This window comes from Mya arenaria, chromosome 15 (assembly GCF_026914265.1).
Source record: "Mya arenaria isolate MELC-2E11 chromosome 15, ASM2691426v1".
Taxonomy (NCBI): Eukaryota; Metazoa; Mollusca; class Bivalvia; order Myida; family Myidae; genus Mya; species Mya arenaria.
The window spans coordinates 7,034,091-7,106,179 of NC_069136.1; the positions used below are offsets into that span (position 1 = coordinate 7,034,091).

A 72,089-nucleotide genomic window follows, 5' to 3' on the forward strand; every position below is an offset into this window, starting at 1 on the left:
GTAGCAATAAATAAATTAGCCCCGAGTTTGCTTTGAACGTTTTTACAATAAAACTCTAGTGATCTCGAGACGTGATCATGTGTTTCATAGTATTTTAATCAAACCCTTTTCAATATAGAATGATTATGCAGTACTGTTCAGCTTTCAAGGGATATCTTTATATTTTATTCAAAGAAAGTAAACATTTGTTTCCGTACGGCCGATTTCACATTGAGCGTGACATTGTCAATATGGAGCGTAATAGCGCAGTTTTTTGTGTTTGCTAACTTACATTACAAAACAAATTATAAATTGTATTTCATAAGCAAAACTGTTTGAATGAATTAATTTTATCTTTTATGAAAAGTAAAACACTATGCATTAATTACTTATTAACCAGATGTTTAAGGAAACCAATATCGATCAGAATCATGTTTATCAATTATATCAATCAGTATATCAAGTACTACCTTAGAAAATAAAGTAAGTTAATACCCAATATTTGATTTCTACAAATAACTCGTCATAAACATAAGCATTACTACAAAAGGAGCATACTGCATTTATAACGATTCAGGTATTAAATATGTGTGCACAGCAGTTTATAATCTATTAATTGGTTTTAAAATTAAGTAAAAGTATAAAATTCTGAACGACTGCGCTACACTCATCCATTGTATCGAAATAAAATAAGATAGTCATCTGCTTTAAAAAAAAATACTGGTTACCAACAAATATTTTGTACAAATTAATGTAAGCGAAGTTTAAGTTTTAAATGATAGTGGTACCTACAGTATACAATTCTCATTTATGTGATTGTTGGATGAATAGTGAACCTTTTTGTATTAGCATCATTTAAAAACTTGAAATGTTACAAAAAATGGTATTTTTACATCCAATTTCATTTGAAATACAGATAAAAAATACATAACAACTCCAGTACGACTAAATGCGCCATTTAAGACTAATATCATCTTACTTTTGTTTTGTTGTGAAGGTCCTTCCAAACACCCATACCACAGTAGAGCCAGGAGGTTTCTAGAGAAGGGTCGCACGTCATAAATTACGCCCTTCTAATTGCGGACCCTTTTATGTAAAATCAGGGATCTGCCCCTGCTTAACTCACGATCTTGAATGAAAGTCCAAACATCAATACTCGAAGCTTATCCAGTTATTCAGTTTAACGCTTTATAAGTGAAAACTAGTCATTTTAATAAAGTTTAAATGATTTAAATTACGTTGCTACATAGCGTGAAATAACTATAGCTAGCGCATGACAGTTTTTAAATCTTAAACACTAATTGGAGTCAAAGAACAACGCATCTTTAAAATACATTTATTAACGGTTCGCGAAAGCTTAATATGATTTTGGAATTTACTCATTAGTTGTTTGTTAAAAAAGAAAATAACAAACTATCAATTGAAAAAGCAGTTATGTAATGTAACAGATCATCATCCAATTAAGCAAAGACTTAAGTTGATATGGGAATCGGATCATTCTTGGCGATTATTTTTATTTATATGTGCTTACTGGATTTAAGTAAGGTAAGATTATGGCATCCTAATTGCTTGTGTCACAAACAGTCATAGACATTCACCAAAATTAAATTATTAATTGGTCCATATTGATTCTATGCAGTACGTTAACAACTGAAAACAATATCTAAGCTCTCAAAATTATAACATCGTCTTAAACTAAAACTTATATATCATTTATTATGTTAAAGTACACCTCCAAATTAATTATGGTATAGACAGTTAGTTTTGGAAATGCTCAAAGAACCCTTCGTTTATAATTGTATGCGACTTGAAAGTGCTTTGCAAAAATAAGTTGTTTACAGTTCACTTCAATTTGAAATTTTGTGACTTTTTAACTTGTCTGGAGAATGTTAATTGCATTCATAAACGAATGAATACGCAATGAACTGTTTATAAATGGGAAGATAAATAAGTAATATTTGAGTTGTTTTGTGCTAAAAATGTATTATTGTTAATTGTTTGGTATTATGTTTGTATTTATGATACTTGCCATATGTTTTTATTCGTTCTCTTCAAAATATTTATTATTTTGCTGGTCAGTGCAGTCAATGAACTGTCGGCCCTTTGTATACCTTCTGTGTATCTTCTGCTTAAATAAAATAATTTATTTAGAATGATAGTGAGGTTGGGATATTATACTTATATAGGCTACTAACCCTAACCTTAAGTAATTCCAAAATCGAATCCCGTAAAAAGTCGATTTCGTTTTACATTAACACTAACGTTAGTTTTAGAGGGTGTAAAGTATGACCATACTCAATAACTTAAAAAAATACCAAAAAACCCCACCAATTTTCGGATTAGTCTAAAGTAAGACATCAAGATAATCACAGGAAATGAAATTTTCAACATTACAAACACTATTTTACCTTATACTATGTCACCCATTTTTCGAGCATACAAATAAATCAATGCTATCTTGGGAGGACTAAACGAGGCTGTATCCTCTTGTTTCTCAATCATTAAGTTATTGCTGACGTTAACTTTTAACCTCTTGCAAGTCTTGCCTTAATCACTTTACTCTTAGAAAACGTGATGTCAACATCGAAATGAGTATCTGAACAAATTTGTTAAACTACTCACTCAAAGGAAATGGGTTGTTCGCTTGTCGCAAGGAGTAGGATATTGTGTTACAGTGTCGTGGTAAAGGTCGTCATAAAATCATATTAAACACTCTTGATAAATGTTGACAAATCGTTGAATATCATTTAAATCCATTTAAACGAAATTATATTCTTTACGGTTGAATGGTTCATCATTTATTCGAGCTCCTTTCAATACATCGTTATTTGTGTAGTACATTTTGTTCAAATATGACAAGACAAAGACTACTTCCGTTGTACCGCATTGTGATGAATATCAAATATTTAGGAGATCATCATCCCCTAAATAAATTAACCAAAAATACTATTCCTCGCGTCTGTTATCGGGGATAAGTCATCGACCTCAGCATAATGATTAGACGAAACACAAATTTCCGTGTAAATAAGATAAACCAGTTAAAAGTTGTCAGATTTTGTAAATAGCTATAGCTATGATGTATGAATTGGGCTTCTGGTCGTTATTTTTATTGACTGACGTTTTATTTGGTCGGGGCGAAAAGTTCAATGATTTATGTAATACATTTTACGATAGACATGTATGGAAGAAATGCTGTGTCATCGTAATTTTGTTTATATGAAAAACCTTTGATAAAATATTATAAAAAATGGGCAAATATTATTTAAGTGCTTTATATTTTATGAGTTCATACTAATTTTTTATATCGATTGTGAAGACGTTGTTATTTATATGATTCACTCTAGAGTCCTTGTTCGTAGTAGAAAAATGTCCTTTTGTATGTGGTCAAGGCAACGATCGCCCGAGAAGCGAATACAAAACACCTCTTAACCTTTCTTGCAATGAAAATTCATAATTTTTTTATCAGTACCTTGATAGGACGAGCTTTTTTTGTAAGTTTTCCCATTATATATGAAACAACGACTGATCGCCTATGTCAGTGCAAAAATTGCTCAATCATTATACCAAGGCTGCTCCGTTTTTTCGCTGACGACTTTGATAGAAGTCCAACTTGTGTACCACTTGTATGACAGTTTGGCGTCGTATGTGTATCGTGTGTGTCTGTTTGTCATCTGTGTGTTTCTTTTGTCTGTTTGTCGTCGAGTATACCTCTATTGTATCTCATTTGTGTATGTTTTGCGTTTCCTGTGTTTATTTTGTGTCTTGTGTATCACTTGTGTGTTTCTTGTGTGTCTGTTTGCTGCCGTGTATGTCTTATAAGTATCTTGTGTATTTCTTGAGTGTCTGTCTGGTAACGTCTTTTTATGTTTAGTCCTGGCTTATTTCTCTTTGCGTTATTTAGGTAACACGGTTTCACTTTAAACTCAATTATGTATTAAATGTAAATTTCATTAATGTCAAAATTATTACGCCCTCATGCATGAGATTGTTTTTATTACTCCTTCGCATTACGTACCATAGAAGAAACTAAATGATACAAACCAAATAAGTAGTTCTGAAAGGAATTGATTTCCTTCATAATAAAGCATTTGTGTTATTTGAAGAGTTATCCCTATTGTGCGCGTCAAAAGATGATCGCTTTGAAACATTCAAAATATTTGAGTGTAAGAGACATTTGAAATGTATCAAAGCAAAAACAACAATTGATACATCACCCCTATCAATTGATAATAATTTCTTTAGACATCTCGTCGATCAATTGGAAAAAGAAATTTACCCTGTTTGATATTTAACAATGTGATAAACAACCCCATTTATATTTATATTTGTCTAAACTTAACTATTAAATATTTAATGAACAATACTCTTTTTAATTTTACAAGATTGCTTCATTTCACTACAATATTATTTTACCAAATTACCCTATGACATTCATTTGCGTATGCAAACATTTACAAAATGTAAACTTTACAATAAACAAGCCCTGAGTTTTCTTTTAATGTCTTTATGATAAGTCTTATTTGGTCTCTAAACATGCAAATTATATCACTTGGGCGATTGTTGTTGGAATTGTCGGAAAGAAAAGTACCTTTATTTATGCGAATAACGACGATGTATGCACGAAAAAGGAGGTTTAGCTTGATTGCGGAATGATCTAAAACAATCTTAAATTGTTGAGTTATTCGAATTAAATAGTGGAAAAGTCCAGTCTATTGGAATTGTATCGACATAAAATCAAAGTAATATTATTAATGATTTCATGCAAAAGGTAAATGTCAGTAAGAACATGCCCGGTTGATATACGTCTGCATTGCGATTGCGTTACTTTTTTAAAATGTACGGTTCAAACCACAATAGCACCTCGACAGTTTTTTGAACTGTACAAAACTGTCGTAGCTTTCCTGGTTCATCTGGCCTCAATTTGTCAAAACGTCTAAAGCATAACATGCTTAAGTTTCGTATCTAATTGAGACAAATGGAATGCTTATATTTGCTTCACGTAACAAAATGCAGTTTATCATGGCTATCTCGAAAAAAACTTCCTGTAATATCTCAAAACTCTTAAAATGAGAGCATTTTAGAAATTAAACCATAACAGAAATAGTTAGTTAATCGAGTTAAAAGGGACTTATGCTACACAACACCCTCCCAGTTTCACCCCGCTGCCGTCACGAATGTAACCAAAAAAGATTCACCTATACTAGAAAATCGTCAGCAATGCATTGATATCGTGCCAGTGACGGTCATCTTTATTAGGCTAAACTGTTTTGAATTGAAGCTATTGAATATAATAGAACTGAGTCGTGATATTGAAAGATAGGCTTAAAGCCCAAGAGCGGGTTTGGTTATCTTTTGGTTGTTTAGGTAAGCATTTGCACAAAATGATTAAAAGTGCAATGTTTTTCAAATTTATCACAATTAACGCCTTTACGATACTGCGGTGGTTTAAAGGAGCGAGTTGGGCGGAAATCGATGTTTTTCGATGTAAATATTGTAACCATTGTAATGTCAGCAACATCGCAATGTCACTTAAGCCAGCAATCGTAATACACTAATATAAATACTTATCGAAGGCATATTGTAATATATATATATAAATCGAAGACTCAGTGTAATATATATATATATATATATATATGTTACAATAAGCCTACGATAAGTTTTCCTGATGGTTGAAGTAAATTCACTCCACAATAGTTGTAAGTGTGTAATTGTCTATTACCATATAGCAACTGACCCGCGAGTATTACCTGAGAATACCTCAGAACCGATCCAGATCATTCTGGAAGTTCAGCAGGTAATACGAATGATATCGAGGGTGAGGTAGAACATTACTTTACTGTACACAGCTCAAATGCAGTTGATCGAAGTAAATTTTGGTGCATCCGTACTCAATCTGCTTTGAAGTTGTAGGCAATGAAATAATTGATGGGTAACTACCGGAATATTAATCGCGACATTATATGGTATTCAATATTTACAATACGGCTGTTGTTCTTGTGCTTAGTTTTACTGCTTGGTGTTATGTTTTCAGTAGTGAATTAATGGCCACAAAATCATTTAAATGCGTTTTACAGTTTAAAGTTTATTATAATTTGTTAAGATTATAACTACAGCATGTGTGTTTAAAAGCAATAACCCATGCATACGTTAAGAGAAGTTCAACGCGTTAAGATAAAGTAAAATATGTTTTGATAACATATAAAGTATATTGTGATGCGTTCAAGAACAATGTTACTAAATTGAGGAAATCCGTGAGGTAAACTTTTAACGTAATGCTGATATCATAGATCGAGAAATGTTCGGTACCGTTATAAATTACAGCAGCAAAATAATTCAAAATAAATTATTTTTTGAAATCATAGTCTTTCCAAATCGTTGTATGCCTTTTTTAATTTATTTAAATGCTGTTTTATTTCTAAAAAATGTAAATATTTAAATAATGATAGTGATTCAATTTTTGTACTTGCACAAGACGTTGCTCAGACTATTGTGGACAATGCCATTATGCTACGTGCTCTTGAAGTACGTTGCACATTTATTAACATTGTGCCCCATGTTCATCATTTTAGAACCATGTTTTGCCAATATTATTTAGGCCATTTTCTACCCCAACTTATTTTGGAAAAGTCATTTAGTGTATGGTGGTACATGGTGATACTTATTAGTGCACAGTCATTTCAAAACAAATGACTCTTTTGTTTCATGCGATGATTTCTTATTTTCCTCAGCATTCAAAAAAGAATTAACTTTGACTTTTATGAGAGAATATGTACACATAAAAAGTGTTTTTTCAGTCGTAATTCACCTTAAATATATAGTTTCCATATTTAAATGCGCACTCCAGCCTACTCGTACTTTGGTTAACATTTTTCGAGAATACTTGCACGAGACAAAGCCTCTTTCATTTACGCAGTTCGAATCATTAATATTTGAGTTTTATTGTGGTGAGGCATGGAAACTTGAATATAAATTTAACATCATTTATACTAAACTCATGTTTTGTTATTGCTTAAATACAAATACAAACCCATCGAATATTGTCATAGTACATGCATTACACTATGCGCAACACACCCAGTACTCAAAAAGAGAGGTATCTTTGTTTAGGAAGTTATCAGATATTTTACTAGATAACAAAAAAGAAACAAAATACAAGATTTACCATGACTATTTAAAAACAAGTACAACATTGTATTGTATGAAGAAGGCATTACAAACAATTTTAATTAGAACGCATTTTGTATGTAAATTAAATTCCCATAAGAATGCAATATCATCAAACTGTTCTGTAACCGTACAAAACGTAACAATTCTGGCATTGAGTCAATGTTTTATGCGCTTTGCTTACGTCCATTTAAGTTTTAAAAATATCTGTGGAAGGTATTCCAATCAGTTCTTTTGTTTGGGATAGTCGCAGACTTGCACACAATTGAACCATATAATTATTCAACTTATGTTTAACAAGTTAACAAATAGGATTGACAATGAAAAAAAAATGACAACTGTGTTTAAACAATGTTCTCAATTAAAATGTCAACCTCTATAAGTGCTTGTACTTAACGATAAATAAAAAACGATGGATCGATTTGCGAAATGATAAGTTTCAGATATTATTAAAAAGGGTTCAAAATTATTTGGGACATATTTGCGCTGTTGTAACCGGGCAAATCGTGGTTACGTAGCTACAAATCGAAAACCCCATTTATGAAGGCTGATATGTTTTTAACAGTTCACATATCATATGATTTTTGGTTTGTTTTGATCATTCAAGTCAAACGAGTAAAACATAATAATACATTTACATTTGACAAATGAAATTGCATCTACCAAGTGTTAACTTATATTTTGCGCCATTAGGCCGTCATTTCAGTTCAACATAGAACTAGGAAACTGAGTGTATTGACTATCATCAACATCATCATCATCATCATCATCATCATCATGACCTCGGTGAATTTTATATATAAAATCAGTTCAGTTATTTACTTTCTAGTCTTGAATAAGACTTGAATTGATAATATCTCGCCTTTGATTGGACCACACAATTTTCGTTGTAACCAACGCCGCCACGTCCACGCAAAGTCAAAACAAAAGAGAAGTTACTGTACAAATTTATCAAGTATAGCTAAGTGCGTAGCAAGTACTTTTTAAGCACACCTCCTGAAATTGGAATGGCAAGTCCTAAGCTTCTTAGAATGATGCTTCTCTTTGAATCTAATTACTCCACCTATATTCCTTAGTGGTAGATCGTCCGCCTTAATATATTTGTTCCTTGGATCACAAATGCCATATTCAATACGATTAAATGGTCACTCAACAGCTAGGATATTTCACCTGGAGCTTACATACGTCACAGTTTTCTGCTAGCTGCTAACTTGAATATAATGATTAAAGCCAGGAATGTTCAAACGATCTCCAATATCTGTTTTATCATAAATTCGTATTATATTGCTATGATTTTAAAACACCCATGGAAGTAATAATCTTAATGAACATTTGTTCTCAAATACATTATCAATAACCTAAATGTGGTGAAATTGAGGACATCTACCGTTTCTTCTTCACCTTTCCCCTATATCATGCATAAAGGCATCACCGATTCGACCAATTGTCTGCTATTAGGTCTATGTCACTTCAAGTTCTATTGTTTGGATCCTGACCAACTCAACGATATTCAATCACGTTCGGCACTTCATTCGCCAAACGTACGTTTTTGATCTCCTTCAGCGAAATTAGAAAAACCTTGACTCTACAACTGACTTGAGCTATCCGTGCTCCCCTCCCCCCGCCCCACCCCCTCTTCCTGTTCGTTACGTTACTCTCTTTGGCTACTTGTATACGCATTGTACCACCTACTTTCTTCATATATTTGTCACCTTATCTATCAAATTATAACGATAACATGAATCTACAAATAATTACAACATTTACACCATTACAAGCAACTTGAAAGAGTGACAGAAGGGAGGCATAGCATAAGTAAATAGCTTCCTTCTCAATTATGTCGAAATTATTTTGTTTTGTGCATATAACAAGTTTTTACCTTCCATGTTTTATCACCTCAGAAAACTATTTTTTATTGATTATCCTTCAACTGTATGTATCCTTAAAATGCTCTTTTGAAATAAATATTGTTTAAACCAACAAAATAAACAGGGACATTGAAAAACAATCTCGATTGATATAACATGCAGGGTAGTTTAATTTTTGTATGCAAAACATTTACATTGGTGATGCATTACAACTGATATAGCTCTTCAAACGGCATACGACTTTTCCATTTTCTTTAAGGCTCCAAAGTAGATCATAAGGGGCCATTCAAAAATGCAATAGCTCTTTCAACGCTTAATTTTACGTGAAACCTTATTTTATGATATTTCTTACATTTGTATTGGTACCGGAGCATTGTTTCAGCAGGCTTAAAGTTTCCTTTATTGGCTAAAACGCCTTAATACGTTATTGTCTGGCTTCGTATGGACATTTTAATAGGTTTATTTTCATTTTAAAAGACATTATCAATGTTTCAGCAAATGCATAATTTTGAAAGGGAGTTTTCTATGGAGAGTATTTTTTTTAGAACTTTTGAAAATAATTCTCATTTTCATTACAATGCTAAAAGAATATTAAATAACAAAACTAAAATTCTTTAAAGATTTTAAAGGTTTAGAGTATTGGTATTTTCTGTTATGTTTTGTTATTCGAAAAAGTATGAATCAAGCTTGTATATTGTTCAATGTTTTCGATAGCAATTGCAGTGATTTAACACTAGTTTTACACGTTTGCGTTTAACTTACGTATACCAACTTTTGTACCGCAGTGGTTTGTTCTTGAATCAGTCAAATTAGGATTTATCTTTCTTAATAGTATCTATAATATCTAACTGTGAAACAAGCTCACACTAATTAAGCATCTTCTCTGAAGAACTAATATCATAGTGATTAGCCTCTCGAAAATATAACAAGATACTTTCGAATTTTAGACCGATTGTCAATGCTTATGAAGTTAAATTAGGTCGTATCATAAATTAAAAAATGCGCTCCTGCTACATGTGCTTAGCATAAGTATTGATTACAAAAATGTAAACTATGAATTTAATATTAACAGAAATAGTTATATTGTCCTTAAACATTTGAAACGGAAATAGAACTGCAGAAAACATATTTGTATTACAAACCACTGTATACAAGTATTAGAAAACACACAAAGAAAACAAACGGCAACACAATTTCGACTGATATATTATTGAAAACTCAATCAAAAGAACAATCGATTTAATGAAAAAGTACATATCTCTTAGAAAGTCCGAACAATGCTATCAACTGCTTTTATGTGCATATCATTTGAAAGATTGAAGACGAATAAAGAGTTTGCGTTTATGAAGCCTGCCAAGTCAATGCTTTAAACCTTATTTTTGAAATTGGCCTACAAAACTAAAGTTTATTTCTTTGATGTCATCAGATTCTAGAAACACGGTACGAAATATTATTGAAGTTATATACAATGCATCTATACTACGGTCACAAACCAAACAAGATAGTGATACTAAAGCATTTTTAAAACTTTTTATGGAATTATGCTAAATCTCTCTATTGACCATATCTTTGCTTTTACGACAATGTGATATACTTTATGTTGGCTTTGAGTGTTGTTATCGTTTAATGCTGAATAAATGTTACGTTATTATGTTTTGATGTATGCATAAGCATCAATAACAACTAAGAGCAAACTAGCAAATATTAAACTCGATTAGAGCAAACGATTGGTTTAATATGACAAACATTTATATTGTTACAGAATTGAATAAAAAAAGTTGCAATGCTACGGGTTAATATTTCGGACAAGGCTGTCAATAAACCTAATTTTCTTTATACATTTATTCGTTCTATTCCTTGAAGAAAATGACTTTCTTTTTATGTATTTATCTTATAGCGATTAAGAACTTTTTCATATCCATTATTATATCTTTGGCATAATGCGGGGAAAGTTTCAATGGTTCACCGTCACACATTGGTATATTTTCATTGATGCATCAGACAAATTGAAGCAAAGAATAACAAGAATAAATTAGCCCCGAGATTGCTTTAAATTTCGTTACAATGAAACTCCAGGGGTCTCCAAACATGAACGCGTGTTACAGTATCTTTCATTTAATCCCTTTTTAATATAAAGTGCATATGCAATCTTCTTCAACTTTTAAATGATATATTGTAATTTCATTCACAATGAAATGTAGATCACTTAAACGTTAAAGGTTGTTAGTAAGTACCTACACAAAATGAATGGTAATTATTGTTGCAAGTAGACGCTAACAACATTCAAAGCACTCATTTGGTAATAATAATAGTAGCTAAACCAAAGATAAGGTTTCTACAAACGTCATCTACATAACTACGAAAGAAGCATTTCTAAGCAGGCCATTTATTGAATAGTTGCAAGCGGTTGGGAAAATAACGATCAGTTTATGAATGGATTGAAAGTATAACATTCCAAACAACTGCGTAGCACTTATGCAGTATGTATTTAGTAGATATAACGTCGATATCACTGCATTATGCCATCATAGTTCTTAAAAAAATAAGGTTATGAACAAGTGTTTTGTTCTTATTCATGTATTAAACCTAAACTACCCAGTTATCATTTAGGTCTATGTTAGATGCATGGTGTCCAAATACTGTGTTGTCATCATTAACACACTTGAAATATGACAAAACTAAGTAGTTTCAATTCAAGTGTGACTAAATGCGCCATTTAAGTCTAATTTCATCCATTATTTGGGGAGGTCCTTTTGCAAAACACCCATACCTAGGTTAGAGCATATACAGTTTGGTTCCGCCACAAGTCATAAATTACGCCCCTCAAATTGCGCGCTGTCTGATATAAAATCATGGATCCACCTTTGCTTAACTCATGATACTGAATGATAGCCGGGACATCAATACTCAAAGCTAATGCGTCTATCATACTGAACGTGCAGTTTTATTCAGAATAACGCTTCATGAGAGAAATTTAGACATATGAATTTTAAATTTAAATGAACTAATTTACGTTGCTACATAGTGTGGTATAACTAGCACATGCTAGTAGTTTAAATCAAAAATACCTTTGTGATTATATGCACAAAGAACAGTTTTATTAACAGCTAACGAAAGTTTAATGTGTTTTGGAAGCTACTAAATAGTTGTTTGTCAAAAAATAAAATAAAAATAATTTAAAAAATAGTTATATAATATGACAGATAACTAAACAATTAAGCAAAGTGAATATGGCAGTCGGATCATTCCAGGCGATTATTTATTTTTTAAGCTTATTGATTTCGAGTGAGGTAAGTTTGCTTTCCTCTTTTGAGTTGCATGAATTATAAACATAGCAAATTTGTAAATACGGACACAAACTCACTATCTAGCAAATTGATGGATCTTTAATATCAGTGATTTACTGTAATAGCATGATTACGCAAATCATGCTCATTCAAATACTTTCCTAAATTCCCCAGCATACAACTTTTTATGGTTTCTTGACAAATGCAATGTTAACGATTTTAAAACATTCTAGATGATATAGAAAATGACATTAATATATATATCAGATATGCTTAGATATCAAACACTCAATTGTTTTTATACCACTATGAGATGACACCGATAATTGCACTCAGATACGATGAATTATTAATTGAAAATTGGACCGATAGTTTAGAACTTTGTCAAAGTCAACAACGTTGTTAACGTCATCGATGTTTACTGTCAAATCGTTACTGCCCTAATAGTTTTATAGGGTAAGGGTTAGGGTTAGGATATATAAATACATTTTTGGTTTGCTTTATTTCTATCAAAATTTAGACTACTGTTTGAGCTTGACTTGTTTATATTTAAAAGTGTGGTGAGCATATCCCTCTTTTAAAAGCTTAAAACAATGGCGTAACTCATATTGTCAACTTGAGCACTCGGCCCTATATTGTTATGTTATTATTGAAATTACGTCAAAAAACAAAACATAACATAATATTAACTAAACATGACATAGGATAACAAAACATAACGTAGCAACATCATAGCCACAAAAAGAAAAACGATGATACAAGTTAAAAATATAATAAAGAAAATAAAGCATTGACAGTTTCTGTTTCATTAAAAATTGCAAAATCAACAAACTTAATTGAATTGATAAGTCCTTTAATTGATTTCGTATTTGTATGAAACAATGTTTACGTTGGCAATATAGCGCTCCATGATTATGTAAAACAACATGCATATTTTATTCGGTAAGGATAATTATCAAAAAATTTAGGATTTATATTACTGTTTATAAAAAAATCGAACGTGTAACAATCTTATCACGAGGTGCTTTAGGAAACGATGCTTCAGTAGTGTAAATTCCATCCATATGCGCAATAAAACTGGTAAAGATTTCGTATTGATAACAATTGACATATTCTTATTTATGTGAGATACGTAGTTCATCCTCCAAATGTACATCTATAGACTATATAATATATAGCATACTGCAAGAATTTTGCAATTCTTTTAACGCACTATTAGATACCCCGATCGTTGATGGAACGCGCCACTCAAATATTAAAATGATAGCCGTTTGAAACTTGCCTATTGAGAGCGTAACAAATTATGCCAGCTGAGTAAAATATGGACATCAGGGCCCTGTTCCACAAATATAGTGTAGTTGTTAACCTTATTCTGCTTATGAGTATTCAGGTACACACGTACAGTTATGGACATAATCTGTGCGATTAAAGTCCTTACGATATTTATATTCAAACCCATTACAAACGGAAATATACGGATTAAGCCTCACGATTTATATTGGAACGGGGCCCTTTACTCAAAAAGTTCCCACATTTCGAGCATAACGTGTTTTTAAACAGTCAGAAACTAGAATTTAACAATATGGCATACGTCAGACAATGATATAAATATATAATAGATATGCTGCAAGTGACTGAGGACATAATGTATTTTTGCTATATATATATATATATATTCTTATGCAGTGTATGACAATAACACTACTGACCTAAGAACTGGGCGTACAAATGTCTCTAGCTAAATTGTCGATACTACCGCGGAAACTTATAATTCGATGATATCGGTTCAATGCTGTTTGAGTTGAATACCAGGTAAATTGACTCTACCATTGACAATCACTGCTTGTGTCAAAAAACAGCCACAGACATTTAAAGAAGGCGCTTCTATGTTTAAGGCAATATGTAAAAAACTGAAACACTGTTTAAGCTCTTGAAAGTATAACATCGTCTTAAACTAATCAAAGCACTAAAAGCGTTGAAAGGCTTTCGGCCTGTTACGTTTTGCGAGTAAAGTCATGCAATTTGTAATACAGAATACATAAACATATTAAGATAATATATGCATGCTCATGAATTCCTTAGATTAATTTATAAAAATTTTTTGTATCTATTTAATCCGAAAGCATCTATAACGATTAGTTTTACACACAGTTTTGTATAAAGTAATATGACATACGTTTTCCCGCCAAACGACGTTGCGTCGTTCTTGACGTAACATCCGTTTGTAGTTGTAATTATAACCCTGAAGAAGGCGCTTGGCGCCGAAACGTTGGTTTATAATTAAAAGTAAAGTATACGTGTTATTGTTTGTGTTACTCAATTAGATTAATTTATGCTCAATTAAATAAAAAACATGGTGTATCAGTCGCTTGAAATACTCATTTAATATATGGTATACCCAAATAAAAGAACAGTTTTATTAACAGCTCACGAAAGCTTAATGTGTCTTGGAAGCTACCAAATAGTTTTTTGTCAAAAAATAAAATAAAAATAATTTGAAAAATAGTTCTGTAATATGACAGATAATTAAACAATTAATCGAAGTGCATATGGAAGTCAGATCATTCCAGGCGATTATTTATATATTTACAAGCTTACTGATTATGAGTGAGGTAAGTTTGCTTTCCTGTTTTGAGTTGCATGAATCATAAACATAGCAAATTTTTAATCATGCATAAAGCAGCTTCGTAGCAATTTGAGCAGTTTCATTATGCATATAACCTCAAATAGTTGTTAACCGTCGCAGTTCTAACTGTGCTGGTGTTGATACGCCCGTTGGCGCATTAATTCGTCAAATGTTATGTTGATGGTAGATTCCGATTGATGGTTATCAAAGTCTTGACTAGCGACACAACCTATAACCTTATATATACTATTCTCTTTAGACAAACCTCCAGGGCAAAATAGGTACAGACAGTTCGTTTGTTTTGGAAAATGATCAAAGAACCGTTCATTTTTAATTTTGTTTGTTCCAAAAGTGCTTTGCATAAAATCCTTGTTTACAGATAATCTCAATTTGAAATTTTGTGACTTTTTTGTTTGTCATTTAAAAGTTTCGAAATCTTTGATTTCTTCTATCTTAGGTTATATCGAGCGTTAAAATCTCGATTTAACATACTGCTATGTAATAAAATAATCTACGCAAAAACGGCGTTCCCTGTACGATATTTTGTGATACGTACATATTGATTTTCTACGAACAATTTGTTCATAACAATTTTTTGTTAACTGAGGCACAGTGGTATAAATTAAGCAGCACATAAAATACTGTTAATGAAATATGCATGTGTGAATCCTTTGCTGTACAAAGATCAAACGACAAACAGGCGAATAAATAAGAAGTGCACAAACCAGTAGCACGGTCTGTAAGCGATAATGCTCCAGTCGTTAGATGTCGCTGATCACGTTGATCAGCTAACATGTCAATATCACAACCTACTGTCGTGGGAACGCACGCTTTCATGCATGTAGTCAGTTTATGGTAACTGAATAATATCAAAAGTTAGTATGATACTTTCACTGAACATCATCAGTTTATAGATTCGGGTATATAAACGTAGTTTAAAATAGTTATCACATCTATTTTATATGAAAAATGCGTAATGCATATTGCGCTGTGGCTTTTATTGGTGTGTTGGTTTATCTTCTTCAGCTTCAGACAGTATTCGGTTCAAGTGACTGTGATTTCAGCGCTCAGGAAGGTATTTATAAGAGTTACAGACTAGTAAATATTTTACTTCTGCAATTAAAACTGGAAATTTTGTCATGTCACACTCTTTTCCATAAGTCAGTTATTTGTTCGTTATTAATGGCTTCGGTGTCTAATCTAACTAGTTGCGATACAACACGGAAACGGAATAGTTACGGACGGGAATTAATATAGCAGAGGATAAAAAGCTAAAATGGTATATTCATTTTATAATGCGTTTGTTTTTCGTGCCTGTTTAATGTTTCAATTATTGAATCAGGGAATGATAGTATTTAAACAAAGTTATAAAATTTCTGCATATAAATACTTCGATCTTCTTATTCCCATATTTTCGAAAAAAATACATACATGACGAAGGATGGAGAGAGTCGGTTTTATCTGCTTAATTCCGTATTTGACGGAGGATGAAGCGTGTCGAATGTATCTGCTTCATTCAGTTCATGACGAAGGATGAAGCGCCGGTTTTATCTGGTTCCTTCAGTACTTGACGAAGGATGAAGCGCGTCGGTTTTATCTGCTTCATTCCGTACAGGACGAAGCCAGTCGGTTTTATCTGCTTCATTCCATTCATGACGAAGGATGAAGCGCGGGTTTTATCTGCTTCATTCCGAACATGACGAAGGATGAAGCGAGTCGGTTTTATCTGCTTTATTCTATTCATGACGAAGAATGAAGCGAATCGGTTTGATCTTCTTCATTCCGTTTATGACGAAGCGAGTCGGATGTATCTGCTTCATTCCGTTCATGACAAAGGATGAAGCGCGTCGGTTTTTATCTGCTTCAATCCATTCAAGAGCCTTTTTCACTTACAATCCTTGACCTCATAAGTTAAAGATTATTAACAGTCTTTATCATCTAATGAAATCGATACATTGCGTTTGCAATTTGAAAATTGTGGTCTACATGATCAACTCAATATCGGATAGTTGTGTCAGTGACACTCTTGTTCAGAGTGAAAGTTTCTTATCGTTCATATTTTGAAATTGATGTAATTTATCATGGCGCTCGCTACGCTTGCTTGTAAGGTATTCTATTATATTTGCGATGTGAACCATAGTTAATTTATATTGTCAGTGTTAAATTTAAAAGTATACTGATGGTTTGGCTAAACCAATCCGCAGCCGGTAACGCAACAAAAACGGAAACGGAAGCGAATCATGCACGACGCGTTCAGGAAAATCTGACCTAAATCTTATGAAAATGGGGCACTTGTAATCATGATTCGGACGTTCGATGACATTGCGTATAACGATCCAGGGTGCCATATCCAAATAAATTGTAATTTATTTTAATACATGTGTTTATGTTTGCATTTTTTTGCTTAATGTTGTTTTTAAGTGGAAGTTGAAATCCACTACATTAAATCATTTTCTGCACTTGTGGATATAAGGCAAAGAAACATTTTGACAATACATTGTGTCAACACAAAGAATGAAAGTGAAAGTTTAAATAAATGCACTGTCTTGTTTTCTATATACTCCATGTTTTATGAAGCCCTTAGATATATCTAACAATCAAATCTATTTTTCAGATCTGCCGAGCCGTCGTGAGACAGCATATATTACATTGATATATGGCGACAATGACGTTATACCCAGGTAAATAAGGCAATATATAGTCTTGCTAGTTTATTTAATGTATTGTTTAACAACCATATTTGACGAGTATATAATAAGTGCAATGACAAATAATTGCTCGGTAGAGTAGCTTTAATATTGTCATTTGATTATAAGTGTCGGGCGATTAAACTTTGTTATTGTGTGTGGTTACTTTAACATTTACAATATTTAATAACTTAATTACTGAATCTGATAACAGCATACAAACTATTGAGCCTTGACATAACAGTTGTATCAAACACATATGTCAACATTTAGAACATAAAACAATTGGTAATGCAAAGGTGTTCGTTCAGTTTCAATATTTTCGTCTAATACCTTAATCTATCTCGGATACCCAAATTCCAAGAGCAACATCAAATTCAAGATTAAACACTGTAAAGGTGCACCTTAATACAAACCCAGCTATTGGCTAGTGCCGATATATTTTAATGCAAATACGCGAGCGGGTGGGACTTATTGTCCTAATATGCCTGTATGGAAAACTTCTGCTCAGAATCCGTTGGCCAAAGTTTAGAATCATTTCACAGAAATGATGCTTAGGTGACCCTCTATCAAATTTCTCCACCCCTTGGAGATTCGTTAACATACATGACCGACAGGCGGGGCTAAACTTCATATACGTCCATATATCGAACACTTTAAATAAAACTTCTGATCCGTTGGCCAGATTCTTAAACTATTTAACAGAAATGATCCTAAGATGACCTCCTGTCTTATTCCTTCACCCCATGTTGATTCATTAAAATACATGTTTGCCAGGGACGGTCCTTAATTTTCATTATAAGTGTGAATAGAAAAAGAATTGAAAATCTTCTTTTCAGAAACATTTGGCTCGATTTCAAAATAATTTCACAGAAATGTTCCTAAGATGACCATATTCAAAATTACTTTACCTCATTGTGTTTCATAAAAAAATGGCCACCAGGGGCGTTGCTAGTTATCACTATGTCGTTATGGAAAACATTGAAAAGCCTCTTTTTAGAACCAGTTTGCCCGATTTCAGAATAGTTTCACCTAAAAAAATTGTATGCGACTCTTTTGTCAAAATCATTAATCATCTAAACAAAATCTTTATTTTTTTTATTTTATGATACTTTATTTTCTTACAGTCATTGAATATGACAACTTCAACCTGTTTACAGTAGCAATGTGCTCTTTTGCAACAAGTTATATAACTCCAAGTGAAATATTGTAAGAGTTATGGCCCTGTGTAAAATTTAAAAAATACATATATTTTTCGGTTTTCTATAAGCCCGTTTGTACATTCACCTTCGGCGTAATGAAGGGAAGCATGATCAGTAACTTTAGAACCCTTTGCCCAATCAGGTATTGTACCATCTTGGCCCTCTTTTGTGTAAATGTATTATTGATAATTAAATGAAAAAAAAAGTTTACTGTACAGATTAAAATGACGTTCAATATATTACGGAAATACAGTCAGGATCTGCTTGTTTCATGACGCCTTTGAGACTCAACATATAAAATACAATGCATGTATGTTTTCACCGTTCTATTATAGACGAGCACCATCAGAAATCCACATAGACCTTAACGACCAGAAATTAATATACGAACTAGAGGCAAGAAAACTGCCAATTAACGCGGAGACAAGGGTCACATACGGGGACAGTTCAAAATTAAACCGACAACAAACATCAAAGATCAGCAACGACTGTGTCGTCACGGGAACATCGACGAATGACTTCAGGGACAACCTGGTGTTGTCGTTCTGCAGTGATATAGTAAGTAATTTTTAAGGATGAAAGGCTTGATATACATACAATACTTTACCTGAGTATGCACTAATCGAATGTTTGAACAGAATGGCGCTCGATGGAAATGTCAGTTTAAGAGTTAAGAACTTTTTTTTATCAATCGTATTTTTTTACTATTAAATTGGTTTGAAACTATGAAGATGGAAATTTTCATGGTATCATTTTAGTTTTCAATTACATTCTTACTCATTCAGATTCTGTAGAGTGCTTGAATTATTCTCAGGTTATGCTTTCGCGAGTGTTTTCTTTCGACCATTAATGCGATGTTCCGTAGGCGACACAATTTTTTAACATTTAGCATCGGTAAAGTGTGTATTTCAATACGTTTTAAATTGACGATGTTCTACATCCCACAACAATTTCGAACATTTCGATTTAACACTTTTTTTTTTGTATTCAATGTGTTGTCACGCCTAAGGTTCCATAACATAAATGTATTAAAATGTGTACATGTAATGCAAACCGCTAAAAAAGACAACAATGAATATTTGAAATGAATACAAATCGGATGGCGATTATCATAAACTTTTCTCATGTTAGATGTATTGAATGTAATAAAAATGTCGACACAAGAAAAGCTTTATGATGTAAACTGTTCGTTTCAATGTTAGCGTTTCTAAAGAAAATTGACAAATATTGGCAAGCTTCCTTTCACTAATTTCAGCTTAAGATAATCAGTAATCTTGTTAATATATTCGCTTATAGGTAAACGTTTCATAAATAAAATAAGAATCATATTTGTTTTGACTTGGAATGCGCAACACATCCGTCACACGTAACATACTCAAAGGACCAAGACATGAATTTCGCTTTAATCGATCTACTTTAAGCATAGAAATCCAACTTTGTTTGGAAAGGTCGACTTTCAATAATAATGATTTAGCACTATAACGTTCTTATTTCAGCATCTTACAAATTATTGCGTATATCAGCATAAATCAATTGTATTGTCAGCTTATACACACCCCTTACACGGACAAACGAGTATTGTATACCATTAATCATTTATTTTTTTTAGACTGGTTTGTTTCACCATGGCACCAATACATTTCACGTAGAAGAGGCATTTCCCACGGAATCCAAAGACACATTCAATGTTTCGATTTCAAAATCCACAAGAACAAAACCTTTAGGGGGCAGCACCGGACCCTACTTTGGTTCAGGTAATGAATTTACATAATGACTGTTAAAATAGTGTCAGTATGATTATTACGATGGTGATGCGAATTGTTTTTTTTTTCAATATAGCAGAGGTTGGGGAAGGCTACTTGTTCGTGTCATTGTTCGTGCGGACTACTTTTTACGTAGCACTTCATCTATTGCGTGTAGAAAATTGAAAGTCTCAATACCATTTGTACAATGTGTGATATTCATCAAATTAACCAACGTGAGCTCTGAATTAATTGAATAGAAACATTAAATGAATGTCAGTTTCTCTGCATGTAACATCAACGAAGCGAATCGATTTGTAAGTCCAAGGACACAGATAGCTACAATTTCATGCGAAATTACAGGCAGTGTTTCTTAACCTAAATGTTCTTACATTCCACTGTTGTATTTTGTTTATCAAATACATCATAAATACAGACGATTTCACTATAAAGCTTCTACGTAACGTATATGACATTGCTATTGTTGAGACTATTCGTTTCCTTTACAGAAGTACTTCTCAGCCGTAAAAAACGCGCAGCAATTCCCCAGATCACCGTAGAAACGGTGGTAATTTTGGACGAAGATTTCGTAGCGAGTGCTCGTTCGCGAGGCCAGACGACCAATCAATCTTTGATTGACTTTATGACAATGCGGTGGACTGCGGTAAGTTATAAAACCAAAAGCACTTACACACAATTAATATAAAGTCAGTTAGAATTACACTTTTGCCTGCTTATAGATTCTTATTAATAGTTTTGATCTATGTCATATCTAAAATGTTCAGGTTAAACGCATAGTTTTACACGGTGTGTGTTGAGGGATATTTACAGCATATGATCGGAAGGTATACTTTTTGGTTATCTTTTGATATTCACAGGTTCAAGCAGAATGGGGCAGGGCGGATTTGTTTGGATACGACATACATATTGAAGTAAAAGAACTCGTAATATGGGAAACGAATCCAGTACGTTGAACAGAAATGAAAAAAAAATGTAAAGAGAGGAGAAGAAACATAAAGTTATATTATTCAGTCTATTGCTGATAACTGGAATAAGACTTTTGAAAATATAATAACAAATAGCCACACATGGGATAAGAACACTTTATTAGTCTGATTTAGGTTAGCCTTTATAACAATGTTTATACATGATCAGAGTGATCTTGCTGCGTCTTATGTTGTCATCTGTTGTTCCAGTCGTGGTACAACCCCAGCACAAACCTGTTAAACACTCTTAGCAGCATATGTACCGGGGCATATAACCAAGGACTCTATACGGACTTCGACCATATTCACCTCTTTACTGGGTAAGTTTACGTATGTTTTATCATATATTTTTTAGAAAAAAAAATCAATTCATTGATATCCTCATGCATGACGTTTTTCATATCACATGCAGGTATGTCAATGAAGAATATATATGTTTTGCTATCATTATTGTATGTTTGTATCCAAACAACGGATACAGCACATACGATACAGCACATACGATACAACACATACGATACAACACATACGATACAACACATACGATACAACGCATACGATACAACGCATACGATACAACGCATACGATACAACGCATACGATACAACACATACGATACAACGCATACGATACAACACATACGATACAACACATACGATACAACACATACAATACAACGCATACGATACAACGCATACGATACAACGCATACGATACAACACATACGATACAACACATACGATACAACACATACGATACAACGCATACGATACAACACATACGATACAACGCATACGATACAACGCATACGATACAACGCATACGATACAACGCATACGATACAACGCATACGATACAACGCATACGATACAACACATACGATACAACACATACGATACAACGCATACGATACAACGCATACGATACAACGCATACGATACAACGCATACGATACAACGCATACGATGCAACGCATACGATGCAACGCATACGATGCAACGCATACGATGCAACGCATACGATGCAACGCATACGATGCAACGCATACGATGCAACGCATACGATGCAACGCATACGATACAACGCATACGATACAACGCATACGATACAACGCATACGATACAACGCATACGATACAACGCATACGATACAACGCATACGATACAACGCATACGATACAACGCATACGATACAACGCATACGATACAACGCATACGATACAACGCATACGATACAACGCATACGATACAACGCATACGATACAACGCATACGATACAACACATACGATACAACACATACGATACAACACATACGATACAACACATACACTAGCAGCATATACACTAGCAGCATATAAATTATAATATTGTAGCAGTGTAACAACAATAAAAAGCAATTATTATCTATAAACATTTGTTTCTGCAATGGATATGACATACTCCTGACTATAACATCTGTTTAATGTTACTGAACCTATTTTTTTAGAACAAAAGGCACAGATGTGGCGGGCAAAGCCTTTACTGGAAAGGTGTGTGATCCGCGGTACAAATGCGCGGTGTCGACCGATACACGCGTGACCGAGTTTACCATTGCTGCACACGAGTTAGGACACAAGTAAGGCCCACCAGAAACTCCGTGATTATTAAGCTAATTTTATTTTCCAGTTATGCCGAATAAGGGATGGGTATGAGGATAACAGTCAAAGTAAAAAAGCGTTTGCTATTACATATAAAGTACGAAATCGCAAAGAATGCATTATATCTTATATAGTTTATATGTCGTATTTGTTATATCTCGATTACTTGAATAAATAACGAAATTATCTAACATTGAATAATCCCGTGGTTGACCCACTCCCAAATAATATGCTTGCGTGAACCTCAAAATGTAGCCACAGGTCAATTTGACATTCTACTTTTATTGTAATGTTTTTGAAAATTCCAAAAGTATCTGTTCAAGCAATAGTTTTCTGCCGAGTGGAGTTCTTCTTTTTCGAATATGAAAGTTGTAATAATAATGGAATTTAAAACATCCACTAGAATCTTAATAAAAAGGTACGTTTAAATTGATCGATGTCTATAAATATATTTAGCTTTGTTGCATGTCTGATAAGTTGGTTTAACAACTTATATTTTATATTGTCTGGTTAGCGTATTAGCCAGCAGATTCGATTCTAACTAAGGCGATGATTTGATTCCCGGCTTGAGTGCCAGTTTGGTTGGTGGTCACAAAGCCGAATAACAGGTTTTCCTCATGTTTCACAAACATCACAGCATCTTGCCGAGAAGGGACTTGCTTATCAGTCATTGAAATTAAAAAAAATCAATATCATATTCTCTGTATATTAAATCTTTTTCAGCATGGGTATGAATCACGACGTTGATAACGGATGTCCAGCACCAAATGACGGCATTATGGGCTCCAAGGTCTTCGGATGGAGCGCTTGCAGCATCAGTGAAACCAGAGCTCTTCTTAACCAGTTAATATTGCTTTAAACGCTCATTAGAAATCAAGAAAGCATTGCCCGAGCGTGTTTTGAATATTTTTTATTGTATTAAAACGATATTCAGTCGGTTTGCCAATAAGTAATGAAGAATTTATCCCAGATGTTAAGAAAAAAAACGCCCGAACTCTTCTAAAACCATCGGTATTGCTTCGACGTCACATTAAGTCAGTTCACTTTCAAAAAAAGAGGTATTTTTCTAAGATTACAAAGATTCTATATTAAAAGAAGGTCCGGATTCAAAATTTTAACGCAGGCTTAACGCATATAACTAGGGCTTTAGTCGTATTTGAAGATGTTTACTGCGTTTCGTGATTATAAGCATAATGTTTCCGCTTGTTCACTATGTTTCCCTAAGACCTGTGTTCTACCAATGATGTTTCGCACAAATGACAAATATTTTAAATTATCCGTTTTATATTTATAGAATTAAGACACTTATTGTCAGTTTGTTCATTAAAGTAAGTAGCTATCCACACGTTTCCTACCATCTACAAGATACATAGAAAAATGTTTGTTTGTTTATCGGTTGAATATATATTTTCATATATATGTAACTCAACTGTTTTGTTATTATAAAACAATTCTTTATTTTCAACAATCATAGTTTGATGATTACATCAGCGGTTATATGTTATAAACAAGTGATAGTGATAAACTATTGCCTTAACGGGAGTTGATCCAAGGCCATGTGCGCGAAATGTCCTTTCCAAAGGCATATACTAAGATAAGTTGTTTATTCTGATGACGTTCGTGTTAATACAAACCCTCATGATACCGCAATACTCATAATATGGCGGATTTTTCTTAGAAGAGTAGTTCTTTAAGTGTTTTTATATTGAAAGTTAAACAAATCATTCAAACATTGAATGTTTTCGGATCTGGTTTTGTAGGAAATTTAATTTCTAAGGATTCCTGTATTGATTTTTCAGGAGTTCATCAAGTTGTCTGAATGAAACAAACGTCAACTCCGCGACCGCTCTAAACCTTGTTGAGGCCTGGCCAGGTACACTATCCTTATTGTTGTGATTGACTGTGTCCTTGATCGTTTAAAGTAAACAAATATTATATCGTCGGTAAATGTCTTGATTACATTCATTTAAACACCAAGTTGAATCTTTGCTTGTTTCATTATCAGCAATACATTGTCAACATAAGTTTTGGTTTTACCATGTTAGTTGCACACTGTTGGTTTGTGAACTATATTTTTCATCAATTGCTTCACTATGTGATATCATTTGTTCATATCTCTTGTTCACTTGCAGGGATGATATTCACAGATGACGAGATTTGTGAATTTAAGTTCGGGAAAGGATACAGATACAGAAAATTTCCTTATGGCTCTTTCGTAAGTAATATAACCCGGACGAAAAGAAGCGCATGGTATACAGGAAGTTTCCCTATAACTATTTCGTTAGTAAAATGACCCGAACGAAAGTAAGCGTATGTAATTCTGAATGTTTCCCTATAGCTAATTCGTAAGTAATATTACCCGGTGAATTGAAATACATGGTATACAGAAAGTTTTCCTTAAGCTTAAGCTGAAGTTTTCGCAAGTTATACTTTGCATGCGTTGATTAAATACCATTTCATTGAGCTTTTTTTGAACATCCACGTCTAATTGTAGGCAATTATGAGACAAGCAAAATTGTTTTTTGCTTGGTCATTTTGCATTAAAACATAATTTCGTACCTAGACATTATTATAATTACTTTGGAAACAACTTCAACATGTTCTTGGCCCTGAACCCCTATAGTATTTTTACAGTGAAGGGTTTGCTACATGAACAGTACACACCCATAGGTTTAAACCACTATTTTGGCACATAGGTGGATTCATATAATTTATAATTTGTTATAAAATTATTGTTTTAGTCTGAATGTACGCTTTACTCGTGCGTGAACATGAACACGAGTTCTCCACTGTACGGTGTCATGTACAACGAGGCAGTGCCCACGGATGGGAGATACTGTGGCCCCCAACAGGTAGATAGATACACGAACTAGAAAAGTTCATATTGTTATTATAGCATTGGTTATAAGTCCGTCAATTGTTATATGCGCCTATGAATTTTCTCAATGAATGAAACAATTCTTTTATATGAATACATAGCCACTTATAGTTACCTGTTATAATTTTGCTGAGCAATTTAATTTGTATTTCAGGTTTGTTCATCCCAAGTGGTAAATGGAGCATATCAGTGTATATTCTGGAACGAAACCGGTCTTGACCTTGGATTAATTACGGAAGTAGCGGGGAATTGGTCTAGTTACGAAGATATGACGTCATGTAGTCGCACGTGTGGAACAGGAGTTCAATACCGACAGCGAAAATGCAACAATCCAACGTACGATTCATTAGCATATTCGCGTATTGAGCACAACGATTTTTATTTTACACAAAAGTATTTTCAAATATATAGCAAACTCTGACTTAAATATTGGATAAATATTTGATAAACAGTGTAGGCATATAAACCAAATTACGTTTAGGCTAAGCCTTAATGCCACGTTATAGTTAAACTGCATTATGTAGAGAGTTAAAAAATACCTTGTATGTGTGAAATTGTTTTCCAAACAGACCAAGAAATACGATGTGGTGTGACGGAAATGAATACCACGCCGAACTCTGCAACACACATGTACGTTTTACGACATATTTAATATATATAGAAAATCATTTATTTATTCATCATTTTCTAATTCGTCTGCTCCGTTTCCTCATTATTACTACCTTGCGACCTTTTAAAACAACTTTTTAAAAGTATAATGCCGATTGGTGGCTCTTGTGGTTTTACAATAGCTTTCGATGTCAACAATATCACACAAACCGTTACTGTTGATGGGATGCAGGTTGTCTCCTAAGTGATTACTCCTCAAGAATATTTAAAAACACACGTTTTTTATTCCTAGAATGATGAATGGATTAAATTGCATTTAACTAAATCATTAAATATCATTGTTAATGGCCGAGTGGTCAGCGAAATGCAATATGGATCAAAGGGTCACGGGTTGATCGATCCCCGCTAAGATATCTGTCGTTGCTAGGCAAAGGTATCACCGATACAACTGTGAAAAAATGGACACAAATTAGGTATGTCGCTATTTGGAGATTTTTTTGTTAGTACGATGTATACTATTAGCTTTAACGTCGATGGTACATTCATGTAGCCCTGCTCAGATGATCCCAGTGACGATGTCGAACTCCGGAAGGCGCGGGCGGGTGAGAGTTGCAGCCATATGAGAGCGGCCGAAATATATGAGGAAATCAACCTTGTGTCCACCAATTTTCTCGATACGGGAGATAGGTTTAACAATTATGGTATGTGCCTCTGTTTGGAACATGCTGACATAGTAGATATGCACATGTACGAGTACTCAAATACGAATACTAGCCTTATTGTTCTATTATGTTCGTACTGCACTTTATAATGTGTGTTGTTTTCAAAAAACATTAGTGAATTTGTGTGTTCATAGTATCCGATACTTATTCATGCTCATACGCAAACATATGGCTTGGAGAAGGAAATAAACATTGTTTAGTAAGTATGTAAATTGACAATAAAATAGAAACAGTTTTCACTGTAGTTTCATTCGTCTTACAAAGAATGGGGCCAGTGTGAGGTGAAGTGTGGTACGGCGGAGGGGGTGACGGTGGGAGGTTTTCAACGGTTCGGTCTGATGCCCGACGGAACGCAATGTGATCTTCCGGAAATGACATCGTTTATTGAAACTAACAACCTGCCAGGTGGCTCCGGTCGAACGGGTCGATGTGTTCAAGGATATTGTCAAGTGAGTGTTGATATTTACTCCAAGGACAAACAAGTTCAAGTTCCTATCAGGAATTTGGAACAGAGTGCTATCATTATAGTATACAAAAGATACTTAAACATAGTATTCAGCAACTATCCGGTATCGAATTACGTTAACAGATATCGTAATAATTTACAAGAAACGGTTATATCAAAGATAGTAAAACTGTATTTTATAAACAAGACTGTAAAACAATACTGTTAAATAGTCAAGAGACAAAAGTGTTTTTAACAAATATTTGATATCTTAGATCTAATAAAAGCGTTTTACTTCCTCAAACTTGTTTAAAGTCTCACCAAATATCATTTTGGTTTCATTGTTTAAAATCGGTGTTCAAATGAAGCCGATAATGTGGAACAAGGTTCGAGATGATTAACCTTCCTCAATTGTTCATGAAAAAGATTAAGTCGACTTGAACGTGTCTCTCCAGATGTTTGGATGTGACAACTCGACCAATGATGTGGTATTTGACAGATGTGGTGTATGTAATGGAGACAACTCCACGTGCCAGTTTATAGAGGGCGTCTACACGGTCAACGTTACAAAAGGTAAGACATTTCCCTTATCTTTCCATTATGTTCGTTAACTTTTGCAAAATGCATTTAAAAGTGTCAATTGTGAACTTTAACTACATCGATCAATTATGATAGTAAGCATTACTATGAATGGAAAAATATTGAATTAGTTTATTCATTTATGGCTAGTTATATGTTCTATAATTCATGGTTTATTACATTTAATCACATTTGGCTTACACGTTTAATGAATGGTTCTTTTTTCGCACATCTCTAGATGAGCGATGGGAAATAATGACTCTTCCAGCGGGTGCCTTCAACATCGGGTTTTACTTTATATTTAACGATATGAGGAACCACTACTTTGGTAATAAGAATATATACATGTATATAGTGAGATCATGTGTTACGAGGTGAACGCGTATTAGAAAACTTTCAACGAAATAGTATTCTGTAATGGTTAATACCATAGAGCGAGTACATTCACTTCTGTAAATATTGTTTGGTGTCAAAAGAAGCTCATGGACAGATTTTGTTTATGGCGAGCCGATTAATCAAACGACTGTGAAAGGAAAAAGTAAAAGCTGTTGGAAAAAAATATTAAATTAGTTCTTGCAAATGTTACTCAGAGCCTTTTTATCATTATATCAAAATTAGAAGACTCTCTCAGAGCATGGCCTGTTTCGTTCAATCATGCAATAATAAAAGGTTCAAATTAGCTTATCGACGTTAAGTGTGTATGCGAATACACTTCAAATCGAGAATAGAAGATGGGCGATGACCAATCGTCTGTCTTTTGCAGAGGAAATATAACGTATGTCAAGTCTTAGAAGATGAATACCATTTTGTTCAAGAATGTAGTCTATTTTTTTATATATGATGTAAATGTGAAACTAAATTGTATAGATAGAGACCAAATTTGCAAATACTTATTCAATTTATTGGCTTCAATGCCTTCCTAACAAGACTCGTTAACAATCCGCTTTCGGTTCATCGGTGTATGAAACATTTTGCACTGCTAGTGAAGGCCTCATATGTTCACTGACCAGATGTTTCCATACATGCTAAGATTTTCAATATTTACACTCATTTTGCCCCGGGATTATCCAACTCCATTGCTGATAATAACACTCCCATGACAATTGAACGTATTAAGACTCGACTGTTTGAACAGCGATAATGTCAATGACCACAACACGTGATTTGACCAATCAAAAGCTTCTTTCCGTATACCATCAGAGGTATTCCGAAGGTGTTGTGTTCATTGGAATATGAATTAAGTTGAAAGAATATCCGTGTCTCACGAAGCCCGAAAGGGTTATATGTAGATTTTAGAAGTCACTTATTTTTTTCTAAAATTTATAGCAACATTTTCCGCTGGTTTTTATTTACCATACCTTTCCAATTTATTTTAATTAATCCCACGTTTACAACATTAAAACAAATCGCTTTAAACAATTCTTACAGAAGCATATGGTAACCAGTCAAGGATTTTCTTCATATGTAACATCAAGCCCCATAACGCTGAAGCACATTAGAGCAAGAGGTGGTTGATGATGAATTCCAAGTTATCGTCAATCTACCATGATCTTTGGTGACAGAAGATGGGAATAACAATAAAGAAAACACAACAACTCTTTTACTATCACACCATACTATTACAAGTTTGCTTTCAGAAGCTTTCAACAAGCCATGTTGTTCTGCTTTACTTGTCGAGTTACGTAATGAATAGACGCAATTATTGATTTAAGTGACGTAATACCTCATGCACGGAATGAATACCACATACTTTCAATAATAAAAACTTATTGATTGCACTAGTAGGTTGTACTGTCTCATAAATATTAAACTGTTCATATATTCCGATCTGCAGAACTTCGAACACTTGATGGGACTGGTATTATAACGGGCTCTAGCGATTTCCGGGACAATCCCAAAAACTACGCAGGCGCCTACTGGTACTCGTTCTTCCCCGCTGCATACCTATATGCCGAGGGACCGACAGACACGCCCGTAGTGATTAAGGTTAGATGGGAATGGTGATTATAGTTGTATCGCGATATGTGACTGATAGTAATTGTATACAACTTGTTCTGGATCCTTCGGAAGCACCGATGATACACACAATTTGGAACAATTCATGTGCCATACACGATTGGTTCAATGTATTCTCAAATTTAAATAAATATCTCAAAAATAAAATAAAAATAAGTTAAATGACTAGGATTACATTTGGCTATATGCATGTGTGCATAGAAACACTACTCGACGATTACAAAAAAGCAAGAAGTTAACAATATCAATTTAAAGTAAACTTGTATGACGACCTCGACAGCTTCAATTTTGATGTAATGGTTTCCGTTATTAATAAACATTTACTGTTTACAGCTACACAACAGAGGCTCAAATCCCAATGCCGGTGTGCAGTTCGCATATTCCCTACCTGATGATAGTAAGTTGTGTTATCAGTTTTACTACCTTCGGAATCATGCATGAACAGTACGTTGAACATAACTAGATTACGAGGGATCAGTAAAACAGTTCAATAACCAGTTATGTGGTAGGCGACACACTGCCTATATTGTTTAACATGTGCTATCATTACTTTTATATACATTCGTTACTAACGGTTTTCTGTTGAAAATTGATCAAATGCATGTGCAGAATCATTTGTCCTTAAGGAGCTAAACGGCGAAAAAGACAATTTACCAGTTAGAACGTTATCAAATATAAATATAAATGAATCGAAGTATCGTTGTTAAATGTCGTTTTTGTGAATGCATATATAGTTATGCACGACGGGAAATCGTTCGAGACATAACATTTTGTTATATGTTGAAAATTCTCCAACGCGTCTTCCGTTTTAGTGCCATCGAGTTGAAAATGGACGAAAACAATGAGTATGTTTGTTTTTTAATTTTCATTTTCAGACGTTTATTTGGGTAAAATGAATTATAAAAAAATGTGGTTCATTGAAGTTTTTATTAAGTGTTGTGTCAAATGTAAAAAATCTGGACAACAATAAAATCTGAACGTCTAGAAAGGCAAAGCCTGCTAGAGCTTAATCTTCACAACGCAAAAATCTGGATATGAAAAGTGTTTTCGTATCTTAAGTGTTAGCAATTCCTACACACATTTGTAGCTTTTATTTGACAAAAGGTTGCTCCTTTTTGAATTTTATAACCTTATGTGCTATACTGTGTGCACATGACTCGATTATGTGAACGTTGTGGACCATTGAATATGTTGTGGTGCTCGTGAACTGTAATTAAAAGTACGAAACAAATTGTGAAAAAACAACTGAAATAATTTTCAGGTTCTGATCTGACTCCATGCATTGTATGTTTCTATGTCGCACCTCATTTACATTTGTTTCATACTTGTTTGCATTATTTTTAAACTTAGGTTCTAAAATATCCTAAATGACCAACGTGTGTCCCATGTTCAACCTTTTTAACGTGATTTCAGCGTAAGTTAATGCTTAACTGTTCCGCTTTGCAATACGGTAAATCACTGTGTCGATTATATCCGGATCGATGTCATATGACAAGTCACATTTAAGTGAATTGTAGCTGATATTCAGAAAACGCATCTAAAGTTAATTTTTAAGAGTATTTATGTATTTTCAATACATGTAGTCCCTTATAGCTTACTGGTCACTTGGAAGGAATTGTTAAAGCCTTACCTCAACACATATTCTATCCAAAGTGAAAACACAGTCCCCAATGTTTTCATTTTACTGTTATTAACCTCCAAAATCAAAATTTAAGAAACCATACTATTTATTTACGTCAATTTCCACTCACTGGCACCTCAAGGGAATTCGCGGTGGAGTATCTTATGGGTCAAATGATTGGCCGTCGTGTTATATTTTTTATTTCTTGTACTTCTAACACGTGGTTAGTGAGCTCGTGCACCGGAACTTGTGAGAATGGGGGCACGTGGAACGACACTCTGTGTTACTGCGAGTGCGCTTCCGGTTTCTACGGTAAGTGAGTCGTCTTTCTACAGTTTATTTCTTTAGCAGTTTTTATTCTATATTTATTAAAAAAAAAGTAACGATATTTGCAAATCCAAAATAACGACGAGAGGGTTATCAATATTGTTTGATGAGCGGGGGAGAACCAGAATAAAGTGTAGAAATGTTTGATAGAATTATGGTGATAACTTTTGATAATTAAAATATAACAATGGATATAATAGTGACGCCAGCAACCGACCGCTGCAACGATGGTCCTTAAAAACTTAACAGCAATGTTATTATCCTAGGTAAATCATGCAACGCAACGTGCAATAAGTACTGCAACAACGGACAAAACCTGGCGACAGACGCGTGCCAGTGCGATTGTCAGGGGAACACGTATGGTTCAGTGTGCAATTGCAGGTGTGTATAGCCACGTTCATGTTTTCTAGATGTAGTAAAGCCACATGTATCACGTTGCATAGCTTGGATGAAGTCTAGCGTAACACGTGTTGCTTGATAAAATATTATTATTAAATAAATGTTCCTTTGTGAAAAGTGGATCTTCGGAAGGCGCGCGGATTCTATTCCTCTGTGTATGACATATTTTAGGAACTAAAACGTCCGTTTACGGTAATAATATGTTTTGGAATATCATACTTATTGCTTTAAACGTAGTTCTTATTTTGCCAGAAAATGTGGTCTGTATAATTTGTCAAGTTCATTAAACATAAAATTATGTTGATTGTTGGACTAGAATACTCATTTGGTCGATCACATTTTATCGCAGTCAGGGTTATAGGGAAACTAATGTACTATAAAATACCCCATCTAGTCCATTTTATTAACGCCCTTGTTCCCTGTTCAGGTACCCGTTTACTGGACGCGACTGCCAGGACTGCAAGGTTACTTCTTGTCAGAATGGGGGAACATTCAACGCCACTGGCTGCAGGTGTACCTGTCCTGTTGGATTTGGTGGACTCGACTGCAGTGGTGAGCTACAATTACTAAGTGATTGATAAAAACAGAACAAAAAAAAAACATTGTGCACAGCATCAACAAAAACAACCGAAATAAAAACATGCATATGTGTACCTAAATGGTGTAATATTTAGTAAAAATGTATTCGAAAGTCGGTATTGTTGATGATATTGTAACTTCATTTGTTGTTATCATTCATTGTGATAACATTTGTCTACACTCAATAAATGATAATACAACATGCGAACAGACACTACTTCGGAATGCCATTGCAAAAAGTACAATTTAGCACAATTTAACACATTAAATCAATTTTGAATAATGCTATTTTTTACAATTTCCTCTGTTGCTGCTCCCCAGGGGACATTTCTGCGTAGGAGATTGATAAACATGTAGGAAACTGTGACGGTTCGGTGTCTGTAAATGGAAAAGAGGGTATTAATACTCCTAAATTAAAATAAACCCACAGTATACAGGGTCGTTATAATTTAAGACGTTATCAATAAGATTATACATTAGTTTCAAAACTCGACGCCCACAACATTGTTTTATGCAACTTAGACATTATTTACACCACTCTTTGGCATTTTGTGAACTCATCCCTATTCAAAGATATAATTCAGTGCCCGGGCGCCGACTAATAATGATTTAGCCGGTGCAGATGTTGCTTTTGTTGTGATACCTTTGAAGGATTCTGTAATTCAAAATGATCACTCTTCCAGGAACAGCATTTGAAATATGTGTACTATTTGTCCCGATCTTATCATTATATTCCGTTCTTTATTAATTGTCTTCATCGACATTATCACCAGTTTAATCATCGTCATAATATATTCATCAAGAAGTATTTGACCTTGAAATATGTTTTCTTGTGGAATTTATTAATGCTTTTAACCAGCAAATAATATTTCAGTATTCTCAGACATGATGCATGAACAAAAGTCAGCAGATACATTCTATCACTCTTCAAAGCATATATTTAAGTCATAAACGATGTTAATTTTGTCATTATTACAGGCATGTGTGCTGACACTTCCGCAAGCTGTGCAACCGACGCAGCCGCAGGGAAATGCGAGAGTAATAATGAAAATATGGAGAAAAATTGCTACCCGTCATGCGGTCTTTGCGGTAAGAGTAACGATATAAGCATACTTAAAAATAGTGAAAATCATTTGTGCGCTGGTGATTTAGATAGAAATGATTACTTGTATTTTGAGGAGGAACAATTTATGATGACAATTATTTATGTTTATCAATAACTGTATGTGTATCATTTAAGATCCCGTTAAGATAACGTTAATTTAAGAACGTGGCGTCATTAAGGCATAGCTAAGTTAATTGTACGCGCTATATAGCGTCATGTTAGCGCTATAAATCATCGACTTAGTATTAATGATATGAATGGAATATTACATTCGTGATCCTTCAATACGAAATGTATTATACTCGATACTTAACGGGTAAATTAATATTCTCTGAATCTTCGAGTATGTCCGAAGAAAGCAGCATGTCGCCATAATGTTTATCATTGACATACGTCATCATTTCGCAACATATTTTCACCATATATATTTTTCATTGGCATACGTCATCATTTCGCAATATTTGTTCACCATTGACATACGCCATCATTTCGCCATTTATAATCACCAATGACAGGTCATCAGTTCGCCATTTATGTTCGCCATTGACATACGTCATCATTACGCCATATTTGTTCACCGTTAACATACGTCATCACTTCGCCCTATATGTTCACCGTTGACATACGTCATCATTTCGCCATATAAGTTCACCGTAAACATACATCATCATTTCGCCATATATGTTCACCATTGACATACGTCATCATTTCGACATAAATATTCACCGTTAAAATACGTCATCATTTCGCCGTATATATTCACCATTGACATACGTCATCATTTTAACCATATATGTTCACCATTGAAATACGTCATCATTTCGCCATATATGTTCACCATTGACATACGTCATCATTTCGCCATATATGTTCACCATTGAAATACGTCATCATTTCGCCATATATGTTCACCATTGAAATACGTCATCATTTCGCCATATATGTTCACCATTGACATACGTCATCATTTCGACATAAATATTCACCGTTAAAATACGTCATCATTTCGCCGTATATATTCACCATTGACATACGTCATCATTTTAACCATATATGTTCACCATTGAAATACGTCATCATTTCGCCATATATGTTCACCATTGAAATACGTCATCATTTCGCCATATATGTTCACCATTGACATACGTCATCATTTCGCCATTTATGATCACCGTTAACATACGTCATCATTTCGCAGTATATGTTCACCATTGACATACGTCATCATTTCGCCATTTATGATCACCGTTGACATACGTCATCATTTCGCAGTATATGTTCACCATTGACATACGTCATCATTTCGCCACACATGTTCACCGTTGACATTTCGCCGTTTATGCTTATTATTAACAAAGGTCAACATTTCGCCGTTTATGCTTATCATTAACAAAGGTCAGCATTTCGCCGTTTATGCTTATCATTAACAAAGGTCAGCATTTCGCCGTTTATGCTTATCATTAACAAAGGTCCGCATTACGATATTTACGTTTATCATTTACAAAGGTCAGCATTTCGCCGTTTATGCTTATTATTAACAAAGGTCAGCATTTCGCCGTACATATGTTTATCATTAACAAAGGTACTCGATTATAATCATTGTTGTGCCAAAATGTCTTTCATACAGTAATATTTACACCTCAACTTTCATTCCTTAAATGAACTGCCTTGCGGCAATTGCGTTCATAAATCGATGAACGCAACATCTTCGGATATGTTCGGATCGTAATTCATTGCATAACAATATACATGAAAGCTATTGATCTTGTTATTGGTTGTATTGTGTCAGCAGGTCCCGTAAAATATAGGTCAACATTTTAGAAAGTGTTAGTTTATTATATTTTAAATATATTGGTGCCAGAAGTGTTTCAATTTTTACGTTTTAAAGTGATTTCAAGTGGTTGATCTTTTCCCGCGTTATTGTGACGTCATTTGAAAAAAAATGTTTCCGGTTATAGTCGGGTCGTTCTATTTACAGAATAGGTAAGAACGAATTACTGAAAGTTTTTTTAAATAAAATGAAGTAGTTTTTTAACAATTCTTGAATGAAATAATGAACTATTGGTGTAAATATAAGGAATGAATTGCGGGGTTGATGTCATTATCGGGGATATGTACGCAATTGGGTTAGTCAAAGTACGCGTGGAGTCCTTAGGACTCCACACACATTGACCAACCCAATCGCATTCATACCCCGATAATGACATCAACCCCGCAATTCATTCCTTAAATGACTGAGATTCACAATATTCTCTTTACTGTTTTGGTGCATAAAGAAAAACACTAGTGTCATTTGATTGTTCGAATTAAGATAATAGAAGGGTAGTTATGATTGTATTTAATGACAGTCATACTGTTGTAGAAGCAAGCCCAACAACGACAGCATCAGCAACAACATCAGCGTCAACGACAGCTGCAGCAACACAGGACTCAACAACATCCGATAACGTGAGTTACTTGCTCATTTTGTAAGAGTTTTGTTCAATTTTAGAGTACAGTTGTTGTTGGTCCAGCAAGGATTTGCGACTTTTTTAATTTTGTCTTTTTCGATTGTCTTCGTACTGTTGTTATGCTAGTTTTGTTATTTTATTGATTATTTTCTATTTGCATGTATGAGCCATAGTTATTGAAATTATACACGAGCACGAAGGACGGTTTAAATAATTTCAATCACGACTGCGGTGATTGACGTAATTGTTCTATATGGTTTTAAAGTGACAATATTATTCAAAATCAGTACATACACATGTATAATAAACATAAATTTTGAGTGACAAACCTTTAACTACGTAATAAATAATACATTTATGTAAAATATTAATTACTGATAACAAGATTGAAACCGTGTATTTAATAACTGAAAACGCAAACAATATTGAATGATTTGTGAGTCCTAAAAGATTTACTGTGATCTTCTATCGTGTCATAAGGTAGAAGAATCGTGTTTTCTGCACCTTTCTTTCAAATTAAACTCGGTATTCTTCATTAGTACTATTGTTTTCGACATTTATTCATCCTTTTTGGTAAATGAAAACAATTGTTTTAATTGTGGTTAATTTGACTTGTAAGTAATAGTGCGTCGTTAAGGACAGCGTTCAAAGTAGCGTGTAAGTGAGTACCGTTGTTATTTATACGCAGTCAACAAATTGCAATGGTACTTTCGAAATTACCGTTCTTAAATGGGAGATTATGTATATACAAAAACAATGGAAAGACTGTTCAACATGATACACATCACAGATGCATGATTGTGATGATTTAATCAACTATATTTACCAACTATGGACGATGTTTAGGCCGATATCGGTATATCAAATATGTTTCAAGTTAGTAATGAACATTCACTGAACCTAGTCCAATATGGCTTCAATGTCCATTTATAACGCCAGGGACCATTTGGACAGGCGTCATAAAGCTTAATTATACATTTGTACAAAAGGGGCAGTGTGATAACCTTACAACTGCTATTCGTGTCGTTAACTATACTTCTTGGCATTTTGATGATTGATAATGATAATGTATCCCTAGAAACCTAATTGAGCGTCTAAACAATGTAGGCTTCGTAAGCTGCAAAAGAGTATTGGTTAATGTGTGTGATCGTATTTTTAAGAAATATAACACACCATTGAGGGTCATATGACATTATAAGGACCGGCCAGTCATTCACCGAAAGTGTAACAGCCCAGGTCCAATCACCTTTGTGGCTGACTGACCGGTCCTTATAATGCCATCTGACCCAAAGTGGTGTGTTATATTTCTTATATTATACCGAATATTTTTTATTATCATTCAATATTTTTAAAGCGATCTAAATGTATTTTATTGAACAAAGCTAATAATGCTTACTTGCGACAATTTTAAGCCGCACTACCAGTTGTATGACGTCAGCGGTCCATATAACATTTTGGCGAGGTCCGGACCGGCCAAAAATATAATAATTATGGACCGCTGACGTCATAAAACTGGATGTTCATCAAAATACAGTGATATACGGACCGATCGTGTTTATATATACAAAGAAGGGACACATTTATGTGAGGTATAATATAACCATATATTGACCATGTACATTAACATTATGGATACTATGCACCATGGTCCTTTCTGTAAAGGCTTTTGCATATTCTGTTCAAATGAATGTTGTTCTGTTTTACAAGTCCTACAATAGAAATCATTCGTAATGTTAAGATATTTATTTACAATAATAGTATCTATAGGTAAGTTTTTTGTTATTTTTTAAAGTCTTTTAAACAAATATATAGATTGATATCCACGAACATTTACCTGTATGTGTAAAGGACAATGACGCGTTTATTGTAATATGATTGATGTGAAAATATAAATTGTAAAAGTATCATATTATATATTAGAAGATTTAATAATATATGAAATTGCATTTCAACTTTTATGAAGTCGTGAAGCCGTTAGACGCATTTTGATTTTTGTTAGGTGTGTTTACGAAATAATCGGGGAAAAATGCAAAATAAAGAGCTGCTTAACTAGCAGAATGAAATATAGAACTCCCTGGCAAGCTCATGGAAAAGGTTGCATGCAAGTGGTAAACAGAGTTGTTTTCAAAATACCCTTCCGCGTGCACGTTGCAGGTATTAGAACTTATTAAAGAACTGAAATTAAAAAAAAATGTCAGAATTATTTAATTTCGTTCGAGGCTACTTCTTGGGTGCGTATAAGTAAATAACTTTACATCTGTGTATTTTGTACCCACTTACTACTGTGCACCAGTCAATTGTTACCACGGCCATCTAGGACCGGGGAATAGCGGGGACTTTGACTTTCGGTCTAGCCAAGCTTCAACGGGTAAAATCTTCAACATGCGGGGACGAACTGTTGCTAAAATCTCCGCCAAATGCCCCCGCTCCCCAAGGACCCTAGGTAAGGCCCATTCCCCGCTAAATTTTTCGCGAAGACAAAACCATCGCATTCACCCGGCACTGCGGATCTACTGGGAAGGTAAAAAACGGCCCATATCCCCGGTTATCCCCGGACCTGGGGGGGCGGGACGTGATTAAAATTGACTGGTGCACTACATGCAATGTTAATTTCTGCCTACTTGGTTACCGTTTTGATTTGGAAGTAAATGTGAAGGTGAAAACCAATAAAACACTCTCAAGTATGGAGCATGTGTATATGCATTATTGTTACTTTTTGGCTTTATCTTATCACCACATTTATTCGAAAATGGAAATCCAGTACAATTTCTGCATATCAATTATTTTTTCCAGTTAATAATCAACGCTTTATGAACCTATGTTTGATCTAGCGTGAGTTTACAACGATGGTGAAGAAAGCTATGGTAGCCTATTAAGTCACTCTCTTTGGCACGATGTTGCGCGAGAGCGTTGTCTTGTTTTGTGGTGGAAACCGGAGTACCCGGAGCAAAAAAACTTGTCTGGCTTGGTGACCACTAACCAAACTCACATGCGCCCAGGCCGGGAATCGAAGCCTTAGTGAGAAGCGAGTGCGCTTATCCCTGAGCTAACCGGACACCCCATCAATCTAGCTGATCTATTTTTAATGTTGATTCATACCGCGAGGGCAAATATTTACAAAGATATGTAGCTTAGGTATGCATTTGAAAAAAAACATAAATCTCTGCAAATCTTTAAATTATTTTCGCTTGCCATTGTTATAATGATGTTCGTATCTATAGAAACGAAAAAAGAGCATCTGCAAACAACGTAGGATTGGTAAGCTGCAAAAGAGTATATGCTAATGGATGTGGTTACATTTAACCATAGAATTACCATGTATATCATTAGATTGTATACAACGCAATTGTGTTCTTTATATTGATAAGACAATGGAATCTAGGATGACAAGACTTGTTACCAAAGAATACAAATATCATCTTTTCAAGTCCAAGGCCAAAGCCTAACAAACACTGTCCGATAGACATCCACAGTACATAAAACACCGACAATCCTCACATGCTGCAAAATATCTAGAGTTTGGGTTCTCCGTCTTTGAACGGTTAGCGAAAAAAAGTTCACTTGTAGCATAACAATTCTCCGAAGAAAAATAAACAAAGAATGTATATTTGCACGTTTATCTTGGATGAAACCGTTTCAGTCAGCAGCAATTTTTGAAGCATTGATAACACACAATTTACAAATTATTAAATAGAAGAGCATTTACAATAATCACCTTTGAAATGAAGTCTAAAGCTGTATAAAAACCCAGTAGATATGATTAATGATATTACACACATCTTTGTACCACACATCACCATTATAGCTTTGTATTCTGACTAGTATCAGCTTTGCATGAACAATGAATTTAATTAGTTTTGCATGATCACCATAGGTATGATAATCATCATAATCGTCGTCTTCGTCGGCGTTATTATCTACTAAAATTGTTCATTTTCCTATTAATGCAAAATGTATATTGTGTCAAGAAAAACATCAAATTATATCCATATTTCTTTAAATAGTTTTTTTACGGGTAAATACACATTTAGTAAAATATAAATATTTCTTTGTTGACTACATGCTTGTCTCTTCATATACGTTCGTATAAATCAGACATTGTTGTAATTTGAGTATTGCTCTGGAAGTACCATACTTTATAACCTATTATAAGTTGTATTTCTATCACAGGGGCTAGGATCAACGGTTGATAGCGGACATGGAGGTGGAGTAGGTGAGAAAACAACAGTTTCGCGAAAACTTATAAACTTATAACTGTATATCTTGGTAGACGTTGTTGATTACATTAATATTGTCGGTTGAAGTGTTAGTGCGCGTTTTACACTGAATGCATGTGCATGCGGTCACCAAACCTTTTCGAACAATTATTTCATTTTCAGTATTGTGCACCGGCCAATGCTGGCTGACATCAAATTAAACAAGAATATACTTAGTAAATTGATGAATATGCCTTCACTTTTGGAATCGAATATTAGTTGTTAAATAATTGGATTTCCATAAGCTGCCGCTGTCATCTTGGATAGTGCACTTTCATACATACGTACACGTATATATTTGGATGTTACATATTTACAACTATTTGTTTTAATATTTCAGGGACTAACGTCGTGGACAAGGATTTATATGCAACTCTACTCGTTTGTTACAGTGCACTTATATTTTCTTTTAACTGGTGACTATTTATAAAATAGTTTCGTTTTTTTATGCGTTTGTGATAGAACTGACAACATTTCTTTGGAATAATGCTTACTGCTTTTACGTTACGTACGTGTTTTGAAAGAAGGATATCATGGGACTGGTTTACGTTTTCTAGGGTCAGGGGCCATATATATTACAGATGCATCTTCAGTAAAAGTTTAACCTTTTCCTAAAAATCAACAAATTCCTTAACTGTTTTATTTCACTGGTAAAACGTGCAATGCTAAGTGTATATTCTGCGATTAAAATATGGACACGTTTGTTTTAAAAAGTGAAAACCCCATTTTAAAGAAATAGAAAAATTCCATATTTTACACTTAAATTTATATATGTTAAAATTCTTGGTGTTTCTGTAATATAGACCCGGACTTCGAAACACATAGTTTCGTTTGATATGAAAATGAAGTTCCTGTAACAATGAACATCATCAAAATTTCAAATAAGAGCTCAATTTGTTATATTCATGAACATTCTATATTTTGACGGGAAGCGTTTGTAACTCTTCTGAAACAACGCTTTTACAAAACTGTGTTCAAATGAGTGTCTGTCAGTTTATGTTTAATGTTTGTTAATTTATGTGAGTAAACTGACTTACTTTCAACATAGGTCAAACATATATAATATATATGTGAATGAGACCCTTTACTGTACTACATACTACATGCTATCATTTGTATTAGATGTATAATAGTGAATTCCTGTTATTGCTGTTGGCTTAAAATTCTAGTTTTTACACTATCGTTAAGTTTTGCAATTCTGTTATTTTTTTAATTAAACGAAGAATAAAATTCTATCTGAGTGTTACATACTTCCAATCCCATTCCCCATTTGTCCTAACCCACATTGATATTGTCGTTAAAACATGTTATAGATATATGGAAAATTATTAGATAGTGTTCAGATACATGCCTTAGGACCTCCGTATAATGTTGGTAACATTAGAATGATTGTTACTCGCTAACTGCGAAAACGTCTTAGGGGGACACGGTGGTACCAATTCTATAAAAAGTCAACAAACTCGTAATGTTTTTAAAACGGACACACACCATAATTGATCAGCAATTTCAATCTGGCGTGATTACGGTAAAAGACATGTTACCCGTATTTCAAAACGGTAACTGTCAATGATGTAGATCGACGAAAGCATAAATATAGCTTTATTTATGCGACGTTGTAACTCGACAGTCTTAAGTATGACCCCAGTCGCCTTAGCAGAAACGAAAACTAGCTTAAAATATGGTTAATAGGTTTCAAGGAGGACGATCATTAAACATTGCGCTTAGTCTGTCCTCTTTACTTCGTTAATCTTGACTCGATGTACACAAACCGTCCCTTGTACACTAACCGTCCCTTGTACACTAACCGTCCCTTGTACACTAACCGTCCCTTGTACACTAACCGTCTCTTGTACACTAACCGTCCCATGTACACTAACCGTCCCTTGTACACTAACCGTCCCATGTACACTAACCGTCCCATGTACACTAACCGTCCCTTGTACACTAACCGTCCCATGTACACTAACCGTCCCATGTACACTAACCGTCCCATGTACACTAACCGTCCCATGTTTGCAATCATGAACCATCAGCTGATTCCACCATTCGATGGATTCGTCTGAGTACCAACTGAGCGACAAATGGTTCTAAGATAATTGAAGCGTTATTATATGGTTGGTATTGTATAGTAAATCAAAACTTTAGGTAATCATACTATATGAAGAACACCAGATTTTATGTTTTCACAAATTCCTTTGTTTGGTATAGTACGTGTTGGAATATAGATGTATCCCAACCTGAGGTTTACCGAGTCCCGTAGAATATCCGAAATGGGGAATGGGGTAAATCTTTGTATGGCTTAACATCCATACCAATTTTAAGTGAAACGAAATATTTGAAGATTTGGTGAAACTCCTTTGGCAGTTGTGCACCGAAGAGTGTAGAATTCAACCTGATAGACATCCACTTGTTCCAGGCTTCGTACAAGCCTTTTATAAAGAATGTCACAGAAAAAGACTGATTTGACATCACGCTAATTCAGAACACATACTTAGAATATATAAATTAATTAAACCTCGTTAACCATGGTTATTGGCACTACTGAATCAGATACTCTGACCTATACGGAGAAACTACAGCTAGAAGGGAGACTCAGGGTTATACGGGAGAACCTGAGTTATACGGGTTCCAAGGAAAGTTTAGACATTGTCATCAAACAGTTACTAGACATATTAAACATACTCATCTTATTAATCATTATTTGATTTCCATAGGGAGGGTCTCTTTATTAATTGAAATCTTTGATTTTGATTTGAAAAAATGGCTCATCTAAGCTTTCGCAAGCAACGTGGATTCAGACAAGACATTAGCTCGAAAAAGTCGTTTCTTATTTTGTTTCCAGCAAGGACATACACACAAAAAGTATAAACTGCGTTGCAGTTCTGGATAGTTTTGCAAATAATGAATAAAATGCAAAAGATGGTAAGCATTTCATTCTTCGTCAAAGAAGACTGTTAAATATTTTCGAGGCGAAAGGGTAACACTGAAAAGGATGGAAAAAATAACGACGTTTTAAGTTGTATATTGTACTGTTCAGTTTGCACCACTGGACGATCTTAAAACGTGTTTGTACATAATAAAAGCTTTTGAAGGCTCCATATCTGCGACTCAAATCAAAATTGAATGACATCTGCGTCCATTGGTTCATGTCATCATAACTCTTCTCGCGTGGGTAGAAAACAGTGAACCCACGATCTTTACGATCTCCGTGTTATATGTTGAGTAAATGTTAACGACATTGAACAGAGGAAAGAAAAAACAATACATCCCAACACAAATAGTGACAACAAGAACAACAGTTTTTCATAGACTCTGTCTGTAAAAAGCAACGCATACTTATCTCTCAATCGTCATAAGAATAAACAGCGAAGAACACATTTTAACGATGGATTAAATCGAAACAACATACAAACCTTAATCATACATTGTCCTTTGAAAAATATTAAACGCCAAGCCGTAGGTACAGCAAAAACCATAATGCTCTGAGGATCGTCGCCAAACCAATTAATATTATCGCTGATTGTTGGCCTCGATATTTCCATCTGGACATAATGATGACGACAATTGCGTTTCGAACGGAAGACGCGATACAATCTACAGTTCGTAGCACTTTTGTATTGTAATCGAACCCTCGTAGACTTATGTTCATCAGACACGGGTCACATGTACGGGTTACATTTCCAGTTGTCTTTGACATCACTTGTTAAAGCGTTATGCAGCTGTCAATTTGTCACTAACTTTGAAAATGTCAAGGAGGCTTCTTCAGTGTGGCTATGTTCAAAGAGATAAATGCTGTATTATTTCAGTTCGGTGACGTTATGCCTTACCAACTTCAATGTATGTTTATTATTAGTTTCCCAATATCAAAACATACAAAGCATATCGTTGGGAAAAAACAGCAAATATGTGGTCATATCAGACGTAATATTATGAAATCAACAGATATTGATAATAGGCACTCAGAACCAGTAAACTTAAAGGTAAGCATGAAGATCAATCTATATACTTACTTGTTCTTACGAGATGTGTGTATCCCAGTATGGTCTGTTTGGCCTGTGCCCTTCAATAAGGTCGATAAAACTTAATTCGATACCAGGCTTGGCATTTATCATATTATATTTTCTTATAATTAATCTCTGAACGTTTTTCAATACTAAAGTAGTTTTATTACTTCCACCCTCTATGCAGGATATCGTTCTTTGAAAACAGTTTATATTTGTTTAAAGGAACCATCTCATTCTAGCCAGATTGACATATACATATATTTTCAATTTCGTTTGGCCTTCCACAAATCAAATAATCTAATTGGTATGTAAGGGGTCAGAGAAGTCTAGTAGTATAGATCTATACTCGTCTCTCAAATAATCGAATTGGTATGTAAGGGGTCAGAGAAGTCTAGTAGTATAGATCGATACTCGTCTGTCAAATAATCTAATTGGTATGTAAGGGGTCAGAGAAGTCTAGTAGTATAGATCGATACTCGTCTGTCAAATAATCTAATTGGTATGTAAGGGGTCAGAGAAGTCCAGTAGTATAGATCGATACTCGTCTGTCATATAATCTAATTGGTATGTAAGGGGTCAGAGAAGTCTAGTAGTATAGATCGATACTCGTCTGTCAAATAATCTAATTGGTATGTAAGGGGTCAGAGAAGTCTAGTAGTATAGATCTATACTCGTCCCTCAAATAATATAATTGGTGTGTAAGGGGTCACAGAAGTTTTGTAATTTAGATTTATACTCGTCTCTCATTAAAGAGGTCATGCATTCGAGCTAATCCAGAGTTGTCTTGACCTTATTTCTATTGGCTCATTTTTAAAAAGAGAAGGTTGCCTTTTATTTATACGTATACAAACCGGAAGCAAATCTATTCTAGCACTTAAGGATTGATTAGTAAATGAACAATCATAATATGTTACTCACTTTATACCCTTTATTTGTCGATTCGAGGTAAATAGCGAGTATTTTCAGTTATTCTTACAGGTGAATAATATGAAGTTTTAGCATCGAAATAGCGGAAAATTACATGACAAACAAAATGGCTGCAGTTCGGGTAGAATCAAGTCAATGGCTAAGTCTTATTAGCGATAGTATGATTCAATCGCTCTTTCAAGCAGCATCAGTACCTTGGTATATATAATAAAAAAAACCCCATAAAATAAATTCTAATATTTATATAAAAACTAAATCAATAGTCGAAGTTTGAACATAAACCCCGTTTATTGGCACAGGGTCATCGCCAAAGACATATAACATAAAAACAAAAAATCACCAACCAAAAACCAACCTAACGCTCATGTTTCATCTACTAGAAAAGATAAATGCTTAAGACGTACAGAATAGCAATACTCGAATAAGAGTTGGCTTTAAGCTACCGGCTTCTTTTCCTTATTCGAAAAGGTAAAACGAATATGGTCATATCTCATGTCAACAATTAAATTCGTTGTTGCCTTTGACATATATGCTATTAAAAAAACAAGTAAACATCCAGTTCTTTTTAAATACTTTAACTTGCACAGCATTCCGTGGCAAAGACAAAGGAAATATTCATAAGAAAATTAGTTTCATACCCGCAACTTGATTTGGGATGGACCACAGCGTTGAAGTGGTGACGCCTAATCAAATGTTGTTGGGCCGTTTGCCATCGTGAGGAAGAAAGCATATCAATGTGTATTCAGCAGTAACAGGGTTCTAAGGTTAAGCTTGTTGCAAAGTACTAAAGTCCTGGTTGAATCTTTTCAGAGTGCTTGATTCAAAAGGAAGGGCAATAACTATCTAATTGGGTATCAGAAGATACATATTTTAACGAATATGATATATCGAATCACAAAGAGGGTTTCTTTAAATTATTTTCAACCCTTGTTCCTGGATCCATCTTTGGTTCCTTCTCCTGGAATCATTATTTTAATATGGACTAAAGAAGTTAGATATAAAGATCCTTCGAGTATTAAATAAGATGCCACAGAACTTCGGTACTGGGTTAAATGTTTGTCAAAAGGGGTGACTTTTTCAAGTAAAATAATTCGTGTATAAATAAGCCATCTGAAACAGATCTTAAGTAAATGGCTCGTAGCACCAGGTTAAGGTAATCCATCCAAATGTGTTCGATTCGTATCCCTATGGCCATGGTTGGTCGCTGCCCTGGTGATATTATTGTTTATTTACACGCAAGGAGTAAGCAAAAAGGTCATTTTATCTTACATCAAATGACAGACTATAGATCTACCAAAATTCGAACATTCTTTTATATTATGTTGTTGTTAGTTTCCCTTTGGAGCTCAGACTTTATGTATAGGCTAGTAGCAAATTCACTTCAACTATCGCTGAATGAAAATTCACTTTGTTGCACACTTTCATTTATGTTCTTAATACAGGAATGGTACCACACAACATAATAAAACAGTAAAGACTTTAGAGTCACGCCTTGAAATTTAGCCTTCGGTTACATTCTTTATACTAGTTGTTGGCGGACAAGTCGGTCACTATAATGTACGAAGATCCTCATTTGACAGTATGTCTTATTAAACATGACAACCTTTATTGCCTTCAATAAGTTTGAAGGTTTCTGTTTGATGCTTCTGGATTAAGAAGAACATTATATATTTCCATTTACGAGCGCAACTTAACAGAACCATTGATTTTCCGTAAAGTTTCTGACAGTACAACCTGTTAGTTTTCCTATATTTCTTTAAAAGTTGATTACAAATAAAAGAAAAGAAGATAGAACAGATAATTTATATTGCAATTATTGTTCAGGTTAATTGGAGTTTATCTGCTTTAACCATACCTTTTTAAATGGACGTCATCAAACCGCAACACAATCTGCCTTTGTATTATAAAAAAAACCCTGTGTTATCCGCTTTTGTTTCATTTAATAAATTTGTTATCATACACACGTATACTGAACACAATTCAGTAATGAAAATGAGATTATATACAAGCGAGAATATATTTGATCACCTTAAAAAGACCGTTAAGCGTGTCGGACGTCAATTTGATAACAGGAATATCAGTGATATATTTTTTACACAATTGATACAAAACACAAGCCAATCTGTGTGTTATAAATTATAATATAGTTTTGACACACTTGAGAGAGGACGACAAGCTAATGTTTGTGCCACTAACAATTCCGAACACCCTTGTTTGTTCCATTAAATAGTTAAGAACTCACTTGATAGAGGACGCCAACCACCGTTTGTGCCATTAAATAGTTCCGAACTCACTTGATAGTGTACCCCAACCATTGTTTGTGCCATTAAATAGATCTTAACTCACTTGATAGAGGACCCCAACCACTGTGTGTGACATTAAATAGTTCCTAATACACTTGATAGAGGACCCCAACCACTGTTTGTGCCATTAAATAGTTCCAAACTCACTTGATAGAGGACCCCAACCACTGTTTATGCCATTAAATAATTCCGAACTCACTTGATAGAGGACCCCAACTACTGCTTGTGCCAATAATTAGTTCCGTACTCACTTGATAGAGAACCCCAACTATTGTTTGTACCATTAAATAGTTAGGAACAAACTTGATAGAGGACCCCAACCACTGCTTTGTACCATTAAATAGTTTCGAACTCACATAATAGAGCACCCCAACCATTGTTTGTGCCATTAAATAGTTCCAAATTCACTTGATAGAGGACTCCAACCACAGTTTGTGCCATTAAATAGTTCTAAACTCACTTGATAGAGGACCCTAACCACTGTCTGTGCCATTAAATAGTTCCGAATTCACTTGATAGAGGATCCCAACCATTGTTTGTGCCATTAAATAGTTCCGAACTCACTTGGTAGAGGACCCCAACCACTGTCTCTGAAATTAAATAGTTCCGGACACAATTGATAGAGGACGCCAACCTCTGTCTGTGACATTAAATAGTTCCGAACACACTTGATAGAGGACTACAACATCTGTCTTAGACATTAAATAGTTCCAAACACACTTGATAGAGATAGTTCCAAACACACTTGATAGAGGACCCCATCCACTGTCTGTGATATTAAATAGTTCCGAACTCACTTGATAGAGGACCCCATCCACTGTCTGTAACATTAAATAGTTCCGAACACACTTGATAGAGGACCCCAACCTCTGTTTGTGACATTAAATAGTTCCCAACACACTTAATAGAGGACCCCATCCACTGTCTGTGACATTAAATAGTTCCGAACTCACTTGATAGAGGACCCCAACCTCTGTCTGTGACATTAAATAGTTCCCAACACACTTGATAGAGGACCCCAACCTTTGTCTGCGACATAAAATAGTTCCGAACTCACTTGATAGAGGACCCCATCCACTGTCTGTGACATTAAATAGTTCCGAACTCACTTAATAGAGGACGCCCACCTCTGTCTGTGACATTAAATAGTTCCGAACACACTTGATAGAGGACCCCAACCTCTGTCAGTGACATTAAATAGTTCCGAACTCACTTGATAGAGGACGTTGATAGAGGACCCCAACCACTGTCTGTGCCATTTAATAGTTCCAAACACACTTGAAAGAGGACCCCAACCACTGTCTGTGCCATTAAATAGTTCCGAACACACTTGATAGAGGACACCAACCACTGTCTGTGACATTAAATAGTTCCGAACACATTGATAGAGGACCCCAACCACTGTCTGTGACATTAAATAGTTCCGAACACACTTGATAGAGGACCACATCCACTGTCTGTGCAATTAAATAGTTCCGACCACACTTAATAGAGGACCCCAACCACTGTCTGTCCCATTTAAAAGTACCGAACTCTCTTGATAGAGGGCCCCAACCACTGTCTGTGACATTAAATATTTCCGGACACACTTGATAGAGGACGCCAATCTCTGTCTGTGACATTAAATAGTTCCGAACACATTGATAGAGGACCCCAACCACTGTCTGTGACATTAAATAGTTCCGACCATACTTGATAGAGGACCCCAACCACTGTCTGTCCCATTTAAAAGTACCGAACTCTCTTGATAGAGGACCCCAACCACTGTCTGTGACATTAAATATTTCCGGACACACTTGATAGAGGACGCCAATCTCTGTCTGTGACATTAAATAGTTCCGAACACACTTGATAGAGGACTCCAACCTCTATCTCTGACATTACATAGTTCCGAACACACTTGATAGAGAACGCCAACCTCTATCTGTGACATTAAATAGTTCTGAACACACTTGATAGAGGACCCCATCCACTGTCTGTGATATTAAATAGTTCCGAACACACTTGATAGAGGACCCCAACCTCTGTCTGTGACATTAAATAGTTCCGAACACACTTGATAGAGGACCCCAACCACTGTTTGTGTCATTAAATAGTTCCGAACACACTGTGCCATTAAATAGTTCCGAGCTCACTTGATAGAGGACCCAACCACTGCTTTGTGTCATTAAATAGTTCCCAACTCACTTGATAGAAGACACCAACCACTGCTTTGTGTCATTAAATAGTTCCCAACTCACTTGATAGAAGACACCAACCACTGCTTTGTGTCATTAAATAGTTCCCAACTCACTTGATAGAGTACACCAGCCACTGCTTTGTGTCATTAAATAGTTCCCAACTCACTTGATAGAGGACCCAACCACTGCATTGTGTCATTAAATAGTTCCGAACTCACTTGATAGAGGATCCAACCACTGCATTGTGTCATTAAATGTTCCGAACTCACTTGATATAGGACACCAACCACTGCTTTGTGTCATTAATTAGTTCCGAACTCACTTTGCTTTGTCATTTAATAAACATGAATGCATTTGATAGAGGAACAAAAGCCAATGTATGTTCCAATCCATAGTTCTGGACACATTTGATGGAAGAAACCGGAATCTTATATGATTGTTAAAACATGTTATTGTCAATTATATGTTATAAGTGAAACTGCACAGATACGCCTAGCGGCATTTGTATGGAGTTCTTAATCAATGGTATTGACGAGTAAGTTAACGTTCATTTTGTCTGTCAGATTAAATGCTCTTGATTCACGGCGTTAAAGATAAAAGCCAAAAAAAAATAGTATATTTAAAAAATCTTTAAGTGAGAATTAGTTTATATCTTCAAACCATCTGTTACGTTCTTTAAAATGTGTTGGAATATAGCCAGGCAAGTGCGGGATCTCCGGTTTCTCCAACAGTGAGGGTGATTTACAGAATGTTAAATTAACGTGTTTTCAGATCGTTGTTAAATAAAAAAAAGAGTGTAAACTAATTGACAGTCCCGAAACGAGCAAGCGACACTTTTAATCCAATGATTATACTACATAGAACATAACAAAATATTTATTAATATGAAGATCATAGACGCAAGTTGGCAAACATCATACTCATGGTGAAGATTAAAGACATCCATTACATGTATTCATGCTTTATAATCATCCTTATCAATCGAAATCAAAATAAACAAAATATACATAAATCAAGAAATGTTTAGCTGATATATTGTATATTTCATACCTAGTTTAACATTTCCACGTCAATTATTATAATCATGGTAAACACCTCAGTGATTACAATTCATACATGCTATTGGAAAAATGATATGCAAATATCTCTATATTTGAAGGGATAATATACGGAATGCCGTTAGGGCCATCGTCTGTGAATGTGTTGATCTGAAACACGATACACGAAAGTACGATGATGAAAACGCGACAGTACGATAAAGAAAACGCGATAATATGACAGTACTATGATGATAATGCGATAAACTATCGTGTTTTCACCATCGTAGTTTCGCGTTCTCAACATCGAAGTGACTACTGTCGTGTTTTCATCAACGTACTGTCGCGTTTTCGTCGTCGTACTGTCGTGTTTTCATCATCGTACTATCGCGTTTTCATCATCGTACTATCGCGTTTTCATTATCGTGCTTTCGCGTTTTCATTATCGTGCTTTCGCGTTTTCGTCATCGTAGAGTCGTGTTTTCATTATCGTTAAAATTTTAAATGAAAACTCAATAGTACGATGATGAAAACGCGACAGTACGATTTGACACTGCGTAATGCCGAAAAAAGCCCTCAAAGTTTCAGTGATTCATAACTCATCGCGGCAGGCTGAAACGAAACACATTAAACAAGGGTTTATGTAACAAAGCATTCGCATTTATTATTGTTTTGAATGACGATAATTAACACATATCTACGAATTATTTGATAAAAACAGCCTCATAAAATGACACATATCCGACCAATTACATTAAAACTTGTCCAAAATTTCAAAATAAAAGCCACACATAATTATGTTGTCAATTTAATAGCTCTAAGTTGTGGAAATCACCAATAATCCTTATTGAAATCGGCTATTGTCTAAGTTAGTAATGAGGATTTTGGCCACATCATTCCATCTTCAACAGCTGATACGTCTTTCAGCAAACACAAACACCGTTTTTTGCTACACACATCAGCTGAAGGCAAAATCCTGTCGAAAAAGACAGCAATCCGGTAGGTTGTTTCGAATATTTAACTAAGATATGAAGATAATGATACCCGCTGTTCAATATCAACGTCCACTCAAGTACAAAAGGACATCGCATACACAACTCAAAGACTCATGGTCATTAGCATTTATCAGAACTAATAAAATTATCATAAAGGCTAAACAAGTGTGCTGGAGTGTGTTTGCATCGTCACCAAAATGTGGGTAATATACTTACAATAAACAAAATTAGGGTTTTAGGTGCAAATCATCGGCCTTTGTATAACATAAGTCATAATACGGGCTCTAAACCGATCGAAGCCCGGCAGAGCCCTATTACGGTCACACATAGCACTACCTTCGTTCAAAAGTTGCACATAATACTATCGGCCTGAAAAAAAGAAGACGTAAAGGTGATGGAACCAGTATTTTTTCTGTTCATAAACTATATTGAGCGCGTGCATGCCGGACACCAACGTCATCAGAGCGTGAAGAAAACAGGCCCATGAAATTTAAACTATGCGATGCTGCGAACTAGCGCCCCAGTAGTTATTAAAATAATTCAAAATATACTTATAAACAATTACTATGAATACTTTTGGTAAACTCAAAAAGACAAATAAAACATATTTCTATAGATTGTCTGAGATATATACTTTGTTTCACTTGTTTATTAAAGATATTCATACGCAGTGTTTACCATTCTATACGAAGGTCACACTTGACAGTTAGTAGTTGTCATTTTAGGCTATATCTATTAATGATACAATATCGATACTATTTAGATGTTAGACAGTTGGATAGAAATTGCGAAGAATAAATTCCTGTTGGATTACCGATTTAATTACGACCATGGATTTTACCGGTACACATAGCAGAGCTTGTCACGTCAGCCAGGTATACAGTATGATTATTTTGTAAAAAACACTTTTCAGTTAATCATACAATGAAAATATCAATTTCATATACTTATGACATGCGGTTGACCAGTTCAAAAATCGATATGACTGAGCGAGATATTGTCACTGAAAAGATGGATGGGGTGTACCGTCTGTGGTGAGCCTCAACATTGGATATGGGAGATGTTTTGACTGAGATCAAAGGATGGGAACACCTTTCAATTACCAACACGCTGGTTCCAACGGGGTCCTTTATATATATATATATATATATATATATATATATATATATATATATATATATACATATATATATATATATATATCTTTTTAGTTTCAATCTCTCAACCAGCGTATATATATATATATATATATATATATATATATATATATATACTGGGCGGGGAGGGTGCGGGATGGGTATCCCCTCCTGCCAAGTGAAACCATGGCGGAGCGCAAGATTATGACTGAAAAGATCAATGGACGGTTGCGGTCCGACACCATGTAAATGATAAAGATTGTATGTAATATTAAAATATTTAATATGTAAAAATATACGACCAAAAGGGGATTATTTGTTTATTATATGTATCATAGAGTACACAGTGACAAACACATTGTTTATAATTCTCAGACCAAGAGATCACCCAAGGGACCGAATCGCCCCAATCAGATAGCTCGACTGGCCACAACTGCTGTCCAAATACCAGGTAACTGAAATGCAACACCACTTTTTTGTGAGAGATGTTATTAAATTAAGAAGTTGGAAAGGGAGGGTGCGGGAGGGGTTTCCCCTCCTTCCCCAAAAAATCCGTGGCGGAGCGCAAGATTATGACTGAAAAGATAAATGGACGGTTGCGGTCCAACACCATGGCTTTGTGAGATATTGTGACTGTAAAGATGAATGGATGATGTTTTGCTTTGATCCACAGATTGTGTGAAAGATTGCAAATAAATAGTGCCGAGTGACCCCTCGTGCCAAGCAACACACACTATGGGAGATGAGAGATTGTGACTGAATATGTTGAGAGGAAGGCTGACACCATAAGAGCGCAAGATTGCGATTGAAAGACAAATCGGCAAATGCGGGTTGGTGGTTTTGCTGTGGGCCACAGATCGTGTGAATTATTGTAACTAAATAGTCAGTCCAGGGTGTGGAAAAGGCGAACCATCCTGCCAAACAAACCCCATGACTGAGTGGGAGTTGCCATACCCTTACAATGAAACAACATGGCTTTGTGAGAGAATCATCAATGTTACTAAAGTACACTTACTTTACAGGTGCACCAGTATGTTATCAAGCTGTGCAATTCTTTATTCATACGTTCTGTTCTATATATTTTTTAAAACTTTAAAACGGAGGTGCACCTCTTACATAAATACAACTGCACCTCTATATTTAAGATGGAGGTGCACCTCTATATTTAGACCGTCATGCGTTTTCTTAGACCTGCACCTTAAAAAAATAGGTGCAACTCATTTTTTTTCAATTTACATCGCCGTTTAGTAATTTTTCACCATGCAAATGGTAAGTCAAACTGTACTGGCTTGCTCACACTCAATTTCATGGTCAAGTTTGTTATAAAATTGCCATTGTGTCAAAATTTCTGCTTGTTAATAAGTAAAAAAATCTAAATGAGATGCCTAAAGAAGTTTGTGTTGTTGACAGTAAATACTGTAAACACTCTGCGATTCACTCAAATCTGCATGCGATAATGCACCAGTCAATTGTACCCCCCTCCAGGTCCGGGGAATAGTGGGGACTTTGACATTTGGTCCAACCAACCCTGGCTAAAATCCCCGCACTGTGGGGACGAACAGATGGTAGGTCCCCGCCAAATGCCCCTGCACCCAAGGGACCCTAGGTAAGGCCCATTCCCCGCTATATTTAAAGCGATGACAAAACCACCGCATTAACTTGGCACTGCGGGCCACCTGAAAGGTAAACACACTGCCCATTTCCCCGTCTATCCCCTATATACTCTCGGACCTGGGGGGGGGGGCGTGGTTACAATTAACTGGTGCATAAGACCCCAGCTTCTCGATAAATCTTAAGGGTAACGGACTTAAAAAGCTTGAACCTGTTATAAAATATTTCCATAAATTGGGGCAAAGAAACATGACATACAAAACAAAAAAGTCATGTACATACAGTGTACTAATGCTCAATAGCAATATGTTTGGTCATAAAGAAGTTGTGTTACTATAGTTTAGATTTCAGTGTAAATCACTTGTAAATGGGATGTGTAAGATTAGCACAAATTACATACTTTTTTTGTATTTCAGAATGCATCCATGCCATCTGGTTTTTGACATTACTGCTGTGGACAGATTTTCAGCAATGCAGGTATTGCCATGTTATGTATTACTGGAGGCAATAAGTTTGGAAATAAACCAGACTTTTGTCAAGGTTTCCCTGAAATAAATTGCCAGTATGTTTCTTGCTCTTTGATATTAACATTCGCTTGTTATGACATCATGATCAGTGTTTATTTCAATAGCTCATTGATGAACTGTTTCTTTCCAAATTGAATTTCTTTCATGCCGTGTTTGTTGCGGCTTTGAAATAATATCATTTTCTAATAAAACTGCTGACCTTCATTGGTCTTTGGACTGCATTGTGCATCTATTCGCACATTTTGTTTGCTCTTTTAAGCAAACATTGCATTAATTGCAAACAAGTATCACAATTTACTATACATGATGCAGAATTATGTTTCATTTAGTGTGCATATGATTTTAAGCTTATGAACATGAAAAACATCTACTTAAACAATCACAGCAACACAATGAGATCCCTATCTAAAGAAATATTGCTACTTTTCATTCATTAATACTGTCAATCATTCATGAATATATTCATTTACTTGAAGTTAATACATTGAAAAAAATTACATCTCTGATGGCAAAAGCTATAAAAAGTGAGCAGGGGGACAGAGATAAGTACCTTTTCCCTTTATGCATGAAAGTAAAAACCTAAATACACTCAAAATGCCTTAAAGGGTACACTAGATTGGCACCAAAAAGATTATTTTCTGGAGCGAATCTCGGTACAATTGTTTCATAAAATTTGATCAAAACGTTCAATCTGTGAGAGTGCAGCTTTAATAAATAAAAACACTAATTTATTGTTTATTTAATATAGCCATCCTGGTTGCTGAAGCCACAGAGGTATTTTCAAGGACAAAAACCAATGCTGATCAAAACATGGTCTAGTGATGGAATTCCATACCCGTTCTTGGCAAGGATTTTTTTGAAAAGGAATATCACGGTGGAGAACCCACGTGACTTATTTGGTAAAGTGCACGGCGACAAATGTCAACAAGTCTCGATTCAGGTAAGGTTTTTAAAGATAACTTTCTTAATATTTGGAGAATTTTTGTGAAATAAAGACCATAAACCCCGCATTTAAGAGTTCTATCCACGGTAATAAATAACTTTCTCTAATATCGTAAAGTTTTCCTGAAAATCTTAACCAACTGATTTCTCAGAGTTGAAATCTAAGGCAAAGTACACGGCTTTTGACAAATCTATCGCTTTACTTCATGTTAGCCGTAAATAATTCATTCACAAATCTTATTTTAAGCAAATTTTATGCATTTTATAGTTTTCAGCGTGTATTGTTTAACTTCTAGTTATTTCAAAGGTAAAAATGAACTAAAACCAAATTGATAAAGTACACGGACATTTTAGGTTTGATAAAGTACACGGTCATTTACAACCTTCAGTGTATATACTCATTATTTCACTGACTGGTGCTAAAACGAGTTATTATAGATTTATTTATTATTTCTATTCTTCAAATTCATTATTGAACATCGCTCCATGTTTGAAAAGACGCATTGTAATGGAGTGACAATGGAAGAATGAACGCGTTTTAACAGTTAGACCGACGGAGTCGCCTAAATGATGGGCTCATTTTCATGAATCATGGAAACATGTGTTATCACACTAAAATTCAATCCCGTATTTTAACAATATATTCGCAATTGACATATAAAGAGCTTGAAGTTTTTGTAAATGGTGCTTAATAACTTTTCATTTTGTCAATTTTGAGAAAGAAAAGTGTTCTTGTACTTTTAATGTCTTCGATTGCTAGCTGATTTGATAGACTTATGATTTTGTGACATTCGTTTCATTTCAGAATATGAAGACTCCGACTTTATGCAAAGAATGCGGAATGGCATTTCAAAAAACACACAAAAAACACCTAGTAGACCACGATAGAAGGCATTCTGGTCAATTGCCATCGTTTTTGTGGGAAAGTGTTTACACAGACACAGGTTAGTTTTTAGTATTATTTTTTCGCAGAGAAATAAGAATATACTAAAGTTACACTTTTATTATGACTCACTTCGTGTAGAGGTTAGGATTTGCCGTCGTCTGACTGTGTTTTCAACGTTTTTTAGGATTTGCGTTATTCACATAATAATGTGGTCCGTGTTTCAGTGGACAGGGTCGTTTAGTTTTATGATGCTGATTACACGATCAAACACTCATTGCATGGCAGTAATATAGTGTTTTTTTATAAATTATATTCAATTACTGACATTGCCAGCATTTCTCGCTAACTTGTGACAGTACATGTCTTTTTATAGGTACAGCTATCACGGCGAGACAAAGTTGCACTTTTGCAAATATTGTGGCAAAACTGCTCTTGCAAGACTTGAAAATACACGAAAGACGCGAAAGCGGCCAATTGAAGCTAACCTGTGATGTTTGTGGGTTCAAATTGGGTGACACGACCAATCTCAGTGACCAGATTTCTACTAGACACAGGCGAATGACACGTCACAAATGTCTACAGTGTCGCTCAGCATTCAAGTTCAAATCTGGACTCAGCAGGCACGTTTAGGCGAAACACACCTAATCAGGACACATTGAAAGATCACAATGGTCTAGTTAGAAGTGCATTCCAGTATGTTGCCGGGTTAAAATAAAGTTTTGATGAGTTTAACATTTTATTAAGATAAATAGCAAAACGTACAGTTATCAAATGGTGCTCTTTCAAAATGTTCGTTTGTCTTACAGTACTGAAAAAAATGCTGTGTAAAAGTAGTATGAAAACGGATTGAGCATAAAACATTTTCACAAGGTTTAGAGATGCATTGTTGTCATTTTCCCATTGACTGCATGTATCTTATATAATTCAGCAAGCTTTGAAACACAATTATTTTGTAATCACATTTCAGCCTTTAGTCTAGAACATTCTAATGTTCCATGCTCAGCTCTTATCTAGATATTCAAGTCTTAGTCCTAGCCTGTAAATTGGTAATATAGTGTGCTCTCATTCCTCCTTGCTGTTTCCCATCTAACTCCGAGACTCCATCTTTACAATGAGTTCCTGTCTGTATTGTTCGAACGACCGCAGTTTTACTGATGTAGATCAGATAATATGTGTTCAGACTGGACCAAATAAAAGATTCAGCGTTACCTGAAAGGTATGAACGATATGCTTTAAATGTGGAAATATGTATAAACTAATTGTGATGTGCCTATTTTATTGTTTTATATCACATAAAAAAAAAACATTCATGAAATTTATAATCACCACAAACGGGCCGCTAACTACAGAGATGTTTTATTCGCCGTCAGTCCAGATTATAATTTATAAGTAATACTATCTGATTTTTGAAGAAATGTATGTATGATTCTGTATTGATCTGCATATTTAAAAGTAATCGAACTTATAATGGCAGACTTTCTCTTAAATTATCCCATAGACTATCTTTCAACTCCTAATTAAATATGATTGCTAAATATTTAGTTATTTAGGTGTGCGTTATATAATGCAAAATTTATTGATATAACTTCAATAAAAACTAAACACTATACATTCTGACTTCACGAATAGAAAATGCTTATATAACTATTAGTTTGTAAACCGCACTTTACTTTCAAACATAAACTAAAATGACCGTGTACTTTATCATCCTAAAATGTCCGTGTACTTTATAAATTTGGTTTTAGTTCATTTTTACCTTTTAAATAACTAGAAGTTAAACAATACACGCTGAAAACTATAAAATGCATAAAATTTGCTTAAAATAAGATTTGTGAATGAATTATTTACGGCTAACATGAAGTAAAGCGATAGATTTGTCAAAAGCCGTGTACTTTGCCTTAGATTTCAACTCTGAGAAATCAGTTGGTCAAGATTTTCAGGAAAACTTTACGATATTAGAGAAAGTTATTTATTACCGTGGATAGAGCTCTTAAATGCGGGGTTTATGGTCTTTATTTCACAAAAATTCTGCAAATATTAAGAAAGTTATCTTTAAAAACCTTACCTGAATCGAGACTTGTTGACATTTGTCGCCGTGCACTATACCAAATAAGTCACGTGGGTTCTCCACCGTTAATATTGTTTGCAAGTAAGAAATATTTCTAAGAATGTCTGGTTTAAATGCTTTCAAAATGCATCTGGGTACTCGATTAGTAAAGATTAACCTTTGAGTTGTTAAAAAAGTATTGCAAATCGTCCAAAAGACTATATATTTATTATTTTTTGTCATATTTTTTTGGAATTAATACATTTTTCTGCACATTTATCGCATTAATGCACCAGTCAATTGTAACTTTGGACCCTCCATGTCCAGTGGTAAACCGGGGATAGCCGGGAAAAGGGCTGTGTTTTTACCATTCAGGTGTCTTTGCAGTGCCGGGTGAATGCGGTGGTTTTGTCTTGGTGCAAAATATAGCAGTGCAGGGGCATTTGGTGGGTATTTTAACATCATTTCTTCCCTGCAAGGCGGGGATTTTACCCTGGGTTGGCTGGAATGAAAGTAAAAGTCCCCGCTATTTCCCGGGCTTGGGTGGTGTTTATAATTGACTAGAGCATAATTCCTACATAAAAGGTTATGTATTTCTCAAATGAGTGTTTACAGGCATTTTTCATACTTTTACAGTAGAAGAAGTCTTATTCTGTGTCAAACATTGATTTCGTGTCTTGCTTGCAGAATATGATGTGCCAATAAGCTCCAGTTTGCTGCGGCTTTTCGCCCATGGCAGTGGTCCTGCAATCTAGATCCAGGAGTTGCAGCTCTGAATCTAATATTTCAGAATGAAGATGTAAGTTAACTTTGTAGTACTTGTTTATGTGTAAATGATTCCAAAGAGTGAGATTTATACTAATCAGGTGTAAATAAGCAACTTATAGACACTGGCTGAGAACTGTAATCTTAATTTTAAGGCAAATCTAGCCTTCAAAACAGATACTTTAAGCATTTTCTTTTAAAACTTAGCATAATTATGCTATCACTGCATTTTCTACATCATGTAGCCATCTCATACATGAAAACACTAGCAGTTGTCATGAATCTTTCAGTTTTGGTGTTTTCTTGCCATTTCCTTTACTTGGTCAGATTAATCCAATGCATGGGGAAATAATGACTCTTTAAAAGTTTGCGGAATACCGATTGATGGAAATGGCTATTTTTGCTTTTTATGAAAACACCACAGGTGCTTATACTCATTCTAAAAGTGTTTAATATATCATTGCCAAACTTTCAGTATGTATTGCATACAGCCTGCAATTGAAATATAGAAGTTTTGAAGTCTGTTTTTGCAAATGTATTATATGAAAATACTGTTTTGAAGAGATACATTGTAAGCTTGGTTAGTGTCTATATAAAACATATAGTTAGAATAACTGTGGTCTTAGGCCATATTTACATATTTTTAACAACGGTGACTTCATTTGTTAGTGTGATAGTCTCTTCATCTGCGTCAATGTAAACAAATTGACCCTTGTTTATTATATACTGAGTTTAAAATAGGTGTTCATCACTATATGTATTCACCAGTAAGGTTTTATCCAGGATACCAGATTGGCGTCTGGGATTGATCTCTTCAGTAAGATGGATTCACCAGTTACGTTTTATCCAGGATACCAGAGTGGCATCAGGATTTGATCACTTCAGTACAGTATTCACCAGTAACATTTTATCCAGGATACCAGAGTTGGCATATGGGACGATCACTTCAGTACCCTATACCAGAGTGCATTATGTATCTTGGATCAATGACTTCAGTACTGTAATCAACGTGAACAATTAAAATAAGAGACAAGAATTGCATATGTATCAAATGCAGAGAAATGTGTCAATTTTCTTGGAGAGTATTCCCCTATCAGTAGATCAATACATCATAGTTTATTACAGTCATCTTGTCAGTAGGCTGCTAAACTCTTCCTGGGGTAGGGGGGTGGGAGGGGGCAATTTACTATGTCTAAAATACAGTGACAATGTTAAAATTAAAACAAAGCCTAATAATTTCTGAACAATTAAGTGTATTGGCAAAGTATATACTTTTTGTAGTTTTAAACTGAATGAGCTTATGAATGAGCTAATGTAAGCATAGTTATAGTACCTTTGTGCTCTGGTAATGGTGTGAACATTTAAATTGCTTTATTATGCAAATATTACAAGATTACAACATAAATATATATGTATCAATAATAATAACTGTTTTGTTGAATAATCTATGTGCTTATTTTTAGCTCACCTGAGCACCAAGTGCTCAAGGTGAGCTATTGTGATCGCCCTGTGTCCGTCATCCGTCGTAGTTGTCCGTCGTCGTCCATCGTCTGCAATTTGACTGTTGACACTCTAGAGGTCACAGTTTGGGCACTATCTTAATGAAACTTGGTCAGAATGTTACTCTCAATAAAATCTTGGACGAGTTTGATATTGGGTCAGCTGGGTTAAAAACTAGGTCACTCGGTCAAATTAATGGAAAAACTTGTTAACACTATAGAAGTCACATTTATGTCTGTGTCTTATGAAACTTAGTCATAATGTTAATATTGATAATCTCTAGGTCAAGTTCGAATCTGGGTCAAGTGTGGTCAAAAACTAGGTTACCTGGTCAAATTGAAGGAAAAGCTTGTTAATACTCTAGGCCCCAATTTCTCGAAACTTCTTAAGCTTAACGGGCTTAAGTAGCTTTTAATAGTTCAATTACTCAAAATACATACTTGAATGGAATTTTGATAAATGAAATAGGTCAAATCATAGGAAAAGCTTGTTACCACTCTAGAAGTCACATTTATGACTGTATGTTCATTATACTTTGTCAGAATGTTTATATTGATTAGCTTTAGGCCAAATTCGAATCTGGGTCTTGTGCAGTCAAAAACTAGGTCACCAGGTCAAGTAATAGGAAAAGCATGTTAATACTCTAGAGGTCACATTTATGACCATATGTTCATGGAACTTGATCAGATTGTTTTTCTTGATGATCTGTATTGGATAAGATGAGCGATACAGGGCCGTCAGTGCCCTCTTGTTTTTTTAACTGTTATAGATGTATAATTCAGTTTAAAGACTCATACTTTAAAGAATTAAATATTTTCATACTTTCTACATACATCATTATATTCAATGATAGAATGGTGCTAACAACAACTAAATTCATTTCAAACTGCTGAGGTGGTCAAACCATTTTTCCAGGTTATTTGCAGAACCTTAATAATCTAAAATATACACAATGCTGTTTTACATATTAAAATAGTTTAGTACAGGTTAATTGTCAGATAACTGTAATAATTAGTTTTAAGTAAACTCAGTCTGTTTCGTTTACCTTCTTATGTTTTAAGTAGGAATCTTTTTTTGTACTGTAAATGCTTGTATGATATTCAGTATTAGGTAAATTAATATACTTGTGTTTGTTATTATGAGTTTTTTGAAACATTAAAATAATTATTAAATTTGCTTTGCATTGCCTTAACCTTACTTGTTATGCACCTTAATAATCTAATTGGTGTAGTCAAAGTCATAGTATGTCATATAAAATGAAGTTTTGCCTTTGACACTTGTTTACCTAAGAAAAAATGTACTGCATAAGCAGTTTCTGCAGTTGATAACATACATAGAGCCCGTCTAAGGCAGTGCTTTATTTCATATTAAGATCGATGCACGCTTTTGTGATAAATGCAATGCATCAGCTAATATACTTCACCTTGGACACTTGAACATGATCGCTTTGGTATATTAAGTTTCATTTAGCGGTTGCATACATACTTTGGCGATAAGCAGCTGTGCGGTTTAGATACCCACAAGTTTTATGATAAGTTTCAGCTATTATTCAAGGACATAACTTACTGTTTAGTGATCCGCGTTTAACAAATATGGATAGAACAGTTGTGATATGTTGTATACTAGCTATCGGGGCTGTGTGTGTAGCCATCCGGTTTAATCAGGGATATTGTCACACCAGGCCCATATTCCTTGATACTGCCACAGGCGCAGGGTCTATATACATCAACCGGATCTGTGTACACCGGAAGTTGCGCCTTGGAGATGTTGGAGAGTCCCGAACGAAGCAGATACTATGAATACTGAAATTTTTAAAAATCGAGTAAGCACTGATATAAAAGACGATCGTCGTCATCATCATCATCATCATCATCATCATCAGCAGCAGCAGCAGCAGCAGCAGCAGCAGCAGCAGCTACATCCATTTTATTGTGTCAAAAACGTAATTGAGTTCTCGGAATGTTGACAATGATTGTCATATGCAAATAAAACCATTTATACTAAAGACTATTTGAACAAACTATTGATCATCCCCTTGTTTAAGCCACGAGGTGTCAACCGTATTTATCAAATACCTTTCAGACCTCTGGCACAGAACTGACGTTGCTGTGGATTCTTGACGGTATAGGCTACTACCGGGAAAACATTTTAAATGCATACCATAGCCAGTTACGATGGACATTACATGACGACGACTCCGTGACCGTTGGTTTCAAATATAGGTAGGAAACTATTTCAACAGTATTTTAGCAAACTCACTGTTACATTAAAAATAATTTGATATATCATACCACAGTACAGACACATATTCTTGGTGCATGCTTACTTTACATCATGATAATGTCAGCAAAACCATCACTCACACGTAAATGATTCACAAAAATCGCTCGAAACGCCCCTTATGACATAACGCCCTTTTCATGCAATGGCTTAGGAGTATGTTTAAATTATCTTACTATCGTAATTATTTTGCTGTATATTAGTGTGACTGTATTTGAGCTGAACATAATGTTGAACATGTATTTTTTTTACTGCTGAAATCGTTAATGTTCTCAAAAAGTTAATAAGCATAATACACTTAACTAGCTTATTAATTGATGCCAAATTGTCGACTTATTCTTGGTTTAACTTTATAAAAATTGGTTTATCATGGTTATCGTAAGTATATAAACTCATATAAAGGTATGTATAACACAAAATATACCAAAACTAAAATAGTGAACCTAATCTTGTTATAAGGCACTTAATTTGTTTCGGGAAATAAGGCCAGAACGTATGTCTATTTAGAGATCCCCCAATCTTTAAAATGAGAAAATGACGACCGGTACCGCTGAACAGCTCTCATTCCTTAATCGGCTGTCTTTTTCACAAACATGTACGTTTTCATGTAAGCAATCACATGAATTCAACGTGGTTCTCACATAGTCATCACGGGCCAAAACCGATGTAAACATACAAGCAAATGACGTTGATTTATAAATGACGTTTGACATAAAATATAGAAATGAATTTCTTACCATAATAAATACTATGCTGTTTTCTTCTTCTACACATGCGAACCTTTTGAGACAATTTAACTATGCAATCCTTGGCTAAGCCTTTAGCTCGACGGAATTTGTAGAACAATGCAACGCTGTGTGCGCCGTGGTTCTTTGTATTGTATGCACTTCACAAAAATGAGTAATATTAAAGAAATCGGACATACGTTAAAACTTAGTTGTTTTTTTTATAACTTTCATGTAACGAAATTTTTGTTAAAATGTCTTTTAATTCTAGCAATAAATATCGAGCTTTCAAAAAATGCTGTGGTTGACGTGAATGGTTTATACGCTGATGCTAACCTGAACTTCTTTTCAGTAAATAAAGCAATTTTGTCACAGATGAGACAATAATTTAAACCATGAAATTAAAAGAAAATAAATTACGATAAATTTGAAATACCTACCGATAAAATATAGTTTGCTTTATCTGGCTGAGAAGAGTTCACGTTGTCATAGTATGAACTTGAGTAAAGCATTTTGAAAAAAAATGGCGTTAGTCGAAACTGCCAGAACGTAGTCCTTACTGCGTGCCTGTCAGGCATTGACTGCGTCTCACTCGTTCTAACACGTTCTTACTGCACGTATCTTTACGCGCGCGCTACGTTCAATGCGTTCTTTGTACGTTCTGAATACGAGCAGGAAAATTGTACCACGCGCTTACCTAGTGCTTATCACGTCTTCCTTACGTTCGTATGATAAGATTTTAATTGTAAATGTGATCGAGACGGAATTACCGTGTTCGATATATAACTGGCTTAATTTTCTTTCATATCCAGTGTTGGTTTAAAATGAAGTTGTAAGGAAGTACCATCCCGTACTTATACATGGTCACTGTTCAGAACCAGGACAAGGTAAGAACATAATACAAATTTGTCTAAGACGTGTTAAGCCCCGCAAAATCGTATTAACAACCGAACAAGGTCTTCTAAATCGTGGCATGAACATACCATAGTCGTAGTAAAAGCGTGGAGAGGTTGTGGTGAGAACTCCATTGACGTAGCAAGAATGCAAAGACAACATAAAGACAACACGATGAGAACGCCGTTCAATATTTCCCGTCCAGTATCATGCTCGCACTACATAAATCAATTACCTACTCAGTTTTAGTTACGCCGTCCCTACATCCATGCCGTCGTTAAAACATTCTTATGTTGTTCTTTCTACGTCCTGATTCGATCACGTCTTCACTACATTTTATTTAACGTGATCAAAGTCCACCCACCTCCTTCACATCCATTAAGACCATTACAAGTCCTTATAAGTGTCTTCTGCGTCCCTTCTACGTTGAATACGTTCTGCGTCCTGCCAGATTTTTGATGACGTAGTTGGAACGTGGCCTAGTGTGATGTGGGCAACTATTTATTACAGGGAAGGAAAAGAGCCCGGCGCCCACTGTAGGAAGGTTGAATTGGAAGGAAATCTGACCCGCAGAGACCATGCCATAATTGACTTAGGTTTGTAAGTTTAAAAAAAAAAAATGTTTTAAAGGAAACCGATATTCCGAAAATGACATTCCAAGCAATTATTAGTAAACACATTCAAACGAACATTGCAGTCGAGTTTGAACCTCAAATGGCCTTTTAAGCAACAACGATCGCTAATACGCACATACAGATAAACGCGTACACAGGCTAATACGCACATTTCACATGTTAAAAGCTCATATCTTTAAAGAAATCAACCTCTCAAACTGTCAGGCGAATGTGTAACGCCCTTTAAAAATCGCGTACATTCCTAGTTCACACAAACACCCACTAACCTGTCAATATACATAAATCAGCATACGCATGACTTACTATTCAAGATGTTTATACATAGAGAATACTAGGTGAGTGCCGTGGATGGAGGAGGTTTATCTGACAAGGCGGAGGAATTTATCGGCGAACCCGATAAGTTCCGTAGCCGAGCCAGATAAACTTTCTCCATCCACGGCACTTACCTAGTATTCTATTTATCCTGTTACTTTGTTATTTTAACACTATAAATTACCTTTAAATTATTAAGTATCTTTAAAAATAAGGGGGACAACTGTTTTTTCACTGGTGACGTCAGCATAATAGGTATCCATGTTTAATTCGCCCCCAAAATAGTTCTTAAAATTGTTCAACATTTTTCAATATGCTTCTAGTCAAAGTCATTGCCTTTTAATATGAAAAATTCAATTCAAGGCATAAAAAAGCTTTTAAAAGTGCACAAACACGGTTCAGTCACCAAACATTATCTGATAAAGTAACAATTATTCCGCAAGTCACAGAGCACAGTACACAGGTCACGGTTCAAGATCACGAGTGTTTACAAACAATCGCCACATATTAAATGGATTTTATTTATGGTGATAGTGTTGGATGTTCAGAACTGCACAGGCAAAGAGATAATTCATTTCTGTTGTAAGTGAGATTTTGTCATTCACCACAGAAATGGAATTAACTATCGTTGAATGCTGCACACTTTCCAGCTTGTGCGGATGGGGTAAGATTTTCACGTCACATGTAGATTTTCTGGTCAATTGATTGTTTGTCAGTGTCATTATTATGCAGAGTGATGGGCGAGTGATTGTTGAGGTCGGTTGTTGGCGGACTATTTATAAGATACTAGAACACTATATGTGCATTTCCTCTGACATTTCAGAATAGAAAATAGTCCCCTTTCGTGGTCACATGACCAACTGACTGTAGATAGACATCACGTGGTCAACTGACCTAATAAACTAAAATTTACGCGGCACCTTGTTATTGGACCGATTTCTATGCAAGTGACAGGGTAAATATTCTTAAGTAGTTTTGACGGATACAAACAACAGAACGTAAGTGCATTTGCAACCCTAATTTATCGAACATAGATTTTGGTATTTTGGTACAACCGTTATACGCATATCAATTAAAAACCTTATATATTATGCGTATTTCAGACTTGACGTTTGCAGAACCATTAGGCCACATGACACCACGCTATTGGCTCATGTCAGACCATCCGGATGACTACGTGCTTTTGTTTAGTTGTATCAATCCTGCACAGGTTAGTGTCAAGTGAAATACATGGTCAAGTATATTATGAATGCCGTTTATAAATTCACAATTTTAACGCTGTTTTCACTTTCATGAACGTTCTTCGGTATGTCTATATTTCTTGACCAAATATTACCACTGAAGCCAAAGCGAAACGCTGCTAAAAGTACGACCTTACGTTGCCGTCAATGGACGATCTGGATCGAGCCGAGACTAAACGTTTTTTCTACATTGGAAGAAGCTTTACACCAAAATATATTAATCGGACTAAATGTTTAAGAATTCAAATACAAAAACAGGTTTAGAATTTGTTAACCCTAAGTTTAAGAATACAAATACAAAAGAAACAGTTTTAGAATTTTTGAACCCTATGACCAAAAATGAAACCATTAAATGACTAGAAAGTCCGATTCATCGTATGTTAATGGCGGTGGTAGGACTTATTTCCAGTCATTCACCCATGTTCCTAAAAGTGGAGTGGGCACCCCCTGGAAGATACTTGATATTGTACTGGTACTACAGGTCGTAGACAACGTGTGCTACGGACGGTTGTAAATGGAAGTCCTTGTGACCCGCTCCATTATCTTCCACTGCACGTGTTGCTAGAAAACAAAAATGGAAACAAGGCTAAACATGGATTCTTATTTATACACCAGGTCCCAAACAGGAAAGGGCTTACACCTGAAACATGGGTTCACCTTCGCTATTTCTTTTTTACATCAAAATTTCAAGCGGCGTGTGTTTCCGCCTTTAGTACACGAACGCCTTTCTAACGTTTGACCGACCTGATCCTCCCCTTGTGCTAGTAGAGGAGTCAATCTAATTAAAATCATATCCTAATATTCACGCTGCCATTAGAATTCTTAGGTTCAGATGAAGGACCTTACTTTTTTCAGTCCGCTACGCAGAGGCCTACATAAGCTTTGTTGGTAACCGCGATTGGGTTAAATTTAGCTGATACTTCAATGGGATTTCAAATTTGAACAATGTTATGGAATATAAAGACTTACGCATTTCTTTCCTGACAAGCCATAATAGCTCAGTAGTTAGAGTGGACGACTTTGAAAGTACAAAAAAACGTGCATTGTATGTTACAGTCACATCATCGCCCATATAATGTTTGTTTTAAATAACTAAGCCAGAAATAACAGTTATGCAAAACCAGAAATTGTACAATTACAATTGAACAGTTAGCAAGTTAGATCGTGCGCATTGTGCAGATTGGAAGCCTTCTAGAAATCCCAGGGTTTGTTATTTGTATCACAGGTCCGAGACGGCGTGTGTTACGGACGTTGGTATGCTGAAGTCTTTGTGACATCTGATCCACCGGACCATCCACCCATGCACCTCATGGTAGAAGAACTATACCGGAAGTTGGGTCTCACCCTCGATAATCCCGGGTTTCGGTTTATTAACATTGGCCATGGTAAAACACTCTTTTTGCATATGTAATATAAACGTTCAACCAGAAAATGCTGTTGCCTAAATACCGTAACTAATTTTCAGTATGTTGACATTATTTTTGAAGACAATTATACGAAATATTCGCAGCTTTGATAGCTTTATACCCCTCGGATCTGTGGAACGTTTAGTAAATATGTTGAATGTATGTTTGTTTAAATTACTCATGTCACCAAAATAAACAGCTTACTTTAACATTTTTTCATAATAAAATATTTTACAATTAAGTTATATCAGATCTATTAGAGATTCAAAACATGTTGCCTGACTTGCCTGTGGGAACATTAGGGTTTCCATCTCAATGATTTCCATCACTCTTAAGTGCATTATCAACACAAACGTCTATACGAAATCAGAGCATATAAAGCATTTCAACCGAACTTAATAACATTAGAATTACACACATCCATCTTATTACATAAACTTTTTCGGCCGAGCGAAATTGATTTTTTGCCCTTCTCATATAGGCCAAATCAAAATATGAAATGGAGCGAGCGAACAATAAAATACCACTTTCTGAATTAAGTTTGAAAAGAAGCGGGCGAATGCTAACATATATGATTTTGATACATAGTTAATATTTTAAATGAAACTTTTGAACGTTAATAACTTTCATAATTATCTTATTGTCTTATCTTGTTTGTTTCTCTATGTGACTGTATAACTGATTGAAATGCACCCTCGTGCTGCATCAGCTGTGGTCGACGATACACGACATAACGCGACTTCCTTGGGAGTGACCTGCCCACTCTCGCGATGCCCCATGATGTAGTGTTTAATAACTGTTGCAGTCTCCCCGACACTGTCAGAAATATATATTATTAATTTGCGTAGTCTTTTGCAACACTGGTACGCGATTTATCATATTTGAAATTGCTGTTTCCATCAATTCCGTCTAATTTTATGCTATTAGTAATAACAATTATGTTATTTTGTTTACCAAAACCCTTCTTTTTATGTGTCTACTTTCAGCCTGTCCAAAGAAGTAATAAACCCGGAAACTTTGAGAGCCTTTTAAGGAATAACGCTGGGTCATTGCCAGATGTGCTATAATCTAAACTGGGACTCTTTGTGTCATTGTATGACGCATTATGTTTTGTGCTTCTTTGCTTCATGACACTAACTATTTTACGCTGTTTTCATACAGACGAACATATAATTACTAGATGTAATTAATTTTTAAAGTGGTTTAAGTTTAGTTGTGTTTATTCATATCTTTTAATGCGTATATTTTTTTTAGAAATTTTAAATAACGGTTTTATTATGTTCCCATTTAGGAAATTGAGATATCATCGCATCATTATGCTTTTTGTTTTGTATGTGTTAGCATTGTGGTATTTACAATAATAAACATAGATTTATGTAAAATACACATGGTATGATGTGTGCAATTCATTCTTTATTTTCATTTTTTTCATTTTGTTTAATGATTTCAATTTATCAGAATGATTATGATATAAACATGTTTAAACATATTGCATGTTTGTATTTGTCACAATTTATATGCTGTTTGTGAACGTGAGTCTATGACCTTTTCGTAAATAAATGTTCCATTCTGTTCTGATCTATTTGTAATAGTTCATTAATAAAAACATGTCGCTTGCTCGTTTCCGGTCTCTCAGTTAAAATATATCAATTCATTCAATTCTTCTGAAAAAAAAACTTCCTGTGTAAAAGAAGGCGTCTAACGACAGTTTAAGCATACCTTTTCACTAACATAACAATGTTTTCCTTATGCCTTGTTGAGGCGGATATTTCAACATAGTGAATCAAGAGCATTTGATCTGACAGACACAATGCAGCTTTTCTAACATGTCATTGTTTGCCATATGCTTTGTTTCGAGTATCTTTAACACCTTCAATCAAAAGCATTTGACCGGAGAAACGCAATGCACCCTAACTATCAAGTCATTGTTTGCCATGTGCTTTGTTGCGGGTGTCTTTAACAATTTAGAGCGTTTATTTTGAAATACATAATGTAGTTTTACTTACTTGTCAATGTTTTTTTCATTTGCTTTAGATAGCCAAACAGATGCTTGCTTTGTATTCAAGGGCGTTAGGAACACATAAAGCATTTTAAGGTATATGGCACCGCGCACCCCAGTTAAGTTCGCAGCGTCGGGAACGGGCCAGTATATACACTCCGGTATAGTAGGGGTGGTCACCGAGCCCGAGCCACACTGTCTAAAGGGCACGTGCAGTTGGCCATTAATTTGGGGAATTAGCTGGCACAACTGCGAGTTGCCGTTTAAGTTCAGATCACGTTTAATGGTTCACTTTGATTAACAACTCAAGTCCAATTAAGATGTTTAAAAGTTGTTTCTTTATTAATTCCACATTTAAGTTGAATAGTTAACAAAGATAAATCCAAAGACTTATTTAACAAAAACATTCAATAGTCCATGTGATATATTAAGTTATGAAAGTAAGTGAATTAATTATATAGTCACAAAAAAAAGTAGTTTACTTAAAAGATATTTCCTTAGTAAAAGAAGAAGTACAAAGTTCCTAGTCTATATGTATATCTAATGCATATATTTCTCTCTTCCCTAAAT

At 34.8% G+C, this 72,089-nt stretch overlaps 2 protein-coding genes and 1 long non-coding RNA gene across 5 annotated transcripts; all 3 read left to right on the forward strand.

Annotated features, from left to right (window-relative positions):
* The first annotated feature begins 1,463 nt into the window (after window positions 1-1,463).
* LOC128220738 (A disintegrin and metalloproteinase with thrombospondin motifs 18-like) lies at window positions 1,464-42,391 on the forward strand. Of its 3 annotated transcripts, none has more exons than XM_052929241.1 (28): window positions 1,464-1,524; window positions 15,954-16,002; window positions 17,542-17,608; window positions 19,152-19,374; window positions 20,426-20,570; window positions 21,068-21,222; window positions 21,437-21,523; window positions 21,755-21,864; window positions 23,031-23,159; window positions 23,905-24,024; window positions 24,981-25,054; window positions 25,314-25,396; window positions 25,923-26,033; window positions 26,214-26,395; window positions 26,629-26,689; window positions 27,219-27,369; window positions 27,655-27,839; window positions 28,291-28,408; window positions 28,653-28,742; window positions 30,249-30,400; window positions 30,764-30,827; window positions 32,280-32,363; window positions 32,645-32,759; window positions 33,205-33,329; window positions 34,335-34,445; window positions 36,824-36,909; window positions 41,082-41,124; window positions 41,508-42,391. In XM_052929241.1, the coding sequence occupies exons 1-28, from the start codon at window positions 1,501-1,503 to the stop codon at window positions 41,585-41,587; spliced, it is 3,024 nt and encodes a 1,007-aa protein (XP_052785201.1). In that variant the 5' UTR covers window positions 1,464-1,500; the 3' UTR covers window positions 41,588-42,391. The 3 variants fall into 3 exon arrangements, with proteins under 3 accessions (XP_052785201.1, XP_052785202.1, XP_052785203.1); XM_052929242.1 differs by lacking the exon at window positions 1,464-1,524 and adding an exon at window positions 11,927-12,304; XM_052929243.1 differs by lacking the exon at window positions 1,464-1,524 and adding an exon at window positions 14,867-14,913.
* Window positions 42,392-54,100: 11,709 nt separating this feature from the next.
* Window positions 54,101-56,719, forward strand: LOC128220741 (uncharacterized). Its single transcript, XR_008258842.1, has 3 exons — window positions 54,101-54,200; window positions 55,777-55,837; window positions 56,636-56,719. It is a non-coding gene; the product is annotated as an uncharacterized LOC128220741 (long non-coding RNA).
* A 6,771-nt stretch (window positions 56,720-63,490) lies between these two features.
* Window positions 63,491-71,080, forward strand: LOC128220740 (uncharacterized). Its single transcript, XM_052929244.1, has 6 exons — window positions 63,491-63,849; window positions 64,110-64,249; window positions 66,437-66,522; window positions 67,977-68,083; window positions 69,340-69,499; window positions 70,507-71,080. Exons 1-6 carry the CDS (start codon window positions 63,823-63,825, stop codon window positions 70,521-70,523), a joined length of 537 nt encoding a protein of 178 aa, XP_052785204.1. The 5' UTR covers window positions 63,491-63,822; the 3' UTR covers window positions 70,524-71,080.
* Window positions 71,081-72,089: the final 1,009 nt, after the last annotated feature.

What these genes read in the sequence shown, in the direction of transcription:
- LOC128220738 (XM_052929242.1), top strand. Translation starts at nt 12,245, where the DNA reads ATGGCAGTCGGATCATTCCAGGCGATTATTTATTTTTTAAGCTTATTG. An exon ending in TGATTTCAGCGCTCAGGAAG is followed by an intron (nt 16,003 to 17,541) that starts GTATTTATAAGA and finishes TCTATTTTTCAG; the next exon opens with ATCTGCCGAGCCGTCGTGAG. An exon ending in GATACTGTGGCCCCCAACAG is followed by an intron (nt 26,034 to 26,213) that starts GTAGATAGATAC and finishes TTTGTATTTCAG; the next exon opens with GTTTGTTCATCCCAAGTGGT.
- LOC128220740 (XM_052929244.1), top strand. Translation starts at nt 63,823, where the DNA reads ATGAATACTGAAATTTTTAAAAATCGA. An exon ending in CTGAAATTTTTAAAAATCGA is followed by an intron (nt 63,850 to 64,109) that starts GTAAGCACTGAT and finishes AATACCTTTCAG; the next exon opens with ACCTCTGGCACAGAACTGAC. An exon ending in ACCGTTGGTTTCAAATATAG is followed by an intron (nt 64,250 to 66,436) that starts GTAGGAAACTAT and finishes TATTTATTACAG; the next exon opens with GGAAGGAAAAGAGCCCGGCG.